General features: G+C 45.1%; 1 protein-coding gene and 1 pseudogene across 4 annotated transcripts; one reads left to right on the top strand and one right to left on the bottom strand.

Moving 5' to 3' along the window:
• Window positions 1-381: 381 nt before the first annotated feature.
• Window positions 382-980, bottom strand: LOC147461792 (uncharacterized; annotated as a pseudogene).
• A 19488-nt stretch (window positions 981-20468) lies between these two features.
• On the top strand, window positions 20469-71332 carry CDKE;1 (cyclin-dependent kinase E;1). 4 transcript variants are annotated; one of them, XM_086509244.1, is made up of 15 exons: window positions 20474-20842; window positions 45917-46027; window positions 46108-46211; window positions 46312-46354; window positions 46452-46550; window positions 46652-46721; window positions 46857-46951; window positions 47891-47924; window positions 48051-48135; window positions 48220-48297; window positions 48380-48427; window positions 48513-48545; window positions 48668-48773; window positions 48879-49076; window positions 70476-70931. In XM_086509244.1, exons 1-15 carry the CDS (start codon window positions 20639-20641, stop codon window positions 70914-70916), a joined length of 1749 nt encoding a protein of 582 aa, XP_086365370.1. In that variant the 5' UTR covers window positions 20474-20638; the 3' UTR covers window positions 70917-70931. The 4 variants fall into 4 exon arrangements, with proteins under 4 accessions (XP_086365371.1, XP_086365370.1, XP_086365373.1 ...); XM_086509247.1 differs by lacking the exon at window positions 70476-70931 and adding an exon at window positions 49193-49225 and having other exon boundaries at window positions 20478-20842; XM_086509246.1 differs by lacking the exon at window positions 70476-70931 and adding an exon at window positions 71111-71332 and having other exon boundaries at window positions 20480-20842.
• Window positions 71333-72089: the final 757 nt, after the last annotated feature.

The raw sequence follows: 72089 nt of genomic DNA, 5'->3' as shown, positions 1-72089 counted from the left end.
ATGCAAGATCTGACCGTCTATATCTCTCATGCTATCCCTAGTCTCTCTGGTCTCGGACAGTATCTGAAGGGTGGGGGTCAGTGGTCTAGGGACACTCATATCTACAATGGGTGATCTACCGGGCCCTACCTCTGGTGCTCTCAACTAGGGTGATGTGGTCGTCATAGACTCTCTCGTATGCTCTCTAATCTGTGTCATCAAAGGCTGGCATGGGTCTCTAGATGGTGCAAGGTGTCGAGGTTGAGACTCTCTAAAGTACGTGTCTCGAAGGCTCTGGGTCTCTATCTATGGCTCACTCTGAGTGGTACACAAATTGCTAGCAATCACCGTGTACATCGCTCTAGACTCATGATAGCTCAAAACGCTTGGCGGCAATCAAGTCTAGGTGACGAGAATCCTGGCGGTGGTTTCCTGAGTGATGTGGGTGGTGGCACTGTGTCTAAAGGAGGTGAGGCACTCCTACTCGAAGTAGGGCGCTGGGTTGGTCGAGGATCGTATGGCAATCCACAAGTCAAAAAGTAAAGCTCAGTGCCTGTGGTGCTCATGTAGCATCTGTCTTTAGGCTCGCCGACTAGTGTCACAACATCTGTGGATAGGCGTCTACTAGAAGTGCGACACTCTAATCGATATATGCGTTGAGCACTATCTATATAGATCACTCGAGGACCTACCCATTGTAATGTAACCTGCACGGGATGATCGAAGGCCTCAAGGCAATCATCTGCGTGTACTAGCTCTATCTCCTCTAGCCTAATCAAATGGTCGACCACATATGTGGCGCGATAGTCATCTCTAAATGTGCCATCCCGCGTGTCATCGGGAAGGACTCGCACCACCTGGAGGGTCTGTGTGGGGCCAAAGGAGGCGCGACACTGGACAAAGAAATGCCCATATGTGTCTGTGTAAAAGGACCGGCCTCTGTGCTCTCCTACAAGTGTGAGCAATGTGTACTCAGAGCACGAAGTGGTCATGGCCATCATATGTGCGCTCTCGACGTGTGATAGGCCTTTAAACCTCGTCAACTCGTCGAATGTAGACTAAAATCAAAATCTGCACTATATCGAGGTTTATGCGTACAATCGGACTCAAATCTGGCAAAACCTAACTCTCGGACGTATCTGCTCTAAATGTGTCTAATCATGTGTACATGCGCGCGAGCTTAGAGTATGTGGGGCGTGTGATGCGTGTGGAATATGTGTGAGAAGCAAAGAAAGAAAAAAAAAATCATTTTTTTTTAGTTTTTTTTTTTTGGGACGTGTGTGTGTGTGTGTGTGTGTAAATCCGAGTGAGAGAAAGAGACAAAAAAGAGAAAATCAAGGGAGTGTTTAATGGAGATCTTTTGTGTGGGTGAGTGAAAGAGGGCAAAGAGACAAAATGAGAAAATCAAGGAGTGATTAAGGGAAAGAGACAAAGAGAGAAAGTCGAGGAATATTTAAGTGGGAGATCTTTTGTGTGTGTGTGTGTGGGGGGTGTGTGTGTGTGGGGTGTGTGTGAGTGAAAGAAACAAAGAGAAAATCAAGGAATATTTAAAGGGGGGCGGTTTTTGTGTATACGTTTTTTTCTTTTTTTTGGACGTGTGTGTGTGTGTGTGTGAATCCGAGAGAGAGAAAGTAAGAAAAATGAAGAGGGGTGTATGTTTGTGTATGTGTGTGTGTGTGTTTAACACATCAATTGTCAATCAAACCAAGACCCGTTTTAACCTCTTTTTTGTCCATTTTTGGCCCAAAAATTAGCGCAATTGGTGGTTCAATTAAAAAATTTCTACGCATACACTTGTTTACCACTAATCCAACATCACAATACAATCATAAACACTCCAATTTGCCACTTGCAATTAGTTTAATTATGTGTGTATACACAAGCACAATTAAGCCTAAAATGCACCAATTAATCACACACAATTCTATCGAAATTTGGACAGCAGTTCGGTGCAAAATTGGCAATCGAAAACCATAAACCATATCAACATAATGACCATAATCAATCAATGGTTTTGCATCAAACACATTAGCATCAAAATTGCCAAAAACCAAGCACCAATTTGTACACATTTGCCCTCACGTTGGCATACACTAGTGCACATAGATTTGCACCGATTAAGTGCACCTAATCAATCCTCAAACCTGCACTTTAATTTCAGATTTTAAAGTGGGTTAATGCACTCACATTACAACAAGAATCGCGTCGATTTCTCCACTCCAATTGACGATTACACACGTGTGTGTGTGTGTGTGTGTGTGTGTGTGTGTGTGTAGGCAACCGCTTCACCGCATCTCCACCTACAAGTACCAATCACAAAGCATCATGTGTAGCATCATTTTTCTTCAAATCAAACACATAATCATGAAGGCAAAACATCCAATTAGAGATTCATTCATGTGTAGCACCAAAAACACACAAGATTAGTGAGTAATTAGACATCAAAATTAGCATAAATCACACATAATTACACACTTTCTAATCACTCAAATCATGCAAAATTGATGAAATTTCAACCCATAAGAGTGATGCACAAGCCTCTAATTAGACACATAAACATGTAAAACATTCCAATTATTAGCGGATTAGTAGTCAATTAGTGAAAATGAAGAGAAAACATGAAAATTACACACAACTTTTTTTAACAAAATCTCATCACAAATCAACCATTCACCATCACCAACACCTAATCCTAATAAAATTAGAAACTCAAACCATCACACGAGTGATCCTCTAGCTTAGGCGCTCAATCCCCGGCAACGGCGCCAATGTTGGCGGTCATAGCACAGCGCACAACCCACCGACATAATGTCAATCCGGTGGATCGGAACCCGGCTAGTGCATGGAGGCATGGATGGACCTAATGTGATGGAATGAGGACTCTAGGAAGAGGGGTAAAGCAAGAGAGGAGAAGAGGTAAAGACGATGAAGCAATATCTATGCACACACACTCTCAATCTACACTCTAACTCTCTAATCATGCAGACAATGGTGTATCCCTTTGCTCTAATCTCAAGCACACACACTCTAATCACCCATTAAGCATATACAAAGAAGCCTAATGAGAGAAATGTATGGAGCCCACGTACGCACACACTCTAATCTAGCACACATGTGAAGCAAGAATGCTCAAACAAGAGGGAAAACTTGAGAGAGAAGAGAAGATTAACACTAATCATACACCATTAACACACATAAGCTTGAAAGACAAGAGAAAGTAGAGAGAACTTAGCTTCCATTAATCCCAATGACTACTACATATGATGTGGAAGATCCAAGCTCCATAGCCACTCCTCTTCTTCTTCTCCACACTCCCTCACACTCTCTTCTCTAAGAATGCCCTTTCACATCTTGTGAATTGACTTATATACAAGGGCTTTTAAAAATGGGCGGCCGGCCAAAAAATGTATAACATACTGCAAGTATCTAGTCATCAATATAATCAAAAAATGTATAACATACTGCAGGTATCTAGGCTCATCTAATCATCAATATACAACTTGGAACCCACTGTGGAGCCCGTAAATACAAAAAATATATGCATACACATATGTGTTCACACCCATGGAAGCATAATGCATGTCGTTGATGCTCGCCCGTCAACACTTGTGGTCAGTTTATCACCAAGTCCGTATTCGACTTGTTGATATACCCAAAACTGCATTTCGAACAAGGTTTGGACACTACGAGTTCTTGGTAATGCCCTTTGGGTTAACCAATGTGCCTGCAACATTCATGACTCTGATGGATAGTGTTTTGAAGCCGTACTTGGGCAAATTTTTCATCGTTTTCTCGATGACATTTTAGTCTACAGTAACATTTACAACATTTAAGGCAGGTTCATAATCAAAGGATTGCTTCCAGGTGAGGAGCCCTGGAAGGAGTTCTTGCTGCAGAGGCTTCGTGCTAGGGTGCCTTAGTTAGGAGGCCCTTGGCAACCTTCGACCGGCTGGATCTTTACAGAATGCGCCGAGTTGGTTTGAGCAGGAGACTGGAGGACCGCTTCGTTGTGAGTTTGCTTCGTTCTTGGGAGTTCTTATGGCGTGGCCTGGAGCAGAGACAGCCGATGTGCACGGAGGTGCGCCTAATGTAGCCCCTCGTCTAATACCCCATGGTTAGCACTCAAAGAGGCCACTTGGTTGGTAGTCGGCCTCATGTTTCTTGGGGTCCCATGGCAGCAGGTCCAGCGCGCTCTCTAGGTGACTGGCTAGAGTTCACAGGTTTGTCACAGGAGGTGCAAGGTTTCCAGCCTACACGGCATGAGAGAGGTGCAGAGCATGTGTCAGGACATCTCAGAGTCAGTTCGAGTTGAGTAGCTCACACCTCTCGAGCCAGTAGCACCCCATTGGATGGGAGCCTTCACACGACTGGAGGTTCTCATTTCAGTTAGGATCTGCTGAGAGATTGTCCCTGCCCTATTCTTCGAGCTTCATGGTGGGGGACGAGTACAGCGAGTTGCAGTAGAGTCCCCGCAGGTAGCAGAGTGTTGTTTCTAGAGGATCCGAGATGTGGGCATCTGTGGGAGCACTTGCATCATAGACTCTGACACGGCAGCTCTTGAGACTGGACATTGGAGGCTATGGGCTTGGGAGTGTTGTCCACTTGCACGAGTACAGTGTGATCCTGGTGAGTGGCTATGGAGGGACCCCTTCTCTTCTGCAGACCACCCAGGAGTCCCCTTCTTTCAGAACACTGTCCAGCTTGGACGTCATATACTTGCAACACAGAGAGAGGCCCGCGCTGCAGCACATCATTGGCAGGAGGAGGGCCTCATAGTCGAGTTCTTGGCAGCCTTTTGGCACAGTCTGTGGGACTCTAGACAGCCAAGGCGCGTCACTTTGTTTCAGTGGCTGGTTGCACACAGAGCTACAGCAGTAGGGAGTTGGCTTGTGCATAGTGGTCTCTCGATCGCATGTGCAGCCTGTGACTAGTTGGTGGAGAGTCGGCGTCATTGTCTTTGGGACTGTCCCTCGGCCCAGCAGGTGTGGCTACTAGTTCTTTGGCTGATGCCTACTCTCTCCACGGCTAGACAATACAATTGGGGGGCAGCGGCTTGGTCCACTCTCATGGGCCCGGCACTTCAGTTTGAACTATCTTCCACCAGTAGGATGATAGTGATACAGGGGGGGCGACCTACACTCAGCCTGCTATAGAGCTTACTCCACAGGAGTGGTGCAGTGAGAGAGAGGAGTGTTGGGAGCTCATCAGTGGCCTGACACTTTGGTTCATCTGGCGGGCCCGATGTTTCCGCATCTTTGAGGCTCGCCCTGTGCCACCAGCAAAGACTGTTCATGACTTTTGGCTAGAGCTGATCCATACTCTCAGAGGACAACTTGAGGGACTACAGGGCAGCTCCGACCGCATGCGGGAGCGCTGCGAGGCTTTCCTCTGACTTTGGCGCCCCGGGCCTTTCTACACCATTGTCCAGGGTGTGCTCAAATGGCACTACAGTCCACCTGTGTGGCTCTTCCCTCCTCCCATCTCTTGATTTAGCCCCATTATATATATGTTGTTTTTTCATTGGGAGAGTCTCCCCATCATGTTTGTTGTAGCCCTCTCTTGCAGAGGTGGTTGTAGCCCTATGGGCAGTTTTCATTAACTAATAGAAGGATCTTTTCTCGGAAAAAAAAACATCTAAGACAGATGTTTGAATTGTTACGAACAAATAAAATATATGCCAAGGAATCTAAGTGTGATTTTCTAAAAGAGAAAATTCACTATTTGGGGCATGTTATTTCAGCTAATGGGCTATATATGGATCAATCCAAAGTGGATACAATCCGGCAATGGCCTTCTCCTAAAAATCTGGAAGAGTTACATATTTTTTTAGGATTTGCAGGTTTTTACCGCAAGTTCGTTAAAAACTATGCTAATATTGTTGTTCCCATGACGGATCAACTGAAAGGCAAAGGCAAAGCCTTTCAGTGGAGACCCGCTCAATAGCACAATTTCGATACGCTCAAGGATGCATTAGCTACAGCTCCCATACTAGCTATTGTAGATCCTTTGAAACCATTCATTTTGGAAACGGATGCCAGTGACCATCCTATTGGAGTAATCCTGTTACAAGATGGAAGGCCAATCGCATTTGAAAGCAAGAATCTTGGTGCAGCTCAGTAGAACTACTCTGCTTATGAGCGCGAACTCTATGTAATAGTGTCTGCCTTAAAAACATGGCGGCATTATTTGTATGGTGCTCAGTTTGAGATTGTGTTTGACCATGAAAGCATCAAATGGTTTACACAACAAACGGATCTGAAGGGTCGGAAAGCCAGGTGGGCCGAGATTCTTCAGGAATATGATGCCAAGCTCTGGTATCGTAAAGGTTGATACAATGTGGTGGCTGACACTCTAAGTCTTATGCTGGAGATCAATTCTCTCTTGTTCACAAAACTTCGAACGGAATTTTTGGATTCTCTCAAAGGCAAATATGAGCATGATGAAGCATATTCCAAAATGTGGAGCCATGTACAAATGAGGGATCCTTCTCACTCTAATGATGGTAGTGTAACGTTAACCTCCACACCTAGTTCTCCTCTATCAAGTAATGAACTACAACGATGGAAGCATTTCACCATCGACAATGGGTACCTACTTCATAAGGGGAGATTTTGTGTACCGACGGACACAAACATTTGGCACCAAATTCTTTATGAATGTCATGATAGTCCAAGTGCAGGGCACCCTGGTATTAGAAAGACTTATGCTCTCGTACGACAACAGTTTTACTGGCCAGGTATACATGGCTTTGTCCAAGCTTATGTTTTGCATTGCCAAAAATGTCCAACAAAGAAGAGCGCCTGAAAGCATGAGGACTCTTACATCCTTTGGAGATTACCAATGGAAAATGGAAAAGCATCTCTATGCACTTTATTGTGGGTTTACCAACCACTGTATGAGGTCATGACTCGAAATGGGTGGTCGTAGACCGTCGTAGACCGGTTGACTAAACTATGTAAGTTTATTCCAACGGTTAAGACACTAGAACTAGCCAAGTTATTTGTGGACAATCTATACAAGTTATATGGTTTGCCAAGTAACACTGTCAATGACCATGATCCCAAGTTTAACAGTCATTTTTGGAGGGCTGTGTTCAAATGATTGGCTACACAACTAAACCTTAGTACAGCCGATCATCCAGAAACAGATGGTTAGACTGAACGAGTCAACCAAGTGCTACAGGATATGCTAAGAGCATACGTCAGTAAAAAACAGTCAGACTAGGAAGAATACTTACCTATTCTCGAGTTTGCCTACAATAGTGCTAAGCATGTCACAACTGGATTTAGTCCTTTCGTGCTCATGTATGGGTTTCAACCTAAATCACCTGTTACGGTGGGGTTGGCAACCGAAAAGCTCCAACAGGTTAAGGATTTTCTCCAAGACCACATGGATATGCTAAAACTTGCTCGTCAGAATGTCCGACAAGCGCAGGATCGGTATAAGAAGTATGCTGATGAGAAACGTTGGCAAGTTACCTTCGAGGAAGGGGAGGAAGTATTTTTATGTGTGCCAGAACATTCAGAAAGTCTGAAAACTGGGCCAACACCTAAATTATCTCCCCGATATCGTGGGCCTTTCAAAAATACTCAAGCGAGTAGGCGATCGTGCCTACAAATTATTGCTACCTACACATTTTCATATTCATCCAGTGTTTCATGTAAGTTGTTTACATAAGTGGTTACATGGGGACGACAATGTCATTGACCAATAGAGTTTGGTTGATTTCGTTGAACCTCCTACCTTACCGCATGAACCTGAACGTGTTCTCGATTATCATGAGTTAGGTACGCGTCATCATGTATGTCAACAAGCCTTAATCAAGTGGAAAGATCGACCTGAGGAAGGTGCCACTTGGGAAAACATTAGCGTTCTTAAGAAGAAGTTCCCCACTTTTGTTTTTGAGGAGGAAAACTCTTCTTTAAGGGGGGAGTAATGTCAGGACAACGGCAAGGCCAGACTAGACAAAGGCAAGGCCGGGCTAGGCAGTGTGGAAAGGAAGTCCAACTAGGGCAAAGGGCTAGGAGCCATGCTATATAGTGGGTGGTTGGGAGGTGGACTCCTAGGTTCTAGTTCCCCTTGTCTAACAATGTTGTTGATGCAACTACTTTGGTTTCATCAAATCCCAACAAATCCATGTTGACAGTATATATTGGACTTGAATGGTCTACTATTGAACAAAGTCGACAACCATCATCAATTTATGAATCTACTAAGTATGATTCACAAAGTAATATTGTGTTACAGCCAAGGTGCATCCACTTTTTAAAGACCGTGTTAAAGAGATTCAATGTTGGGATTTGGTCAACAGCTAAAGAAGCTAATGTTTACCAGATGTTGAGAACGCTTCAAAGCACTGTAGAGGATATCGCCATTTTTTGTAGTTTGGTCTCAAGAATCTTGCTATGTTCCTGAAGGCGTGAAATTATTTAGACCAAACAATCCTCAAGTTCCAGCTATGTTTAAGCTAGTGGCAAATATATATGCATGCTTTGAATGTGATCCATGCATAACAAAAAAAAATTATGACTCTCCATACAAATGTTGTGTTTCTTCTACAAATAATTGCATATTTCTTTAAAGTTTGATGAAGAAAATATGGTTGATAATGTTCTCATAGAAGAGTTGCTCCCATACTTGTTGCAACTTGACAAGAGCAAAGATGTTCGTGAGTTCATTGACTCTAATCGTTATGAAAAAGTCCCAATTTCCAGTGACAATGAATACAAAGGTCTCATGGACTATTGGAAATATTGAAGCTCTAGATGGTCGCAAAAGGAGATAACCACAAATAAACTACCAATGTTTGAGAAGCTAGGAGGAGTCAACTAATCCAAGCAGGGAAGAGGAGATTACAAGGAAAGAAATAGTAGAAATAATGGCAAAAGAAAAAACCAATATTGATATGATGAAGGGAGCACAATTAATATCCTTAGCAAGGAAGTTGGGTTGTGCCACACTATCATTGAAGACTATAACAACCAAGGCTTTTGTGAAGAAGCTACTAAATGAGCACAATCTTCTCAAACACTAAGGTACTACTCACTAAAAATCATGTTGAATTTTCAGTAAATACTTTTGTAAATGATATTTGTATTTTGAGTCAAAACACTCACTTCATCATGCTTTCTTGCAGATTTCATCAAGATTATTCTTTGAAGGAGTATTTCATTGGGAATTTGGACCATTTCATTTAGATGAAAGAAGAAACCTCTAAGAACAACCATGGGTTACTTTGCAAAATTTTGTGTTTTTGCAACTAAAAACAATTCACATAAAGATTATTCTCTGTGTTTGAGTTTTTCTTGATATTGAATCATTTTTTTTAATACCAATTTTCACCTAATTGTACTTCACCATTGGTTTTTAGACCCATTGTATCAATCTACTTGGAGAGCTTTAAAGTTTACTTATGTATTGACAAATTGTCCTACTTTTATAATCACAAGGTTTTTTAATATTGTGATGCCAATTTAAGATTCTTTTGGATGTCTATAGTGATCAAATGTTGAATGTTAAAACCATCAACTTTGTTTTAAGGTTTAAAAATGAATATCAATTAAATGTTTCGTGTTTCTTTTTAGAGCCAAAAGAAAGAAATCTATTTGTTTTAGAGTGGAATAATTCGTTTGAAAGAGAAAATTTTTCTATTCAACCTTTTATGGGGCCTCATCGAAGCTATCAACCACCCCCTACTTAGTTACTACTTACCTTAAAGCAACAACGGTGGGTTCTTATCTTAGATATAGAGGGTTTACTACTTCATTCATTTAAAATGCGACACGGTGATATTGTTCCATCATGGACCGAGCACATGCGAATTGTCAATGACAAAGATGAAGTTTATCATGTGGTGCGTCGTGATGCAGAAGCTTTCTTCGACTTTTGTTTTGATTATTTTGAACCCTGGATATGGAGTTGCTATAATCTAACCAAAGCTCAACATATACTTGAGATGTGCTTTCCTAGGCATTGTTCAAAGTTCAAGATGCTTATGAGCAATAAGAATTGTCAAAATCCAAATATGATGATTGGATATAAAAGAGTTTATCATAAGAATTTGACTTCGGTTTGGGGGATGTTTGAGGATCTACATGCTAGAAACACATTAATTTTTTATAATACTCCATATAGAGTGATGTGGAATATGCCAGGAACTTATCTCATATTTCCAAAATTTTGGAGACAAACACCCGAACAACTTCAATGCTTCTTAGAAGGCACAATAGTTCCATGGTTAGTGGGATGGTTGTGTGTAAGAAACAAGAGGAGTTATACTTCCAATACAATTGTGAACAATGTAAAGGATCCTGAGATAACTTATGTCATGAATTTCTACTTGTCAAGAAGACAACGTTGAGAGTCAGATGTTGAAGTTGTTTGGCAAGGATGCAGTGACAGAGATATTAACTGTACATAAAACCACATATCAATTAGAACTGGTTCATTGTAAATTGTTATTCAAGATGAATATAAACTGTAAATTTATCTTTCATTCAACCATTTATCACTTTATTTTTTTCTGCTTGAAGTGTACCCTATTGTAAGGAGACTTCTGTTCAATCTAATGTGTTTCACATGGAGTGCACCTTAACATTTGGGGGACTCTTTTATTAATGGAGTGCATCCTTCTTATGGGTTCTCTTTGTCTTGTTGCTTTGAATAGAGAATTATCTATATTGTGCTCATATCTTGTGTAAATGGATCCATCATAAGTATTTAGGCCTCGTTTAACTTGGATTTTTTCCACAAAGTTCACCCTAGTGAAAGGGGACTTCTTTATTGATGGAGTGGATTCTAGTTTAAGGATACAATTTTTTATTTGTATTTTTAGTTTGGAATGTGATCACTATTTTTGTTTACACATGTATAAATGGATTTAGTGAAGAGAACCCTTTTTGCTTCAAGATGACAAGTACAACTTGAACAACGTCCTTTTTGCTTCAAAACATGAGTACGAATTCTTATGCTGGGTCAATGGGTGGTATATATTATTTTGTACTTAATATAAGTTGTATCAATAGAGACCTCTTTTTTATACTCATTCAATAAAAAAATATTCATTGAACGATGTTGTTGTCATATTAGCATGGAGACTCATACAAGAATATGCCATGTTGTTGTGATATTGGCATGGGAATTCATATGCATGTATTCATGCACAAATATTTTTTTTTTAAATCTAAATCATTACAATTTTGAATAAGATGAAGTTATAACCCATTCATTTAAAACATAATGTCAAAATCGCAACTCTTTCTCATAAAATCCATTATTGACATTAGTTTAAATTCTTCTTCCTTAAGACTTGTGTTTTCCAAATATGTTCAATGATAAGAACAATGTAATAAACACAAGAGCTTTACATTTAATATAGTTGCAAATAGATTGAAATTTTCTTTATAAAAATTATTTTTTTCTCGTAAATACACATAGAATAGCATTGACACAAGTAACATGAAATTGATTGAATAGTTTAGAGTAGCCAAGTGGTGGATTTTAAAACCCCTATGCTATAAAATGTATAAAATTAGGATGACTTAACATAGGTGTAGCTGAATACCTAAATGTCTTATCCTCATGAACATGTTCAAAAGAATACATCTATGTGCATAAGGTGGCGTATCACATGGTATTCTAGAATGTAATATATGTTATCTTGACACTTCTTGATGTAGCTCAAAAAATATCTAAAAAAGCAAAGTGAAAGCGATACCTTAAATAAAATTCTTTTTTTTTTTGTTAATGGTCAAGTTGGCTATATTCATAAAAATTGAAAGTGATCATTAGTCTTGGGAATGAGAAAAAAATGTTCATAAGCCATGATACTTAAAGATGTGTGAAATGAAGAGGGTTTCCATATGGTGTGCTTTAATGTACTTATTGATTGGTATAAAATGTGCTTATTTACTAAAACGGTCTACGATCATTCATATTCATGTATTCCCATGAATAGACCTTGGAAATCCAAGATGAAAGACATGTATATACTCTCCCATGGAGAATTAGGTATAGGTAGTGGTTGAAACAAGCCATGCTATTTTCCTTTATCATAATTTGTCTTTTGACATACAATGCAGTGGGCAACATAGTCCCCTATGTTTGCCTTCATTTTTGGCCAATAAAAGTAAATTTTTACTCCTTCAAGAGTACCTTAAATCCATCTATGTCCTTCATAAGGGTTGCATGAGATTCATACTACATAACTTTTTCACGCAGACTATGTGTAACACATAACCTATTACCATAGAGAAGATAACCATCTTGCACATTGTATGGTTCCTCTTTCTTTCCTAGTGCAATCGCTAAAATTGCATCTTTGAAGTTTGGATACGTAGCATAATCATTTATAATTGAGGATTGATACAACATTCACCTTTGGCCTACGTGAACGAGCATCACCTACTTGGTTGTGCTTACCAACTATGTGAGCAATATGAAAATTAAATTGTGAGAGAGACTTTTCCCACCTCATTTTCTTGTCACTCAATTTAGTTTTCATCATACAGTACTTAAGAATTTTATGATCTGTGTGCAAAATAAATGGAGGGCCTAGTAGATAATGTTTCCATGCATCTAAGGCATGTAGGATAGCTAGTAGCTCTTTTTAGTATACACATAGATTCTTTTCTTTGTCATTCATCTCCTCCTTTTATATGCTATGGCATGCCCTTCTTGAAGAAACACAAACCCAAGGCATTGTCCACAAGCATCCGAGGGCTTCAAAAGGTTTTAAGAGGTCTGCCAATATTACTACGCTTTGAGAGACAAGCTTTGCTTTAAGGTTTTCAAAAGATTCATTTTTTTTTGCAGTCCATGCAAATTTAACGTTCTTGCTAGTTAAATCATACAATGGCCCTACTATGAGAGATTTTTTCTATGAAGCGTCTACAATATGTGCACATTCCTATTAAGCTTCTTAACTCATGTAGATTTGGTATAGGCCATCCTTTTATTACCTTCATCTTTTCAGGGTCTATTTGGATCCTTTCTTGGGAGATAATATGATCTAAATATTGAATCTCTTTAAAGAAAAATTCACTTTTTTTACTTAATATAAAGCTTATTATCTCTCAAACTTGTAAAATTACCCAGAGATGTTGCTTGAGTTCTTCAATAGACTTGGAGTAGATGATAATGTTGTCCAAAGAACACTCTCGTGAAGCTTTGATGAGATCTAAAGGTCCCTCCATCATTTTAAAGTGGCTTGTGCATTAGTAAGCCTAAAAGGGAGTACTAGATAATCATATAAGCCAAATGTTGTACAAAAGGCCGTCTCATGAATATCTTCATGCACAATCCTTATCTGATGATAACCACTTTTGAGATCTATTCTACTAAAGCAAGTAGATCCTTGTAGCTTATCGAATAGATCCTCTATCTTGGGGATATGAATCTATACTTTATGGTTATCCTATTAAGTGCACGATAATCCACACATATTCTATAAGTACCATCTTTTGTTTGTACTAATAGAACTAGTGAACAAAATAGAGATAAGCTAGGGATTACCATCCCTTTTTCCACGAGCTCATTTACTTGCCTCATAATCTCCTCTCGAGCCTATGAGACTGGATAAGGAAGCTTATTAGGGGGTGAACTACCAAGTAGAAGTTATATGGTATCATCATCTTGTCCTCTTTTGGGAGGTAGCTCTTTAGGAATTTCATCCATAAACACATCTTGAAACTCATTTAGGAAATTAGACAATTCTAACTCCTCTTTAGTTTTATTTTGTACTTCTTTAAAAACTATTCGAGTGGTATAGTGCTACTCATGCTATTTACATCAAGTGTAATATCCTTGCCTTTATAGGAAAAGAATACTTTTCTTTCAAGAAACTTCAAAGTAGCAACCATGCGATCAAACCATGGTGCTCCTAGCATAGCATCTTCATGTTTGAGTGGAGAGATAAAAAATCTTCTTTATCTACATAGATTTGCACATGGAGCCTTAGCTTCTCAATGAATGGAGTGACTGCAGCCTCTTGTCCCTTAAAAGCTCCATCTACTTTCACAACATCCCCCATCTCAGAGTCATGTATTCCTAGCTTAATAGCTAGTTTGATAGAGATAGAATTGTGGGTGGAGCCAAGATCAAAAAGTATGAAAGCATCATGCTCTCTCAATTTCCCCACGCATAAGAGAGTGGAGATCCTTTGCAATGGCCTTCCTCTGTAGAAACTTCCACATGGTAGCTCTAAGAGGGTCATTATGTTCATTTCTCTTAGGACATAAACATGTTCTTGCTCTCCACACTTGAAGCACTTGTTATCCTTGTGATAGTGCTCTATCTCTTTAGGAGAAAGTTTGCTTTTACCTTTATAACCTTAGGAAAGTGATGTTCTTTCCTCCCTCTTTAAACCTTTTAAGCTTGTGTGACCTCTTCCATGCCGCATAGATTCATCACTTACCTCTCCTCTTTGCTTTCTTGAGTGATGAGTCACCACTCTCCTTATACTTAGATCATGACAACAAGGAGGAGGAAGAAGAAGCAGAAGATGGTAACCGCTTCCTCTTGGGATTATTTTCTCCCTTCTGAGGATGAGCATGGGAGGAATCGCTTGATGATTTTCTCTTCTTGGGAGGACTGGGTGACCGCTTTGCCTGCCACCTTCTTGAGACTACATCACTTTCAGAGGTAATGGGAGTATCACTTCCATACCTCTCCCTTGAAAGTTCTCGACGCATAGTATCTTCTTGGATAGGTTTCGGTGTAGGTTCTTTCTAATTCCTGAATTTTCTCTTCATTACCCAAAGGAGTTCCTCTTTTAGAGGTCTCATTAGGAGGCCTCACAAAAGCTTTCTCTTCTTGGGTACTTGAAGGAACTTGAAGAGTTTGTAGTTGGCTTTGAACCTTTGCTTGCATAGTAGGATTACCCATGGCTTCTTGAAACTTTCCAACAAGGTATATGAAAATTCTTTGACCATCATTAGTGGTTACATCATGTGCTAGATTCAAGTTATCAATATCACCCTATTCTCTTGATTATGTTGTGCTTTGATTAGATTCCTTTTATGTGTATACTAGCTCTTTCTTTGGCACTTTCGAAACCTTAGTTGCTACTCCTTTTAACCCTTGAAAACAAGCACTCAAGTATCCACACACTTGGTTTAGAATCTTGTTGATTGCAAAGAGTAGTGGAGTGGGTTTAACAATGCTAAGCTGATACCGATTCCTTTTGAGCTTGCTAATAGCTCAATAATGGTTAAGTTGTAGAGGCAAGTCTAAAAAGTCTTCATTGTTAAGACCATAGTTCTTGATGTTGTACCTAGATCTTGCAAAGAAGGTATGCCAACCGAGATAATAAATCCCAATCCCACATACCCCATTGCAATGAACAACTCCAACGATTTATAGATTACTCAAGGACCTCTCTTCTTAGGCAATACAAGAGAAACTTAGGCTCTAATACCAATGCCAGAGTATCTAAAGTTTTCATGTAATCACATCAAATTTTTTGATAGGAGAGTTTTCTTTTAACCTGGTTCTTTAAAAGAGAACCGTAGGGAGTGCATGACCCATTTCACAACATCATTTACACATTGGAGAATCAAATCATGCAACATAACTTGAAAGAGAAAAACACAATTAAAATTGAGAAGTTATCGAGGATCGAATTTTCTTGGAGTCGGTTCCCCCATTAAAAGGACTTTTGCATTATAATTCTCTCAATGAGAGATTTGTTTACAATACAAGCTTGTGCTCTTGCACAACTTTTTTGAACTGATGAAGATAGTGGGCTTCATGATTCACATATGGTGTAACCCTCCTTCCCAAGCTCTAAACACCTCAGCAGGGAGAAAGAGTTGTAGGGATGGAGGTAGACGAGGGTGAAAAGAAGTGTTCCTTAAGCAGAGAAGTAGTTTTTCTTGTATGCTTACTCTATAAGCAATCCTTATGCATAGCTAGAATAATAGAGAAGAAGAAGGAGAAGAGTTTTCATACGTTTACTTGCTTGGATTTGCATCCCAAGTACTTGAGCAAGAAGATCACCTCTTGAGCTCCTATGTGAGAGGGAGAGAGAGAGAATGCTTGCTTGGCCACTCTTGGACACTTGAGACTTAGAGAGGATGCCCAAAACTCCAAGAGCCCCCTCCCTTTTGCTCTTCTCCCACCAACCAAAATTCCCAATATGGGTGCTACTTGCTGAGACCAAATCATAAGTGAAGACTTAAAGTGCAACTTGATGCATGATTTTTAGAGTCAATAGAATCAACCCAATTGTTTCCCACTGAGCGTTTGCACCTGAAGGCTGAGGCTGCTTACACACCGGCCGCTTATCCAGAGGGCAACCCCCTACCCAAGCATGGGCGGGGATTGAGCTCCTGTTAGCTCAACTAGGAGAGGATGTTTGACTAGTGAGCTAAAACCACGAGCTAAAACACCAGTGATTGTTTGAACATGAAAAGCTGTTAGTAACACATGCTTGCTCGCCCAAAAAGTGACGGACAAGCATATGGGCAATGTGTATCCAGCCTGAGTGTGTAAACGCCCCACGACACTAATTGACACCTCCCCGTCCAATCCATTTAGAGGAAACATATGGTTTGGGCGAGGTTTGACCTCACAACCTCCCCGTCATGGAGCAAATGTCTTACCACTACACTAGCGGACGTGTTTTGTTATGTAACAAAATTGTAACATTATATTAAGTAGTTTCGGTACGTCCATGATCCTAGTCTACACAGAGTTTACATCAAGTTCACATTTAGTTCATACCACCAAAATGTAGTGCACATACCTTATAGAGTTCACATTTGCTCCAGTTTACACTTAATTTACATGTAGTTCACATTCCAGATCAACGGTTGTGATCTTCATCGACACACAACGTTGATTTTTAATTATAGATCCCCTCTAAAATTGAGGTGTCATCTAGTGACGAGGGTAAACGCCCTCAATCTCCTTTAAAATTGGAAAATTTTGCTACAAATACCCGAACTTTGAGTGCTAAATACTCAAACATTGGTTCCCCCAAGGTTGCCCTAAGAGGGAGTTGTAAATACATGATATGTGTAAAGTTTCTCCCTAGTACCTTCCTCGTGCTAATGGTAAAAAATAAAATAAAATATGGTACAAATACTGGTAAGTATCGTTAACTTATTAATTAATTCGAAAGATTCTCCCTTTCCCAGATCAAAAATTCAAAGCCTCTTCGTTCTCTCCTGTTCTTGCGTCCAGCCTCTTTGTCCAAAACTTATTGTGATTGCTTGGACGCCGCCTATTCTCCTATTTTTAATTTTTTTTTTACAGCCGGTACCCCCTACTTTAGTCCTTATTATCTCCTACTGGGAGCTTTGAAATAAAATCCATTAGTTCAAAGATCCTTCAAATCTCTCTCGGCTAACTGTGAAAGGATGAGGCAAAGGGAAATCTGAATGCCATGAACGCATGCCGAGACGTAGGCAGGCCTGCCACATGGGGAGAGAGAGAAAGAGCATGTGTGTCTACTCCGGGGGGGGGGGGGGGGGGGGGGAGAGAGAGAGAGAGAGAGAGAGAGAGAGAGAGAGAGAGAGAGAGAGAGAGAGAGAGAGAGAGAGAGAGAACGCCTGGGAGTCCACTCACGCAATGCACACAAGGAAGAGGCAAAGCAAGCACACCTACAAGGAAGAGAAAGAGAGAGCGCAATCTGGCTCTCTGTGCACATCATCGACGCAAGAGAGAGAGAGAGAGAGAGAGAGAGAGAGAGAGAGAGAGAGAGAGAGAGAGAGAGAGAGAGAGAGAGAGAGAGAGCCACGCTTGTCTCACTTCCCTTTTTTCCTTCCACTAATCACCCTTCCCTTTTCCCTCCGTTCACTAATAGCTCATTACTTCGTTAGTGTAGGAGCCTATTTCAAATTCGTGGCCTGTGGTTAAACCACGCGGAAGAGATTTTCTAACGGCTCATGCTGGCTTTATTAATCGCAGTCAGATCAAACCAATGCATACTTTTAACACTCGTTCAGGTTTTTTTAAGCGCTTGACAGTCCATGGCCTGCCCACGTCATTTGCAGCATCTTCATTATTCTCGTCAATGCCTGCAGGGTAATCTCGTTAACCCACGTGGAAGAGCTTTTCTAATGGCTCATGCTCACTTTATTAATCGCAGACAGATCAAACCAACGCACACTTTTTTAATCGCAAGCAACATCGGCAACCTGAATGAGTGCGCGTTTTTTTAATCGCAGGCAGCGCTTGGCAGTCCATGGCCTTCCCACGTCGTTTGCAGCATCTTCATTATTCTCGTCAATACCTGCAGGGTAATGGCCAACTGCAAGTTTCTTGGCTTCCTTGCATTGCGCCCGGCTTGCTGCATGCTTCCTTTGTACAAAAATTTTGCGTGGTTTTCTTAGCAAAGCTACATTAGCAGTCATAAAGAGACCTCGTTGCTATGTTAGGATAAAATCTAGTGCTTATTACGAGCGGCGGCTCATCCCCACATTCTCTCTCCTCTATCTTCACCACAATGTTGTGGTGTCTAATGTTCTGTTTGGAAAGTCAGCAATTGCGAATCGAAGGCCTCTCTTCATATGCAATTACCTTTGCACGTACCTTGAAGGCATGTGGCTCTACATGAGATGCTCATATGGGCACAAAAACTCAGAAGTATAATATTGTGAGTCGGAGGCTATTGAAGAAAGATGTCGTGCTTGGCAGTATTGTCTTGGTCGATATGTATAAAATGTGGCGAGGAGCTTCCTATCTGGAATCTTATCTCTTGGAATGCGCTGATTCGAGATGTGCGCAACAAGAGCAGGGCCAGAAAGCCCTAGGTTGTTTCCAGCGGATGCAAAGCAAGAATCCTTCATCCACGTGGCATCGACCATCCAACAACAAGTGCTTGCTTGCTTTTTTTATGACCTTCACCGGTCGACTTGTCAAGACGTGCAGCTATTCAGCTACTATTCCTACTCTAAACTATAGTTTCGGCCCTCTGACGTCTTTTCCATCGCAAATTGAGAAATCGTCAAAATTACAGCCTTTCAGTGAAAACAGGAGATCGGCTTCCTTTGTTCTTTCTTGGTACCTTCACAAAAAAACTACAAGATGGGTAATCACTTCAAATCGATGCAGGATGTTGGCAAGGAAGCTCGTCAAGGCTGTTCGAAGCATATACAAGCAGAAGGCCTTTCTCCAATGCAATCATCTATGGAAGCAAGCACCTATGCTAGCACCTTGAAAGACTTCGTAATATGTTGACATGGGTGAGAGAATTTATGATGAGAGTGCTAGTCAGTCACAAGCTGTTCAGAAACAGGTTGTTCTTAGCAGGGCTTTTCTTTATATGTATGGCAAATGTGGTGCACCTACAATGTCCACAGAAAGACAACAAATCCACCAGCAACTCTAGGGAAGAAGCAATACTCGTGAAAGACATCAAGCAGACTCACAAAAGCATGAGAAGGCCTCTTTCCAATTGTCCCAATGCAATCACTTATGCTTGCACATTGAAGGTGTGTAGTCTTATGAAAGACATTGACATGGGTGAGAGAATTAATGATGAGATTACTAGTCACGAGATGTTGCAAAAAATTATCATGCTTCCTGTGATCTAGAGTGTGGACTCTTGGAATGCATTAATTGTAAGATTTGTCCCACGGGGCAGGGCCAGAAAGCTCTAATTTGTTTTCAACGATGCGAAGCGAGGGCCTCTCTCAAGATGCAATCACCTATGCATGCATCTTGAAGGCACGTGGCTCTTCACAGGATGCCCAACATCATTGATGCAAGGAAGTGCATCAACGAGAGACATTCAATCCCACGGCGAGTAAGCATTATCATTTTTTGATTTTTGACACTAAGAACGCAGTTAATGAATGCACTGAAAATTGCACGCTGCCATGGGAATGGCACGTTCCCTCGTATTATAAAAATTGGGAGGATTGTGCAAAATCCCCCATGTAAGGAGACTTGCATGTTTTTTTTTTGAAACATGAAAATGGAACAATAAACAAGTAATAACATTGACATCTTGTATGGTCACGAGCGTTGAGCTTGACACAATTCTAAGCCTCCTTGTGGTTTTTTGCGAGGTACCTCTTTGAAGCACTACGATCGGTATCCCATTTTTGCAAAGAACGCCTCTGAACCACGACAATTGGTATCCCAAACACTCTCAGGTAAAAAAATCTAACATGCTTTGATGAAATCTCTCTCCGTGCTTCATTTCCTCTTGGCTAAAAAAATCAAACAACCTTTGATGAACTCTCTCTCTCTCTCTCTCTCTCTCTCTCCTCCTCTTCCATTTTGAATTCTCTCCCCCCATTTAATAAATATCTTAGACAAATTAATAGCATCAAATAAACAAATTTTTTTCTCATTTGAGAAGTGCTGAAATGACATATGTAGTTTTCGATATTCTACTTAATCTTAATTCGATACGAATGCAGCTACTGATGACTCTAGTTTTTTTTATTTTTTTCCAGCTGGTATCCCCTACCTCTCTCCCTTCCCTTTTCTAGCTCCAACTAATGTGCGATTTTCTGATTTTCTAGGATTGGGTGCCCCATACTACTACTGGTAACTATCGTTATTTTACTATAGCGAAGATGCGCCATCACCAAGGTTTGGAAGCGCATCTGCAAAAGTCGAATTACAGGCACTAGCAGGAATCGAGCTCGGCAGGGCACGCTCTGCCTTCCTTTTGTGAGCAAGAGACGTTGAGTAGTTCAAAGACATGGTAGACGCTTCCACTCGATCGCGCCCTGCTTGGCTGCAGCAGTACGAGCTTGTGGGCAAAATCGGGGAAGGTACCTACGGTCTCGTTTTTCTTGCCAGAAGTAAGCTTCCCTCTAACAAGGGTGTCCACATCGCTATTAAGAAGTTCAAGCAGTCCAAAGAAGGAGATGGCGTCTCTCCTACTGCCATTCGAGAAATCATGGTACGTTGGCTGCCTAAACCGGCTACCTTGTTGTTTCTCATAATTCATTTTTATTGCACAGGCTCCTCTCAGGAACTTAAGAGAAATACGTGACGTGGACTTTTGGGGGAGACATCCTTACCCGAAAGTTTTTGGCCTAGGAGGTCTTATCTGTTAGACTTCTAAGAGAAAAAGATGAATATGGGATTTTCTTTATCTATACCTAGTCCTATATTGCGCCCAAGGAGCGGGCTGGCCATAGGTGAAGTACTACTAGCCATGTTTGCTCGGTTGCTATGCTGTTGTTGTGTTTTCCCTTGTCATCTGGTATTTTCATACCTGTGGCTAGGAGTGTTGCATTCCTTTTTGTTGTTGATACCTAGTCGGTGGGTATGTCATAGCAACATTGGAGTTGAAGGTTATATTGTTCTAGGATTACTACCATTAGCCCATAACTTGCACTTTTCCTTATAGATGAATATTGGCTTTTCCATGATCCCATGTAGGTTTTCTAAAACCTTGCGTTTCGTTGAAGACCAAAATTTTTACTTAAGTGGTTGCGGTCTATTCTATTTGAAGTTTCAAGTTTCAAGTAAGCCATGAGTTCTATAGCAAAGAAATATTCCTAACTCATGTCTTACTTAGATATGTGTGCAATGTGCATGCTCATTTAGTTTCCATGTAAAAATGCCAAGGGTTATCTTGAATCTCTACACAAAACCTTCTCCGGTGGTGTTTCAGACATGGACAGAAACCTGTTGAAACTTTTCAAACCGTTTTCGAAACTTCCTATTTTGAAACTGCGTGGTGAGTGCCTTCGACCTTTTGGCTAAGGGACGTGTGCTCTTGTTCCTCCTTCGCAGACTGCTAGGTTTTTTTGTTTCGATTTTGAGTAATGCTCTGGTTTGTGTTTTTCTCTCTTTGGGGGCACAATGGGCTTTTCACATTGTCCTTTGCGAGAGATTCCTCCCATTAGCTTGCTTTTGTGGTTCCCTCTTATCTTCGTGGTTGGGTTACAACTTTGGCAGTTTTCAGTAGCCACGTTGAGCAAATGAACTAGCCCATCAAGAGTTGTCTTCATCCCGGGTGTGCTCTTATCTAGAGCGCCTTGTTTTCTTCTGTGAGTGCGCGAATGCGGTGCGTGTGCGGAGAGTGAGAAGGAGAGAGAGAGAGTACATAGGATGTGGGTGGAGCTCCCAAATCTCACTGAATGAGCACTGTGTGAGAGTGAGTGAGAGATCCTTATTCTTCGTATGTATAAAGAATAAGGAGATAAATGTGGACAGCCGGATACTGGTCGGCGGACACGGACAAAGCACAGTGAGACACACCGCCTTTACGTAACATTCTCCCACTAAAGGCTATGTGCCGATAAGTGGCGAGAAGACTAGCCTACAACTAGTATATATAAGAGGTGAGAGAAGACGACTCTCAACCTATGCCCACTGGCTCACTCTGTAACTGCTCTAATGTTGATGCAACATGCGTACCACTAGGGCTACAACTACGATGACACTCCTGATGCATGTATCGAGTGACGACCTGCATGGCTCCACAATGCACAATGCTAGTGTCAGTCATCACACGACTGACAACTCCCACTGCAAATGCACCAACCACATAAGCAAGATCACGTCTCGAGACCAAAAGGTCAGACATGAGAGACTGTCACAAGACGGGCACCACGTGCCAATAGAAAAGAACAGACTGAACACACTTTTAGCACTTCAATAACAGCTGAATTGAAAGAGAGACGACACGCGACACGGAGTGGCGGAATTCCACCCCAGAAGAGTATTGGCCCCAAACCTTGGTACCCCTTTCAGTATTTCTTTATATTGCATCAACACAGTACAAGCTGGTACTCCAGACTCTGCATCTTCTCCAGGAAGCATGCCAGAGAATGAGCCCTAACCTCATATTTAAAGGCCCTTGGCCTAAAAAGCAGTTTATAGTAAAAAGCCTTCAAACTTAAAAGCATCTGGTCCAAAAGCAAAGCCAAAAAGCTGCCAGCGTAAATCATGGAAATCCGTACAGCCTGCCATGTCATTAGCCAGCGCAAAACGTGAAAATCGGTATAGCCTGCCACGTCATCATGTCAGCGCAATTTTTAGAATTCTGCCACGTCATTAGTTTGTGTGTGTGTGTGTGCGTGTGCAAGTCCTGCTTTATTTTAATCCTTTGTCACTTGGGGCCCCATCGAACGGGGTCCCCATAAGCTGGTAGGACTTCTTCTTCTGTTACTTGTTCTTCTTAGGGTTTAGGCCCCTCGGCCGACATCTGTAAGTTGGCTCTCTTCTTCAGGGCTTTGACACGTCAGCAGTTTGTTACAGAGACCCGAAAGCCGACGAAACATGCATTGTGTGTGCCAACCTATCCCTGTCAGCAACCTCAATGCCATATGCATCCTCAGCAGGAACCACCTGACTATGCATCACCATGTCAGCATCGTCTGGCATAGGCATATCAGCTGAGAATGACTGCAAAACCGAAAAATCAGCACCACTGCAATCACCTGAAGGACAATGTTGCTCACAAACGTATCAGACGTATCATAGAACAATGCAATGGTCTGTGGCTCAACTGATGTCAACTCAACCGATGACTGACCAAGTTGTGCATTACCAGAGATACCACTGTCTGCGTGAACGTCACCACAAGACAAATGCACAACTTGCTCTCCATGCAGCACATCCGCAAAAGAGATGTCTCATCTCTCGCTCTAAACATGGTTGTAAATACACAGAGACTACACCGCCTCGTGTGTCAGAAATATGCAAAGGGTATACCAGACCACTCCTAGCACCTCTGGCTATCACCAGTGATCCCCTATGCATTTGGAAAGACTGCTCTCTAAGCAGTACTTGACAACCAAAAGCTGCCAACTATCTCACTGAGATGAGACTTTGGCGGAGTCTTGGTACATAACGTACATCTCGTAGCGTAATCAATGCACCGCTAGGTAAAGACATGCATACATCTCCAACACCCTCTATGTCATATGTTGAACCATCAACAAACTGCAAACAACCAAGTCTCTCACTAGAGAAAGAGCAAAACAAATCACGACGTGGCGTCACGTAAAAAATTACATGCTCGTCTAGTAGAAAACGCGTAGACAATGTGCTATCCCAAGACACAAAGTAGTTTGAAGGCAAGCTAAACTCAAAAGTGACATACCCGTCACATGCACTCTCTCTAGAATCTGTCCTCATAGTAGCACCATGCATCTGCCTCTTCCGGTGTCTCATACGCCAATATACCCATCGTGGCCGCAGTGCCAACATGTCAGTCGCGATTGTGAGCGAGAACTGTCTCTAACGTGAAGCGTCTCCGTATCTATGCCAAAACTATGGCAAACAAAGTGGGAGGTAACTTGACCACTACACAATGCTCAAAAGCATGATCAATTGCATCAAAAACCATGCTCACATATGCATAAAACAACTCCACAATCTGTAAACTCTGCAAGCATAAACTGGGACAAACTGCTCAACCGAGTGTAAAGCGCATAACCATATACGTACGTAGAGAGCAAACTAGCTCAAAACGCGTCCCACAAGAGAAACTGCCTGCAAAAATGTGCAAAAACGTGTGAAACCTGTGACTAGCCTGTATTGTAGCCACGCAAGCATACACAAATCCTCACTCCTGCAAGAGTGGGTACAAGAACACCAAACCGTGTCCAAATTGACAAAACCTGTCAAAAGTTAGAGGAAACACTCGATTACTGTCAAAGTGGGAATATATCGACCATTATACCATTAGAGAGCAAACTGCGAATAGGCAAACCATGGCGAGAACTCTTGGGAAAAATCCGACAGAGTTTCCCCTAGAAATTGAGCAAAAATTCAAAACAAATCTCACCAAATACGCATGACAATAGACACTGTCTCAATAGTAAAATCCACAAATGGTCTACATGCAACGCTAAAAGCCTAGCAAACTGGCTCACTCTTGACCGAGTAGCTCTATGGACGTGTACCTGCCCAAAAAACACTTCAAACCTGTAAACCTGCTACCTGCGAGCTACGGCTAGCTCAAACTGTATTCGCATAATGCATACATAGCATGAAACTGCACAAAACCGTGCTAAAAAAGCTTTCTAAACGCCCCACACAGTTAAACAATGCGCATGAAACCGCATCCGGATGTGTAATGATCCGAAAGTCACATCCCAAAGCATCACTTGCATACGCAATAACAATGTGAATTCTCTCTCAAATAGCACCACAGTGTGCCATACATAGCCAAAGATGCAAACCACATCACTCTCTACACTGTAGGAATCAAACTGCAAAACCTCGATATGTCGAGATTGTTGACATGCTGCTGCAAAAAATTCAGCGCTCAAAATTTTAAAATTCGGATATGACCGCGCGTCCGGAATGTGCCAAAACCTCAGGGTAAACGCCTGGATTCCATGAATCTGAGTCCGGGTGTGAGAGATATGCCAAAAAACCTCCGTTTTAGGCCCAAAAACGCAGCATAAACTTGCTGCTGTTGCACTTGCTGTAATTCAAAACAGAATTTCAGAAAATGGACATCACCATCACGTCTGGAATGCGCCAAAATCCAAACCTAGACTCCTATATCCATCCGACTCCGTGTGATGGAGATACGCAAAAAACATTGTTTCGGGAGCCAGAAACAGTAAAAACGAGCTGCAACACTTCTTGTTTTTGCTCTTTCTCTGCAAAATTCAATAATGGCTTGCTACACAAGCTATACACAAGTTGAATATACATGCCTAAGTTGAGACCTGACACCGTCGAGCCGTATCCATCGCCACCGAGCTCAAGCTGCCATAGTCAAGCTCTGTCGCTTCCGTCTCACCGGGAAGCCGTCGCACGCAGGTCGCCAAAGCTCTGATACCAATTGTGAGTGCGCGAATGCGATGCGTGTGCGGGGAGAGAGAGAGAGAGAGAGAGAGAGAGAGAGAGAGAGAGAGAGAGAGAGAGAGAGAGAGGATGTGGATGGAGCTCCCAAATCTCACTGTATGAGCACAGTGTGAGAATGAGTGAGAGCTCTTTATTCTTTGAAGAATAAAGGAGATAATGTGGGCGGCCGGACACTGACCGACGGACACGGGCAAAGCACGGGTAAAGACGGTGTGCCTCACCGTGCATTCTCCGTGTCCGTCGATCAATGTCTGACCGCCCACATTTATCTCCTTATTCTTTATACATACAAAGAATAAGGAGCTCTCACTCATTCTCGCACTGTGCTCATATAGTGAGATTTGGGAGCTCCACCCACATCCTCTCTCTCTCTCTCTCTCTCTCTCCGCACACGCACTGCATTTGCGCACTCACAATTGGTATCAGAGCTTTGGCGACGCGCGTGCGACAGTTTCTCGGCGAGACGGACGCGACAGAGCTCGGCGGCGGTGAATATGGCTCGACGGTGTTAGGTCTCAGCTTAGGCACGTATATTCAGCTTGTGTAGCAAGCCAGTGCTGAATTTTGCAAAGAAAGAGCAGAAACAAGAAGTATTGCAGCTCGTTTTTGCTGTTTTTTACTTCCGAAATAGTGTTTTTTGCATATCACCGTCACATGGAGTCGGATGGATATGATCCAGGAGTTTAGGTTGGGGTTTTGGCACATTCCGGACGTGATGGTGATGTTCATTTTTTGAATTTCTGTTCTGAATTACAACAGGCGCAACAACAGCAAGTTATGCTGCTTTTTTGGGTCAAAAACGGAGGTTTTTGGGCATATCTCTCACACCCGGACTCGGATACATTGATCCAGGAGTCTATCCTGAGGTGTTGGCACGCTCTTGACGCACTGGTCATATCAAAATTTTGAAATACTGAGCGCTGAATTTTTTGCAACAGCATGTCAATAATCTCGACATATCGAGGTTTTGCAGTTTGATTCCTGCAGTGTAGAGAGTGATGTGGTTTGCATCTTTGGCTATGTATGACACACTATGGTACTATTTGAGAGAGAATTCACCTTTGTTTTGCGTATGAAAGTGATGCTTTGGGATGTGACTTGCGGATTGTTACATATCCAGATACGGTTTCATGCGCATTGTTTGACTGTGTGGGCATTCAGACTCCAGAGAGTTTTTTGGCATGGTTTTGTGCAGTTTCATGCTATGTATGCATTATGAGAATACAGTTTGCCATAACTCGCAGGTAGCAGGTTTATAGGTTTGCAGTGTTTTTTGAATAGGTACACGTCCATAGAGCTACTCGATCAGGAGTGAGTCAGTTTGCCAGGCTTTTGCATTGCATGTAGACCATTTGTGGATTTTGCTAGTGAGACATTGTCTATTGTCATGCGTATTTGGTGAGATTTGTTTTGAGTTTTCGCTCAATTTCCAAGGGGAACTCTGTCGGATTTTTCCCAAGAGCTCTCGCCATGGTTTGCGTATTCGCAGTTTGCTCTCTGATGGTAGTGGTCGATATATTCCCACTTTGACAGTGATCGAGTGTTTACTCTCACTTTTGACAGGTTTTGTCAATTTGGACACGGTTTGGTGTTCTTGTACCCACTCTCGCAGAAGTGAGGATTTGCGTATGCTTGTGTGGCTACAATACAAGCTAGTCACAGATTTCACAGGTTTTTGCACATTTTTGCAGGCAGTTTCTCTTGTGGGACGCGTTTTGAGCTAGTTTGCTCTCTACTTGCGTATATGGTTATGCGCTTTACGTTCGGTTGAGCAATTTGTCCCAGTTCATGCTTGCAAAGTTTGGAGATTGTGGAGTTGTTTTATGCATATGTGAGCATGGATTTTGATGCGATTGATCATGCTTTTGAGCATTGTGTAGTGGTCGAGTTACCTCCCACTGTGTTTGCCATAGTTTTGACATAGATATGGAGACGCTTCACGTTAGAGGCGGTTCTCGCTCACGATTGCGATTGACATGTTGGCACTGTGGCCACGATGGGCATATTAGGTGCCATTGCTTCAAGCGTATGAGGGGATGCATGGTGCTACTATATGATGACAGATTCTAGAGAGTGCATGTGACGGGCATGTTACTTTTGAGTCTAGCTTGCCTTCAGACTACTTTGTGTCTTGAAATAGCACATTGTCTACGCGTTTTCTACTAGACGAGCATGCAGCTTTTCACGTGACGCCACGTTGTGATTTGTTTTGCTCTTTCTCTAGTGAGAGACTTGATTGTGTACAGTTTGTTGATGGTTCAACATATGACATAGAGGGTGGTGGAGATGTATGCATGTCTTTACCTAACGAGCATTGCTTATGCTACGAGATGCATGTTATGTACCAAGACTCTAGAGTCTCATTTCAGTGCGTGAGTTATAGAGTAGTGGTCATTGTGTACTGCTTCGAGAGCGGTCATTTAAGATGCATAGGGAATCACTGGTGATAGCCAGGGGTGGTCTGGTATACCCTTTGCATATTTCTGACACACGAGGCGGTGTAGTCTCAGGTCTGTGTATTTGCAGCCATGTTTGGAGCTAGAGACGAGGTGTCTCTTTTGCGGATATGCTGCATGGAGAGCAGGTCGTGCGTTTGTCTTGTGGTGGTGTTCACGCAAACAATGGTATCTCTGGGGATGCACAACTTGGCCAGTCATCAGTTGAGGTGACATCAGTCGAGCCAGAGACCGATACATTGTTCTATGATGCTTTTGATACGTTTAAGGGTGACAGTGTCCTTCAGACAGCTGTGTGTGATTGCAGTGGTGCTGATTTTTCGGTTTTGCAGTCATTCTCAGCAGATATGCCTTTGCCAGACGATGCTGACATGGTGATGCATAGTCAGGTGGTTCCTGATGAGGATGCATATGGCACTGAGGTTGTTGACAATGTAACAGACTTGGACACTCCAAGTCAAGAATCAATCACGACAGCACCAAATAACCACTTCAAAACAGTTCACAGTTCACAATAGATTTGCACTGGCCCCGCTAAGTTCCGTGCCTAGAGATATTGGCCCCAAAGATTGGCGCCCCTTTCGGTATTTCTTTATGTATTAATCAGTTCAAAGTACAAAAGAGTGGTATGGGTTTCACTCTTAGACTCTGCGTCCAGATGCTCTGCAGAGTGTGAGCCCTCACCACTTATTTATTGTTTACAAGGGATGCTAAAAACAGAGCCCCAAAAAGCTTCAAATCAAAAGCAAAGTTTTCTCTCTCTCTCTCTGTCTCTCACACAAGCTCTTTTGAGCTTTAGTAAATAAAAGCAATGAAATTCTCTCTCTCTCTCTCTCTCTCTCTCTCTCTCTCTCTCTCTCTCTCCCCCCTTGCAATTGTGTAGAGAAAAAAGCAGTTGGCTGCCGTAGAATGCACCGCAAAAAGCAGAATCTGCCATACGGTGCCACGTCATCATGTCAGTGCTTTTTCCGGGAGTTTTCCTTGTTGCCCTAGGGTTAGGGTTAGGTTTTTTGCTACTTTTAGGGTTTTTGGCAGATTTTAGGGTTTGCAGGTTTAGGGTTAGGGTTTCCAAAAATTAGGGCTTCAGCAGTTAGGGTTTTTGGTAGCCACGTCATCACTTTGTGACATAACCCCCTCTTGAAAGCATTGTAATCGCCCTCGATTACGCCTGCAAAACAGACAGTCCATAAACCGTCTTAGCAGACACTGACTGTTAGTACCTACGTACTAGGAACACACATGTAGCACATGTACCAATCGACAGTCATATCACACGACATCACTAGACATTACAAGACATCACATGACATTCAACATTCATTCAGATCTTAGACCATGATTTATCGGCAATGTAGCTAGCAATCGCATCTAGATTCAATCGGGACCTCATCGATGTCCGATTGACTAACCCCTATTGCAACCATGTCTATTCGAGATCAATCAGACCAAAATGCTGCAATCATTTCGTCTATCAGTTGCTGCACTTAAAAGAAGTCAAGAACAAATCAGTATCATAATCAGGAATTCCATTTCATAAAGTCATACAACAGAATACTGTCAGCTTTCAGTATTCCTGAAGCTCAAAGAGACATCAATGACTCTAGTATCTAAATCAAGGCATCTGTTGACAAAGAAGCGGAGTGACTCCCCTCATGTGCATCCCAGTGCACCAGATCGCCGACCAAGGTGAATTCTGGGTTCCATTTGGAGTAGACTATGCTAAACCAAAAGCCTCGAGGTAAAGTTTCACAATCTGAGGAGTATTTGCTAGGTCCTCGAGGTAAAGTTTCACAATCTGAGGAGTATTTGCTAGGTCCTCCTCCTCCATCCACTTCGCATCCAATGCAGGATAGTTCTTGAACTTAACCAAGAACCGCCTTCGGACTTAACCTTTATTCTTCGTATCCTTATGTGCAAAGTTCTGTTCAGGAACAAGGATCTCGTTTTCTTCCACTTCAGGTTGCTCATCAAGCTCCCCATCATCAGGCACATCACCTTTAAAAGGTTTCAAGAGACTCACATGAAATGCATTGTGAATCCTCCAAGTATCAGGCAGTTTCAATCGGAAGGAGACATCATTTATCTTTTCAGTGATCTGGAAAGGTCCGTAGTATCGCATACTAAGCTTTGGAAAAAGCCTCTCCTTTCCCTTTTTCTTTCTCAAGCGTGCCTTCTCAAAACGTAAGAGCACCCAATCGTCCTCCTTCAATTTCAAGTCGCGATGATGGCGATCCGCTGCCTTTTTCTGTTGTTCTTGTGATTTCTGCAAAGTCTCGCGAACCTTGGCAAAAGCCGTATCTATGTCTCGCGTATATTCATCGGCTTCAAAAAATCTTATCTTTCGTGCTTAGGAAGGGTGGAACCTTCGCAGCAGCTTCAACAATCTCAAATGGGGCCTTCCCCGTCAAAGAGTGTATCGTGTTATTGTAGGCAAATTCCACCAAAGGTTGGTACTTTTCCCATTGAGTCTTCTAATCCGAGATATAAGACTTCAATAAATCTAAAACCACTGACGGACAATCTCAGATTGCCGTCAGTCTGCTCGTGGAACGATGACGAGAACTGCAACCGCATGCCAATGTTCTCCCAAATTGCCTTCTAAAACAAACTCGTAAATCTAGGGTCCTTGTCGGAGACAATCGTCTCAGTCATGCCATGTAATCTGAAGATCTGGGCCACAAATAGTCTAGCTAAGTGATCCGGCTTGATTGTCTTCTTCACTGGAATGAAATGAGCCTGTTTGCTAAATCTGTTGACGGGAGCAAAGCGAACCCCGAACCCCGACGGCCTCTAAAACACTAGGGACCGAATGGCGCGCCTCGAGCCTGTCATGGTAAAGCAAATAGGGGGCACCACCTAGCTTCAGCGGCTAGGACGCAAACAACACACCACCATAACAAAGTTTTCATCCAAGAGAGATGGATGCTTGGGAGTAATGATGAAGAGGAAAGGGAATGAGATCAAGTGGGAATGAGATCAAGTGAGAGAGAGAGAGAGAGAGAGAGAGAGAGAGAGAGAGAGAGAGAGAGAGGGGGTATAGCGGCTTAGTACTTAAGCACCACAAAAGGATGGCGAATCCGCACACCCTTCACACATACACAAGCTTACTCCAAACACGAGACTAGGTGGCGATTCCGCACTCACATGGGCAAAACATTGCAAGAAAACATACTCACAAAACCTCAAGCTTTATTTAGAGAATAAGGCGATGAAATGGGGAGCATAGGGTAGGGGAATGAGAAGGGAGAGAGTGGTAGAGCACATGGCGGATAGGTGGGATTTGATGGCGAAGACTCGCACGAGGGTTATGGCCATCATCCTTCATTTAGTTGCCCTTCATCTTCCATAGCCCAAGGGTGTAGAGGTCATGCTCAAGACGAGCATGGTGATTGCGGTGATGGTGATGGTGTGGGTGTGTGTGTGTGCACTAGGCACACACAGTGCATAGTGTACTCTTTGGTGATGTTGTGTGTGTCTTTAGTGTGATGGTGACCCCTCTTTATATAGGGGAGGAGGGGGGAGAAATTCTAGAATTTAGAAATGAAGAAATCATTATCTACATAGGCCATGTGACTGTGGGCCCCACTTGTCTGGCTGTGTGTATATGCGCCAGAATAGCAGTCTCATGAGAGAGAGACTAAGAGAGAGAGATGGGTTGATAAAAAAAAAGTGAGAGGTGACATGGAGAATAAAGTAATTACAAGAGGGGAGAGAGGGGAGTGTGTTCAGAGGTGAATCTGTGTGTAGATGTGTGTGAACACAAGAAAAATCAGGTAACCACCGGGTGGGAATGGGTCTGTGGGCACCTTTTTCAGTGAAACTGAGTGTGTGAGTGTGGGGGAGGTTATTTAGCTACAAGACAAGAGACATGGCACCCTTTAGAGAGAGGGGGGGATATTTGGGTCATGGGATATGATAGGATAGAGAAAGGGGGGGGGGGGTGGGGTATACTATTTTGGAAGATAGGGTAAGTTGCATGTGAGTTAGGGTGCATTATTGGTGAGAGGTGGGGTAGCTTGAGGGGGGAGAGAAAGGAGAAAGAACAAGGGGAAGAGAGAGGGGTTGACCTTTTGAGTGGAGGAGAGGAAAAGGGACACACGGCGGGGCAACAATGAAGAAAAAGGAGGCAAGGTGGGGATGGGTTGCCCCGCAGGCATGAGGTGGCCTATTTTACCTTTCTCATATATTTACATAATCATACTTTATTTTTTTCTTACTTTTTTCCAATGCCTTTTATCACTCCTTCCCTAAGAGGGGGTTTTCATGGGGTGGGGACGAGAGAAGAGGGGTATGGGAGCTTGGCTTGTGAAAAGTCCCCATCACTGTCAATAACAGTCCAGATACCATCGTGACCACTCTGTGTTCTCGGGAGATCAAAAATGAAATCCATTGCAATACTTTCCCGGGGGCGGGTGGGTATAGGTAAAGGCTGTAACAATCCCTGTGCTTTATGCCTGTTAAACTTGACCTTCTGGCATACTAAGCAATTGCGGACAAACTCTTCCACATCCTTCTTGAGTCTCGGCCAAAAGAAGTATCTCTCTACTCTTTTCATGGTGGTAGCAATGCCGCGGTGACCTGTAAAAGCTGGACAGTGGCATTGAGTCATAACCTTTTCCCTCAATGGTGGTGTAACGCACAACATGGTTTTTCTCAACAAGTAGCCATCCCGAATGGAATATCCCGCTACTATCTCCCCATCCCGTATCCGTTTGAAAACGTTTGCAAAATCTGTATCTTTGGCATACTGGTCGACCATATCCTCAAAGCTCCTATGATGTATTGCGGAAACAGCCAAAACCAACGGCTTCCGAGACAAAGCATCTGCCACCACATTCTTCTGTCCTTGCACATGGACAATCTGGAAGTGAAACTGTGACAAGATGTTCGCCCATCGCATCTGCTTTTCCGAAAGCTGCTTCTGTGACAAGAAGTAGCGCAAACTCTGATGGTCTGTAAAGACAGTAAAATCCGCTTCGAGTAGGTAATGCCGCCACTGAGTAAGAGCATGGATAACCGCCAAAAGCTCTTTCTCATAAATCTGTGCTGTCATCTCCGGCCTCGAGAACAATCGGCTCTCGTATGCAATGACATGGCTTTCTTGCATTAAGACCGCACCGAGACTACGACCACAAGCATCACAATATACTTCAAATGACTTTTGTAAGTCCGACAAAGTCAAAACTGGTCCCGTAGTCAATTTCTCTTTCAATGTCTGAAAGGCAGTCACCTCTGTGGATCCCCACGAGAAAGGGACTCCTTTTTGTGTCAAGATATGCAAAGGGGAAGCAACCTCTGCAAACTTTTGAATGAACCGCCTGTAGTACGAACACAGTCCCAAGAAGCTTCTAACTTCATGGACGTTCTTCAAATCGGGCCAATCACGGATAGTCTCTATCTTGGCTGGGTCCATTTGCACTCCCGCTGGTGAGACAACGTGTCCCAAAAAGTGTATCTCTGGTAGGAAAAATTCACTTTTCTTTGCATTAATCACTAACTAGTGATCTCGTAATGCTTGAAAGAGCTGAAGTAGATGATCTCTGTGTTCTGCCTCATTCTTGGAGAAAACAATGATATCGTCAAAGAAAGTGCCAACAAATAGCATGTACTCTCGAAAAATCCTGTCCATCATCCGGTTAAATGTCGCAGGAGCATTGGTTAGGCCAAAAGGCATCACCAAAAACTCAAATAACCCAAAAGTCGTCCGAAAAGCTGTCTTGTAGACGTCTCCCGACGCTATTCTGATCTGATGATATCCACTCTTCAAATCAATCCTGCTAAAGCACGAGGATCCCTGTAATCTGTCGAGTGTATCATCGATCCTAGGAATCGGAAATCTGTTCTTGATGGTGATTTTGTTGAGAGCTCTATAATCGATGCACATTCTCCAAGGTCCGTCTTTCTTCAAAACCAACAACACTGGAGAGCAATACAGTGAAGTACTAGACTGGACAAGACCCTTTTCCAAGAGGTCTTTCACTTGGTTCATAATTTCTTCATTCTGTGCTCGGCTCACACGGTAAGGTGGCCGGTTCGGTGGTGTGCTTCCAGGTATCAGATCAATGGTATGATCTTCAGGACGAGCATGTGGTAACTCGCCTGGTAGGCCCTGTGAGAAGCAATCGGCGTGAGAGTGGAGAAAATCTTGGCGTACTTTATCAAGTTTAGACATATTTGTCCTATTCTTATCGATCAATTCTTTCATAAAGATCGAGTAAACAAACAAATTGGATTTCATTAATTTAGAAATGGCCGAAGCCGATACAATAGGGACAGACTTGCCCTTCAGTTTAATATCAAGTACAATGGTTCTGCCCTTATCTGTAGTCAATGTCACTTTCCTCGCTCGATAATCGACCACGGCGTTGTTCTTGTGGTACCAGGAATCCCTAAGAGAACATCACAACCTTTCGAAGGCATTATGAAAAAGTCCTCATGCCCCAAATACCCCTGACAATGCAACCGAAGTTTGCCAATGACAGGTGTAATGGCTACGTCCCTGCCCGGTGCCGCTAGAACTGCCTCCACAAGTGGTCCCATCCGATCGGGAGTGATCTCGAGCCGCGTCGCCAATTCCGGTGAAATGAAGTTGGCCTTGGCTCCTCCATCAAAGAAGATCAGGGCCTCTTGGTCTTTCACTTTGCCCCAAGCTCGGCAAAGTTCTGTACTCTCGTCCATGGTGTTGGGATCGGTACCCACACAATCTGGAACCAGTCTTGTTTTCATCTTGCCTTTTCTTCCACGATCCTCAGTTGCTGTCGAACTCTCAGGCCCGTCGTCATCCTTGTCATTCTGTTCTTTCTATGCCTTTTTAGGGCACTTTGCGGAGATATGTCCACGTTCTCCGCATCCAAAGCACTTCCACTCTCTGATGAAGCGAGCTCTCTCATGAGGAGTAAGCTTGGGTCGTACATCCTTTCTTTTTGGGTTGCTCTTTCTCTTTCTACTTTCATTCCCTGAAGTTTGTTCGGCTCATTGTGTCATGACCTCATCAGTGGGGTAGGTCAGACTGCCAGAGTGAATGGCAAAACCCCGCTTCGCATGACTCATCAACTCCTGAATAGAAGCTGACTTCTGTTTCAAGCAGTGATCTCGGATCTCTGTAGGTAGACCCAAGGTAAACCGCTCAATCTGTTCTCTGAACGACATCTTCTTGAATGAAGAGGCGGGTAGAAAAGAGCTCGAGAATCTCTCACAGTAAGCATCCACTGTATCTCTCTTGGTCATCCGAAGATGGTTCCAAGCAGCTCGTATATCGCGTTCATACTCTTGAGTCAACCAAGAAGAAATAAAAAGCTTCTTAAATTTTAGCCATTTAACTGGCACAGTCTTGTTTAAAAGAAGCGTGGACCACCAAGTTCGCGCATTCCCCTTAAAATAAGAGGCAGCTCTTTGAATCTTGGAGTGCTTTGAGTAGCGTCCTCCCGCGAAAGCGATGTCAAACTGCTATATAAAAGACAAAGCCTTCAAAGCATCTTTGTATCCTGAAAAAGTGTCAAACTTGATCGACTGTCCACCTTCCTTAAACTGTCGGACTTTCTTGCTTTCGTCTTCCAGAAAGTCATACTGGTTGGGTTTATAAAAATTCTTCTTGTTCGCATAAAATTTGCCGTCATCAGAGTCTGAACTATCCGTAGGCGAGTCCTCTGTAGAACTGTCACTCACTGGGCGAGATTTAGACTTCTTTGCCTTTTTCTTGCCTTTTCCGAAGCGTTGTTTCTTGCTTCGCTTTTTTCCTTTTCTGTCTTCTTCGCTCGAATCTAAAGAGCTAGAAGAACTGTCAGAAGAAGAAGAACTGGGTACTTATTCAAATCGAACACGCTTCTTCTGTTTCTTTGCTTTGTCAAATGTCGACTGACGACCCTAATAACTCGGGAAGTCAGTGCCTTTCTTATGCTTTTTGCCGTGCTTTTTGGCTTTGTTCTGCGCGTCAAAACGCTGAGCAATCCGTGCATCAACCACCTCTTCTAATTCCTTCTCTGAATATTTCTTGTGAGTAGAAGATTTCTTGAGAGCGGGTTTCGAGGGTGGTGGTGTGGTTTTCTGTCACTGCTCGTGCACTTCCTGAAAAGAAGTCTCGCTCATATATTTTACCAATTTCGGGTCCTTCGCAAAACTGAGCATCATCTTTGTTGCATCGTTGATCAATTGACGATGCTTCATCTCTCATTGCTCTGCTTGAGTAGGCCGAGGTGGGCCATACTCTTTGCCGGAATCTTCGTTGTGATCCCTGCCCGCATCTCCGGATGCAGAGGGAGTTGACTGATCCTTGCGTGAAGCCATAGGTGCCGCGGGGAAAAAATTTGGGGATCGGATTTCCTATAGAAGAGAAATCGGCCGTGCTCTGATACCACTATAATAGACTTGGACACTCCAAGTCAAGAATCAATCACGACGGCACCAAATAACCATGTCAAAACAGTTCACAGTTCACAATAGATTTGCACTGGCCCGGTGGAGTTCCATGCCTAGAGATATTGGCCCCAAAGACTGGTGCCCGTTTCGGTATTTCTTTATGTATTAATCAGTTCAAAGTACAAGAGAGTGGTTCGGGTTTCACTCTCAGACTCTACGTCCACATGCTCTGCAGAGTGTGAGCCCTCACCATTTATTTATTGTTTACAAGGGATGCCAAATGTAACAGACTTGGACACTCCAAGTCAAGAATCGACCGTGACAACACCAAATAACCACTTCAAAACAATTCACAGATCACAATAGATTTGCACTGGCCCGGCGGAGTTCCGTGCCTAGAGATATTGGCCCCAAAGACTGGCGCCCCTTTCGATATTTCTTTTTATATTAATCAGATCAAAGTACAAGAGAGTGGTTAGGGTTTCACTCTCAGACTCTGCGTCCAGATGCTCTGAGAAGTGAAGCCCTCACCACGTATTTAAAGGTACAAGGGATGCCCAAAAGCAGAGCCCCAAAAGCTTTTAAAAATAAAAAGCATCAGTTCTCTCTCTCTCTTAGAGTCTTTTCTCTTTTTTTATAAAAAAAAGCAAGATTCGTGTCGCTCATCATTTTCCAAAAAAAAATAAAAAAAATAAAAAAAAATATTTCAGCCTCCGCGATTTCCGGAAATTAGGATTTCTGGCAGAAATTAGGGTTTCTGCTGTCTGCCACGTCATCACTTTGTGACATACCCCCCTCTTGAAAGCATTGTAATCGACCGCGATGACGCCTGCAAACCGACAAAAGCCATAAACCGTCTTAGTAGACACTGACTGTTAGTACCTACGTACTAGGAACACACATCTAGCACATGTACAAAATCGACAGTCACATCACACGACATCACAGGACATCACCAGACATCACAGGACATCACATGACATTCAACATTCATTCAGATCTTAGACCATGATTTATCGGCAATGTAGCTAGCAATCACATCTAGGTCCAATCGGGACCTCATCGATGTCCGATTGACTAACCCCTATTGCAACCATGTCTATTCGAGATCAATCAGACCAAAATGCTGCAGTCATTTCGTCTATCAGTTCTTGTACTCACAAGAAGTCAAGAACAAATCAGTACCATTATCAGGAATTCCATTTCATAAAGTCATCCAGCAGAATACTGTCAGCTCTCAGTATCCTTGAAGCTCAAAAAGACATCAGTGACTTTAGTATCATAATCAAGGCATCTGTTGACAAGGGAGCGGAGTGACTCCCCTCTTGTGCATCCCACTGCACCAGATCTCCGGCCAAGCTGAATTCCGGGTTCCGTTTGGAGTAGACTATGCTAAACCAAAACATCGAGGTAAAGTTTCACAATCCGAGGAGTATCTGCTAGGTCCTCCTCCTCCATCCACTTCGCATCAAATGCAGGAAAGTTCTTGAACTTAACCAAGAACCCGCCTTCGGACTTTACCTTTCTTCGTATCGTTATGTGCCAAAATCTGTTCAGGAACAAGGACTTCCTCGTTTTCTTCCACTTCAGGTTGCTCATCAGGCTCCCCGCTCCCCATCATAAGGCACATCACCCTTAACAGGGTTCAAGAGACTCACATGCAATGCATTATGAATCCTCCAAGTATCTGGCAGTTTCAATCGGAAGGAGACATCATTTATCTTGTCAGTGATCTGGAAAGGTCCGTAGTATCGCATACTAAGCTTTGGAAAAGCCTCTCCTTTCCCTTTTTCTTTTGTAGGCGTGCCTTCTCAAAAGTAAGAGCACCCAATCATCCTCCTTCAGTTTCAAGTCGCGATGGCGATCCGCTACCTTTTTCTGTCGTTCTTGAGACTCCTGCAAAGTCTCGCGAACCTTGGCAAAAGCCGTATCCAAATCTCGCGAATATTCATCCGCTTCAAATTTCTAATCTTTCGTGCTCAGGAAGGATGGAACCTTTGCAGCACTTTCAACAATCTCACATGGCGTCTTCCCCGTCGAAGAGTGTATCGTGTTATTGTAGGCAAATTCCACCAAAGGTAAGTTCTTTTCCCATTGAGTCTTCTGATCCGAGATACAAGACTTCAATAAATCTAAAATCACTGAATTGGCAATCTCAAATTGCCCGTGAATCTGCAAGTGGAACGATGACAAGAACTGCAACTGCGTGTCAATGTTCTCCCAAATTGCCTTCCAAAACCAACTCATAAATCTGGGGTCTCTGTCGGAGAGAATCGTCTTAGACGTGCCATGTAATCGGAAAATCATCGTGATCATTCTGTGTTCTCGGGAGATCAAAAAAATGAAATCCATTTCAATATTTTCCCAGGGGCGGGTGGGTATGGGTAAAGGCTGTAACAATCCCTGTGCCTTATGCCTGTCAAACTTGACCTTCTGGCATACCAAGCAACTGCGCACAAACTCTTCCACATCCTTCTTGAGTCTCCGCCCAAAAGAAATATCTCTCTACCCCTTTCATGGTGGTAGCAATGCCGCGGTGACCGCAAAAGGTGGACAGTGGCATTCAGTCATAACCTTTTCCCTCAACGGCTGTGTAACGCACAACATAGTCTTTTTCATCAAGTAGCCTTCCCGAAGGGAGTATCCAGCTATTGTCTCCCCATCCCGTATCCGTGTGAAAATATCTGCAAAATCTGTATCTGTGGCATACTGATCGACCATATTCTCGAAGCTCCTATGATGTATCGCGGAAACAGCCAGAACCAACGGTTTCCGAGACAAAGCATCTGCCACCACATTCTTCTGTACCTACACATGGACAATCTGGAAGTGAAAATGTGACAAGATGTTCGCCCACCGCATCTGCTTTTCCGAAAGCTGCTTCTGTGACAAGAAGTAGCGCAAACTCTGATGGTCTGTAAAGATAGTAAAATCCACTCTGAGTAGGTAATGCTGCCATTGAGTAAGAGCATGGATAACCGCCAAAAGCTCTTTCTCATAGATCTGTGCTGTCATCTCCGGCCTAGAGAACAAACGGCTCTCGTAAGCTATGACATGGCCTTCTTGCATCAAGACCGCACCCAGACTACGACCACAAGCATCACAATATACTTCAAATGACTTCTGCAAGTCCGGCAAAGTCAAAATAGGTCCCGTAGTCAATTTCTCTTTCAATGTCCGAAAGGCAGTCACCTCTGTGGGTCCCCACGAAAAAGGTACTCCTTTCTGTGTCAAGGTATGCAAAGGGGAAATCAACCTCTGCAAACTTTCTATGAACCGCTTGTAGTACGAACATTGTCCCAAGAAGCTTCTAACTTCATGGACATTCCTCAAATCGGGCCAATCACGGATAGTCTCTATCTTGGCCGGGTCCATTTGCACTCCTGCTGCTGACACAATGTGTCCCAAAAAGTGCATCTCTGGTAGGAAAAATTCACTTTTCTTTGCATTAATCACTAACGTGTGATCTCGTAATGCCTGAAAGACTTGAAGCAGATGATCTATGTGTTCTGCCTCATTCTTGGAGAAAACAATGATGTCGTCAAAGAAAGTGCCAACAAATAGCCTGTACTCTCGAAAAATCCTGTCCATCATCCGGTTAAATGTCGTAGGAGCATTGGTTAAGCCAAAAGGTATCACCAAAAACTCAAATAAGCCAAAAGTCGTCCGAAAAGCTGTCTTGTAGACATCTCCTGGCGCTATCCTGATTTGATGATATCCACTCTTCAAGTCAATCTTGCGAAAGCACGAGGATCCCTGTAACCTGTCAAGTATATCATCGATCCTAGGAATCGGAAATCTGTTCTTGATGGTGATTTTGTTGAGAGCGCTATAATCGATTCACATTCTCCAAGATCCATCTTTCTTCAAAACCAACAACATTGGAGAGCAATACGGTGAAGTACTACGCTGGACAAGACCCTTTTCCAAGAGGTCTTTCACTGGGTTCATAATCTTTTCGTTCTGTACTCGGCTCACACGGAAAGGTGGCCGATTCGGTGGCGTGCTTCCAAGTATCATATCAATGGTTTGATCTTCAGGCCCTCTGAAAAGCAATCGGCATGAGTGTGGAGAAAAATCTTGGCGTTCTTTTGATCAGGTCAAAACATATTCAACCTTTATCCAGCGTTCAGTTCTCTGCCAAAAGAATGAGTAAGAAACTGAAGTTCATCAAGTACAATCTCTAAGCCCTTCATTTATCAAAGTCGCTTTCTCGGCCCGGTAGTCAACCACGGCGTAGTTCTTGTGGTACCAAGGGATCCCGAGTAGAACGTCACTCGTGTGCCCTGAACACCCCTGTCATTGCAAACAAAGTTTGCCAATGCTCGGTGTAATGGCAACATCCCATCCGGGTTCCAGTCGAACTACCTCCGCCTGTGGCGTTAGTCTGTCGGGCGTAGTTCCAAATCGAGCCGCCAATTCCAAGTGAAAAGAAGTTGGCCTTGGCTCCTTCAAAAGGGCTTCCCGATCCTTCACTTTGCCCCAAAAGCGGCAAAGTTTGTACTTTCATTCATTAGATTCGGTGCAGGTCCCACGCCATGTGGTACCAGTTCAGCTTTTCTATCTGCCTTTTGTGCCACATTCCTCAGCTGCTCTCGAACTCTCAGGCCTGTCGTCGTTCTTTATCATTCTGTTCTTTCTGTGCCTTTTTGGGACACTTCGCGGAGATATGTCCATGTTCCCCGCATGCAAAGCACTTCCCCTCTCTGATGAAGCGAGCTCTCTCCTCAGGAGTAAGCTTGGGTCGTGCATCCTTCTTCTCTGGGTTGCTCTTTTTCTTTCTACTTTCATTCCCAGAAGTCTGTTCGACTCGTTGTGTCATGGCCTCATCTGTGGGGTAGGTCAGACTGCCAGAGTGAATGGCAAAGCCCCGCTTCGCATGACTCATCAACTCCTGAATAGAAGCTGACTTCTGTTCCAAGCAGTGATCTCGGATCTCTGTAGGTAGACCCAAGGTAAACCGCTCAATCTGCTCTCTGAACTAGATCTTCTTGAATGAAGAGGCGGGTAGAAAAGAGCTTCAGAATCTTTCATAGTAAGTATTTATTGTATCGCTCTTGGTCATCCGAAGATGGTTCCAAACAGCTCGTATATCTCGTTCATCTTCTTAAATTTCAGCCATTTAATTGGCGCAGTCTTGTTTAAAAGAAGCGTGGACCACCAAGTACGAGCATTCCTCTTAAAGTAAGAGGCAGCTCTCCGTAGCTTGGAGTGCTCTAAATAGCATCCTCCCGCGAAAGCGATGTCAAACTGCTGTATAAAAGACAAAGCCTTCGAAGCATCTGAGTATCCTGAAACGTATCAAACTTGATCGAGTGGACACCGTCCTTAAACTCTCGGACTTTCTTGCTTTTATCTTCGAGAAAGTCATACTGGTTGGCTTTGTAAAAATTCTTCTTGTTCGCGTAAAACTTTCCGTCATCGGAATTTGAGCTGTCTGTAGACAAGTCCTTAGTAGAACTGTCAGTCTCATGGCGAGATGTAGCCTTCTTTCCTTTTTTCTTGCCCTTTCCGAAGCTTTGTTTCTTGCTTCGCTTTTTACCTTTTCTGTCTTCTTCGCTCGAATCCGAGGAGCTAGAAGAACTATCAGAAGAAGAAGAAGAAGAACTGGGTACTCCTTCAAATCGAACACGCTTCTTCTGTTTCTTTGCCTTGTCAAAAGTCGACCGACTACCCAAATAACCTGGAAAGTAAGTGCTTTTCGTCTGCTTTTTTTGCCGTGCTTTTTGGCTTTCTTTTGCGCGTCAAAAAGCTGAGCAATCCGTGCATCAACCACGTTCTCCAGTTCCTTCTCCGTTTATTTTCTTGGAGGCAGAAGGTTTTTTGAGAGCGGGTTTCGGGAGTGGTGTTGTGGTTCTTTGCCACTCCATCTGTACCTCTTCCAAAGAGGTCTGGTTCGTATATTTTGCCATCTTTGGGTCCTTGGCAAAATTGAGTATCATCTTTGTTGCATCGCCGATCAACTGGCGACACTCCATCTCTCGCCGCTCCGCCTAAGTAGGCCAAGGCGGGCCGTACTCTCTGCCGGAATCTTCCTTGTGATCCCTGCCCGCATCTCCAGATGCAGAGGGAGTCGACTGATCATTGCCTGAAACCATAGGTGCCGCGGAAAAAAAATTCGGGGATCGGATTTCCCGTAGAAGAGAAATCGGCAGTGCTCTGATACCACTGTAACAGACTTGGACACTCCAAATCAAGAATCGACCGCGACAACACCAAATAACCACTTCAAAACAATTCACAGATCACAATAGATTTGCACTGGCCCGGCGGAGTTCCGTGCCTAGAGATAGGCCCCAAAGACTGGCGCCCCTTTCGGTATTTCTTTTTATATTAATCAGATCAAAGTACAAGAGAGTGGTTAGGGTTTCACTCTCAGACTCTGCATCCAGATGCTCTGAGAAGTGAAGCCCTCACCACGTATTTAAAGGTACAAGGGATGCCCAAAAGCAGAGCCCCAAAAGCTTTTAAAAATAAAAAGCATCAGTTCTCTCTCTCTTAGAGAGTCTTTTCTCTTTTTTTATAAAAAAAGCAAGATTCGTGTCGCTCATCATTTTCCAAAAAAAAAAAATAAAAAATAAAAAAAAATATTTCAGCCTCTGCGATTTCCGGAAATTAGGGTTTGCAGGAATTTTAGGGTTTCTGGCAGAAATTAGGGTTTCTGCTGTCTGCCACGTCATCACTTTGTGACACCAAAAGCAGAGCCCCAAAAAGCTTCAAATCAAAAGCAAAGTTTTCTCTCTCTCTCCTTGCAATTGCGTAGAGAAAAAGCAGCTGGCTGTCGTAGAATGCGCCGCAAAAAGCAGAATCTGCTGTACGATGCCACGTCATCATGTCAACGCTTTTTCCGGGAGTTTCCCCTGCTGGCCTAGGGTTAGGGTTAGGGTTTTTGCTGCTTTTAGGGTTTGCAGGTTTTAGGGTTAGGGTTTCCAGAAATTAGGGTTTCAGCAGTTAGGGTTTTTGGTAGCCACGTCATCACTTTGTGATAAACAGGGATAGGTTGGCACACACAGTGCATGTTTCGTCGGCTTTCGGGTCTCTCATGTCTGACCTTTTGGTCTTGAGACCTGATCTTGCTTCTGTGGTTAGTGCATTTGCGGTGGGAGTTGTCAGTCGTGCGGTGACTGACACTGGCATTGTGTATTGTGGAGCCATGCAGGTCGTCACTCGATACTTGTATCAGGAGTGTCATTGTAGCTCTAGCCTTAGTGGTATGCATGTTGCATCTGCACTAGAGCGGTTACAGAGTGAGCCAGTGGGCATAGGTTGAGAGTCGTCTTCTCGCACCTCTTGTATATACTAGTTGTAGGCTAGTCTTCTCGCCACTTATCGGCACACAGCCTTTAGTGGGAGAATGTTAGGCGGTGTGCCTCACTGTGCTTTGCCCGTGTTCGTCGGTCAGTGCCCGGCCGCCCACATTTATCTCCTTATTCTTTATACATACAAAGAATAAGGAGCTCTCACTCATTCTCAAGAGTGACCTCAAACACACTTTATAAACTTACAAGGGATGCCCAAAAGCAGAGCCCCAGAACCATCAGATTAAAAAGCACCGTGTAATATGCAGCGGAAGTGATTGATGGTGAATAGTCAGGATGAGTGCTCAATGCGTAGTCAAGGTTCCTTTCACTGCATGAGAAGTTTGCTTTTATTTCATGAGAGATGTGCAAGATTAAGGAGAGGACAGAATGATATTGTGAGTGAAGGTTCTGAGAGAGAGAGAGAGAGAGAGAGAGAGAGAGAGAGAGAGAGAGAGAGAGAGAGAGAGGACTAACACCAGATGGGGTCCCAACCTCCCCCTCCCCCTCCCCCTCCCCAAGGGCCCCCCTCTCCATCGCTAGAGAGGTATTTGCTTTAGATTGCACAAATGTTGATACAATGGTCGTGGATGTTGAGATGCTGATGGGATCTTGCAGTAGATGCTTGGATCTGCGAGGCTAAGGGCTGGAAACTGAAAGGCTAGGGCTGATTTGGCTTGGAACTACGATCCGAAGATGAGGCTAGGGCTGCAATCGTGAAAACGTTGGCTGATCTGCTATCTTGGGCTGAAAACCGAAAACGTGGGTGTTGATGGGATGATCTAGTGAAAAAATGCTAGAGATGCTGAGGTGGGTACTTGGTTCTTATACTGAGGGCTGTGCAATTAGAGGGTATGCAACAACATTAAAGTGCTTGGACATGCACGTCCTGCGTATAGGCTCACAAGGGTACCATAAGGGTTAGATGTGCATGTGACACATTGCATCCAAAAGCTTCACGTAAACACTGCCAAAAAGCTACCATTGCAGATTTCAAAATCCGTACAACCTGCCATGTCAGCACTGCAGTGCAATTTTTGAAATTCCGTACAATCATGCTACGTCAGCAGTCCATACGATTCTAAGTAGCAGTTAGCACGATTTACAATGGTGCAGCCGAGAGTTCCAGCTTTTGAGTTTTTAGGGTTAGGCCCCTCGGTTGGTGCTCCATAAGTAAGGTAGGGCTAGGATTATTTTAAATAAAACCGGTCTATAAACTCATAAAGCGGTGTAAAATACTTGGACTTTTCACTCACACACAGACTTCAAATCTCACTTCCTCGCTGACACACCAGATAGGTTTCGAAGTCCGGCGCCCCTTGTGGTATTTACAAGTCCAAAGATCTAAATTTAATAAAGCTGTCCACACTTGTAATTGGTAGCGATAACCTGTTTTTGGCCAAATTTCGGCAACATAACGGCTCTGAAACTCAATATGACCAAAATCCCATTGTAAGGACAACTTCCCGCACCGTCTGGCATGCTTTTCAAAATCTGTAGAAAATTACAGCAAGCCGTAATTCTCTGTTTTGCCCTGTACCTGCTGCCCAAACTCTGTGGAACACTCTCGATGCTCTTGCCCAAGCTCTAGGGCACCTCGATGAGCAAATAGGGCCAAAACCTAAACCTACAATTTCTGTACAACAGCCTGTTTTGCCCTAATATCGGTCCTGTACCTGTCAATGGGCTTCTACACGATCCTCTCACTATTCCCCACGCACAGGGCTACCTGCCCTTTGATTTCCTCGCAATTCCACAGCCTGAAATGCGAGAAATCAGCATAAAACAATGGGGAGAATTCCCGTCCCTGTTTGGGGGTTGCAGTTAGCTACCCCAGGTACCTGTTCAAGAGTCTCTTGCCTCAGCAATCGAGCATAAAACCCACATAGCTGTACATAAAGTCAAATGATCAACCCTCTAGTGGGGCATTACCACTGTGCAAATAAGGGAATAGGGTGGCTAGAGGGAGCAAGCTCAACCTCCAGTGCATGAGAGTCAAGATTGTTAATACATATATACCAGAAAATGCATTTACAGCTACAAGCATGTTTTAGCCTGTGTAAACACCATGTTTTTGCAATACAGTTGCTGAGAGAGTGTGACCATGAAAATGTGGTCAAGCTGGTAAACGTACACATCAACCACGCAGATATGTCCTTGTACTTGGCATTTGATTATGCAGAACATGATCTCTATGTAAGTCTATCAGCTTGTTGTAATAAGGTCAAGCTCAGGCATTTGAAGGTGAATTTGATTTCAAAGGTTGATTATTGCAGGAAATTATTCGCCATCATCGAGAAAAGTTGAGCATTTCGATCAATACGTATACGGTGAAATCATTACTTTGGCAGATTTTGAATGGCCTCAATTATCTTCATAGGTTAGTCTTCAATTCGCTTCAAATCAAAATAAAAGAAGATTTCTTTTTGGTGTTTCTTGGGGAAATACTCTTAAGATATTGATGTCTGGTGTTGATCTAGTAATTGGATCATTCATCGGGACCTGAAGCCATCCAACATCTTGGTAAGAAGCTTATCTTCTTTGGCCGGTTTATCAGACGTAATGTCATGATGAGGGTAAAGTGTCCTGATCCCTTTTTGTGTTACTGACTTGTATCAAGGTTATGGGTGATGGCGATGAGCAAGGTGTTGTTAAAATAGGAGACTTTGGACTTGCCAGAATTTACCAAGCACCTTTAAAACCATTGGGTGACAATGGGGTCTGCTATATTGTTACTGCTTTTGTTTGCATCGTGCCCATCAGTATGCCTGTCTTTTGTCGATTTTTCTGATGCAATCGTTTTTATTCATTGCCATTCAGGTAGTAGTTACAATCTGGTATCGAGCACCGGAGTTACTTCTTGGTGCTAAGCACTACACAACTGCAGTAGGTATCCTTTTGCAGATCAGCAACTGCCGAGGATGTGTCCTCTTTTGTTTTAATCAATCTGGAGATTTTACCATTTGTTTACCAATTCTTTATTGTGAACTGATTACTCTGTGGAATAACTTAACGTGTATCAAAGACATGTGGGCCGTTGGATGCATTTTTGCAGAGCTCCTTACGTTAAAACCTCTTTTTCAAGGGATTGAGGATAAAAGCACACACAACCCTCTACAAGTACTGTTTTCGCTTCATTGCATGCTTTCAAATCATTTTGATGGTTGCGTAAAGTAGTGGCCTATAATTGTTCTTGCTCACTCAAGGGTTAGCCTGTTTTATATTGCCTCTCTCAAAGAGCTTCTTTTTAGCACTGAGCTTCACTCGTTCTGCTGCCATCTTTCTCAAGAGTTTTCCACTAACCATTTGCGAGCAACTCACTTTGACAAATTCAAAGAAGTACACATTGACTGTGGTAGTCTTAGTTCTAAAAAAAAGTCTTACAAAACCTTGTTTAAGAAGGCAGATCTCAAGTCAATTAGTCAAGAGCAATAATGTGGCTTGAGACCCAGGGATCTTTGCCCTCCTTTCCCATATTGCATTTGGTAGCTACCAGCAATTTCTCCTTTCAGAAGAGAGAGTCCTTCAAGGAATCTCTGGCATTGTATTAAAAACCCCATTTGCTAGCAAGGGCATTTGTGTTCCATAATATAATACCAAAGATTCCTTTTTATTCTGGTCTTGGAAAAATCCAAGTGAAAAAGAGAGGAGAAGTATGAAAAAGGCATTGTGCTTGTATTTTGCACATCTATTTTTTGGTTTCGACTCCTTTTGACTGGATTTGTGAAAGGCGTTATTTGGCTCGGTGCTGTTGAGTATTTTTTGTTGCTTTAATTCTACAGTGGATACCCTTTTACCAATGTGAGGTATTTTATTTTAAAGGCAAAGATACAAAGTCTTTGTCTTTCGTATGATTTTAACTAGCAGAAACGTTTGTGGAATTCTGTTATGCTCATCTTTGGTGGCTAGTCATATTTGGTAGCTACTCAAGAACGAAACTGCATTAGCTTTATTTTTAAATGAAGCTGTCATCAGGGATCTGGCTGTGTGTATTATGCTTGTGAAAAAGTTCTATTTGCCGTTTTGATGGCCTAATATGCTCACCTGCTTCTCTAACAGCTTGATCAGCTCGACAAAATCTTCAAAGTTCTGGGTAAGCTTCTAAATTTTTAAGGTAGTCTATTTTTCTCTGGTGATTTTGGTATAGTGTTTTGGGAATTTTCTTGGTTTGAGAAGTTTGTATTTTACGTCTGTATTTGATGTTACATTTCTTTTACAGGCCATCCAACACCTGACAAATGGCCAACGCTAAATAACCTCCCGTTTTGGCAAACCAGTAGGCAACGCATGCAAGGTCCTAAAAAGTGAGAGAACCCTTCCATGACTCATAAGCTTCAAGTTTTCTGATGTGTCTGTTGGTGTTATTACCGAGTTGCTTCAATTTGCAGTGAAATCTCAGTGCTTCATCAAGTTGTGCAAACTTCGCAAAAGAGTCCTGCATATGACCTTCTTTCAAAGATGCTCGAGTATGCAGCTTAGCCCAGTCTTTGAAAGCTATTGAGTTTTGGGTTCTGTCGGATCATGCTAAATTTTGTTAAACACTGGCAGGTACGACCCTTGCAAACGTATATCTGCTGCCCAGGCATTGGAGCATGAGTATGTCTTTTACTGGCTTTATTCAAAGGATGTTCTGTGTAATTTCGGAGTCATTGTATAACTGGTGCGGGTTTTTCATTTTCAGGTACTTCAGATGTGAACCTGTACCAGGCCGCAAGTAGGTATAACTGTCTTGTTGCTGTGTTTATCAGATTTGCCAATTGCAATTTTTGGACAAGCCTCTGTACAGAGGACCATTTATGTTGAGTTTGCGGTAATTCAATGAATGAGTGTTTGCAGTGCCCTCGTGCCAATTCAACCCAATGACAAAGTGGTTGGATATCCTCAGCGTCCCGTTGATTTCAGTGCCGACTTTGAGTGCTCAGGATCTCAGCCCCCTCAAATGGTAGTTGGGGATTGCTTTGCATGCATTTCAGCTAGGAAGTTTGCCTTGATTTCTTTACTTTTCATTCTTAACCTCTCTGAAGTTCTAATTGGTTCTACTTTGAAGGTCACATCTTCTCATGCCGTCAATAACTCAGCAGCAGCATCAGTTACTGCTCCAAGGCCAATGCCTCAGCAAATACCTTTGGTTAGCATGCAAAGGCTTCCTCCTTACGGACTTGCTGGACAAGCTGGGATGCCTGGACTAACAGCAAACAATTTGTCTGTTCCAAGGGGCCCATCTCAGCCACCTCACCAACAGCAGGTAAAGGAACAGAAATGCTTAAATTTAAGCTGAATGACACTTGTAAATTGTCTAGCTGGTCTTTGTTTGCATTTTCCTTTCAGTGTGTGCTTCTTGAAGCTAACTGTTGTCTACAGTTTCGGAGGTTGAATTAAGAGAGAACTTTGTCATACGCACGAGTGCACGTGCTACTAACTGCTGCCTTGTGTAAGTTAAGGTTTAATATTGTTATGATCCATTTTTGTCCAGAAGTGCTAACATGCACAAACTTTGGATAGCTTAGGATTTCTAGTTTATATCAACTGAATTGTTTGATAAGAAGGATCTGTAAGTGAAGGGGTATATTCTGGATGCCCCATTGAAGGGATGATGAAAATATCTCTGAGACCATCCTAGAATAGATATCTCTATTTTTCCCGGCTCGCTACTGCTGCTCGCCCCCCCCCCTTGCTGCGCCATCGCTACCCTCCCCCCCCCCCCCCCCCCCCCCCCCCCCCCCCCCCCCCCAACCCGCTGCCCCTACACTGTCCCCCCACCCCCTTCAGCCCCTGCGCGTTGCCCCTCAGTCCACCCGCTGCCCCCCCCTGTCTGCGCGCTGCCCCAAAGGCTGCCCGCAGCCCGCTGCCCTGCTCTCGCTTTGCCTTCCCCACTCCATTCCCCGCTCGCTGCTGCTTGTGCACCCGCACATTACACGGCTGCCCTCTTCGCCCTCCCCGTCCCCCCATCCCCCCCCATCCTCTTCGCTCCCGAAGGCCCTCTGCACCTGGCTCGGCAGCACTTTTTCTTCGGAAAAGTGCCTGGCTGACTTGTTTGCAGGTTTTTTCTTCACCGCCCGCTTCTTCGACTCAGCAGTAGACACAGATGGAGGCTCTAGCTTCACCACAGAGGGACTCGCCTGAAGCCCCCTCGCCCGACCCCGCTGAGCCCACGATTCGACTTGCTCTCTCACTGACAGAGCAAGCGAGCCTTGCCGCAGAGGTAGAACGCTTGCGGGCAACTTCTGTCATCTTCAAGGTTCTCGGCACTCGTCCTAGCAGAGGAGAGCTGCGAGACCTGCTCCAGGCCCGCCTCCTCACAGAGGTGGGCAAGATCTTGGATGTCCAGATTCTCGGACGGGGGTACTACCAGATTGAGCTCGAGACTTCCGAGATGGCCTCCAAGGTCATAGCTATGAGTCCATTGGCCATCGGAGCATCACGCGCCCACTTTCGACAGTGGCGACATGGTTTTGACCTGACTTCGGATGTGCTAGTAGAGGAGGCGGACATCCCCATCTCAGTCTGCTTTCCGGGTTTACGGAGGGAGTACCTTCCACTTCTCTCCAGGATTGGCTCTGCCATCGGGACTGTCCTGGAGACACCTCGTACGGCAGCATCAGTAGCTGCCAAGGCGGCTGGCATCCCTTTAGTTCGAGTTTTGGTCAGAGATACCCACACGCTCCCGAAGGTCATCCTTCTACCTCGGGTGAGTGGGGGTTGGTTTAGACAGTGTGGAGTACTCGGGTCTCCTGAACCAGTGCTTCATTTGCAGACAGATGGGCCACCTAGCGAAGGCCTGTCCACGGAGGAGACCACGACCCGCACCTCAGCCTCAGCCCCAGCCTGCCAAGGCTGGGCCGCAGCCACAGCCAGCGACATAACGCACAGATTCAGCGCCACCCTCCGAGCCTGGGGCTCCAGCGGAGGAGGGGTGGCAGCAGGCCTGTGGCCGTCGACGCCAGGGGCCACAGCGACAGCCTGGCACTCAGAGTGGCCCTCAGGTGCCTACTCAGCAGCAGTGGGTTCCCACGGGGAACCGCTTTGGTCCTCTTGAGCAGGAGGAGCCCCCTACGCCAGCCTCCACCTCCGCTTCACCCTCGCCAGCTGCTCCGCCTTTCGATCTCCCCCCCCCCCCCGCTCTCTGCTCCCACCCACTCCCCACCTCGCCCTCCCCATGTCTCTGTCGCCCCACCCCGCTTCTCTTCTCCCCCGCCCCCCCAAGCCCCTTCTCCCCCTCCTCCTGCTTCAGTACCACAGTCGGCTCAGGAGACTGGTCCCTCGTCGGCGGCTAGGAGATCTCTTGGCAGTGCCTTTGCCACGAGTCGCCTAGCGAGAGAGGGTTAGTCCTTCATGCGGCCCCCTCTGCAGATTCAGACATCTTCTCTTGCAGCTATCCCTCGTGGTCTGACGAGCATTGACCTCTGACGCCGCTGGGATTTCTTCGATTACGGGTTCACTCGCTTTCTCGGCGATTCCGCAGCAGACCACGAGGCAGCCTGCTTCCGAGTCCACGCTTCGTTCCTCGCCGCTAGGGGGACAGAGGCCTTGGACTCAGCAGTTGGTTTCTCCTTCCCCCTCTGTGGTAGGACTGAGACAGAGTGGTCCCTCGACTCAGTGGTGGGATGGTTGCATACACAGGTTCTCGAGTTCTCTCACCACATGGGAGAACTTGGCGTTACAGATTTGCTGCAGACTTTGTGGCCACTGGCCAAGTTTGCGGTGACACCCCCAGACTCAGCAGGATGTAGACACATTGTGGTGTACTTTTTTGCTGATACGCAGTGTTTGCCTTGCTATGTATACATTCATGAGGACTCCTGGACAGAGGAGGTTGCTTTACGCACGGCTCGCTCTGCTTGGGCTTGGACCAGGCACTCACTGCAGTCTCGCCTATCTAGAGGACGCTCGGATGCGGATTACTCCCCATTCAAGCCAGCCTCGAAGATAGCTCGTCTTGCTGCTGCGGCAGCATCTGTTCTCTCTCGCTCCCCATGAGGATCGTCTCGTGGAACGTGCAGGGACTAGGTGGGCCCCAGTTTCAGCGACAGCGGGGCCGATTGCGTTAGGAGCTTCAGCGTTGCCTTGTGGGAGAAGAGATTGATCTCCTTATGCTTCAGGAGCACCATTTGTCTGAGAGCCGCATTCGGCGATGTGGTCAGATTTTGCGTGGACGCTATGATACCTTTTGGTCAGCTGCTTTTGGACCTGGAGGCATCCAGGGAGGGGTATGTATGACTATTGCGGACTCATTGCAGCAGGCCATCGTGGGCAGAGGGATTATTGTGCCAGGCAGGGCTCAGTGGATTACTATGCAGGTTCAGGGTGGCCTTGTGGGTTTCCTGAACATCTATGCGCCCAATGTGGCGAGTGCTCGTGCAGAGTTTTGGTCACAGATTGTTGAGTCTTTGCCACAGGTTGACCGGTGGTGTGTAGGAGGGGACTTCAACATGTTGGAGGACCCTTCTGACACGATCGGAGGCAGCCATGCTACTGTGCATGGAGTCGAGTTAGCAGCTTGGGAGAGGTTGTGTATGACTTTGAGGGTCTCGGATACATGGCAGCATTCTGGCTTTGTGAGGCCTCCAGAGAGTCTTGCCTTCTCTAGATCGGACCGCAGAGTGGGAGGAGTGCTTCTACACTAGTGACCACTTCAGTGACTTGGGGGGATCAGTGGGCATCCTGGCAGGGACATCCTTCTCGGACCATGCACCAGTGATCCTCACAGTGGCAGACAGGCAGAGGAGTGGGAGCACGATGCTTCGCATCCCAGAGCGGGTCTTGTTGGACTCAGCACTCAGAGAGAGGGTCGAGGCTCTATGGACAGAGGGCATGGACAGCCAGGCTCCACCTGTAGACAGAGTGGCCTCAGGCCTAGCTCAGCTTAGCCACTTCTTTCTCCAGGAGTCTCTGGCTCGACGGGCTGCAGCGAGAGAGGAGGAGCAGCGTCTCAGACGAGGCATTGCTTCACTACAGAGGATGCAGGAGCAACATCCAGACAGTCCATGGTTGGAGGAGCAGTTAGAGCAGGCTCGACAGGAGCTTGCTTGCACAGAGGAGAGGCGCCATGAGTTTGCCTTTCACCGACAGGCATCTCAGTGGACTCAGGGGGGTGACAGAGTGACAGGTGCTTTTTTTGAGACAGTGGGACCTCGACACTCACATGCCAAGGTCAATCAGTTGAGGAGACCGGATGGGTCAGTTGTTTGTGAGCCAGAGGATATGCGTGCAGTTGCTACTGACTTTTACCGTGAGCTACTGTCGGCTGAGCCCGAGTCAGAGAGACAGGATGCATGTAGGGAGCAGATTTGGGCACAGATGCCTTGTCTTGTGACTGAGGAGATGCGCCAGAGGCTAGAGATACCTCTTCAGCTTGAGGAGTTGCACACGGCTCTTAGGGCCCTCCCTCGTGGTAGCTGTCCAGGTGAGGATGGGCTGACTCCTAGCTTCTTCTTGGAGTACTGGGACCTGCTTGGCCCAGATCTTTGTAGTGCCTTTCAGTACATTCTGCACACAGGAGTGATGCCGGATAGCATGAGTGAGGGCCTGATTTACCTCATTCCAAAGGAGGGTGGCTCCTTGGATGAGATTCGACAGCGGCACCTCATCACCATTCTCAACTCAGCCTACAAAATTCTTGCCAAGGCTCTGAGTTTGAGGATTCAGCCACTTTTGGAGAGCCTTATACATGGGACTCAGACAGGTTTTGTGAAGGAACGCAGTATCCTTGACAACATCTTCACTTTTTGGGAGGCTTCTGAACTTGCATGGCTCCGTGGGGAGGACCTTGTGATTCTTCTTCTCGATTTTGAGAAGGCATACGACAGAGTTGACTGGGACTTTCTAGAGGGCACGCTACGTAGGATGGGCTTCTCAGATGCTTGGATCAGAGGGGTGTCAGCTTTGTACAGACAGGCTCACAGTCAGGTGCTGTTGGTAGGAGGTAGAGGTGAGCGCTTCATGCTCACACGTTCGGTCAGACAGGGCTGTCCTCTTGCCCCTTTTCTCTTTCTGTTCTATGCGGAGGCAATGAGCAGATTTTTGGTGTCACAGCAGGTTGGTTTGAGAGGCTTAGCACTCCCTATACGGGGAGATGAGCTTCTGGACGCTGAGTTTGCCGACGACTCAGCCTTGTACTTAGAGGGCCAAGAGGCCAATCTACACAGATGTGAGCAGGCTTTGGAGACCTTCTGCTGCGCATCGGGCGCATTGATCAATTGGAGAAAGACAGTGGCTTCTCGATTGGCAGTGCTTCTGTGCCAGATTGGATGCCAGGAGAGGGTTTCAGGTGGATTCCTCCAGGGACTGCAGTTCGGTACTTGGGTTGTCAGGTTGGTCTGGACTTGTCTCCCGAGCAGCAGATTGCTCCTCTTCTCCTGTCCATCAGGAGAAAGCTGTTACATTGGAGCTCAGCACGACTTTCGCTGGCTGGTAGAGTAGTAGTTGCCAACCAGGTGTTGTTGGCGACTATGTGGTACATCACTTCTTGCTGGATCTTCTCGGGTTCTTGTATCAGCCAGGTAGAGAGGCTGATCAGGAACTTCCTTTGGTTAGGTCGCGATACTTAGATTGCCCGAGCCAAGGTGGCTTGGTCGGTCATCACACTTCCTTGTTCTCAGGGAGGGCTTGGGATCATTGATCCTGCACAGCAGAGTAGAGCCCTTCTTGGGAAGTTTGTCATCAGAGGACTTCTTCCAGGTGAGGAGCCTTGGAAGGAATTCTTGTTGCAGAGGCTTCGTGCCAGGGTGCCTCAGTCGGGAGGCCCTTGGCAACCTTCGACCATATGGATCTTTTCAGAGCTGCGCCGAGTTGGTTTGAGCAGGAGATTGGAGGACAGATTCGCTGTGAGTTTGCTTCGATCTTGGGAGCTCTTACGGCGTGGCCTAGAGCAGAGACAGCCGACGTGCACGGAGGAGCGCCTACGGCAGCCCCTCGTCTGGAACCCCATGGTTAGCACTCAGAGAGGCCACTTGGTTGGGAGTCGGCCTCACGTTTCTTGGGGTCCCATGGCGGCAGGTCCAGCGCGTTCTCTAGGTGACTGGCTAGAGTTCACAGGTTTGTCAGAGGAGGTGCAAGCTGTCCAGTTGTAGGGCATGAGAGGGGTGCAGAGCATGTGTCAGGACATCTCAAAGTCAGTTCCAGCTGAGTGGCTCACGTCTCTCGAGCCAGTAGCACCCCGGTGGATGGGAGCCTTCACACGACTGGAGGTTCTCATTTCAATCAGGGCTTGCTTAGAGACTGTCACAGGCCTGTTCTTCGAGCTTCAGGGTGGGGGACGATTACAGCGAGTTGCAGTAAAGGCCCCGCAGGTAGCAGAGTGCTGTTTCCAGAGGATCCGAGTTGTGGGCATCTGTGGGAGGACTTGCGTCATAGACCCTGACCCAGCAGCTCTTGAGACTGGACACTGGAGGCTATGGGCTTGGGAGTGTTGTCCACTGGCACGAGTACAGTGGGATCCTGGTGAGTGGCTATGGAGGGACCCCTTCTCTTCTGCCGACCGCCCAGGAGTCCCCTTCTTTCAGCTTGGACGTCATATACTTGCAGCACAGAAAGAGGCCCGCCCCGCTGCAGCACGTCATTGGCAGGAGGAGGGCCTCACAGTGGAGTTCTTGGCAGCTTTTTGGCAGAGGCTGTGGGACTCCAGACAGCCGAGGCGAGTCACCTTGTTCCAGTGGCTGGTTGCACACAGAGCCACAGCAATAGGGAGCTGGCTGGTGCATAGTGGTCTCTCGGCCGCATGTGCAGCCTGTGACCAGTTGGTGGAGAGTCAGCGTCACTGTCTTTGGGACTGTCCCTCGGCCCAGCAGGTGTGGCTACGTGTTCTTCGGCTGATGCCTGCCCTCTCCACGGCTTGACAGTACACTTGGGGGGCAGCGGCTTGGTCCACCCTCACGGGCCCAACACTTCAGTTTGAGCTATCTTCCACCAGCAGGATGATAGTGATACAGGGGGGGTGACCTACACTCCAGCCTGCTACAGAGATTACTCCACAAGAGTGGTGCAATGAGAGAGAGGAGTGTTGGGAGCTCATCAGCGGCCTAGCTCTCTGGTTCATCTGGCGGGCCCGTTGTTTCCGCATCTTTGAGGCTCGTCCCGTGCCACCAGCAGAGACTGTTCGTGACTTTTGGCTAGAGCTGATCCATACTCTCAGAGGGCAGCTTGAGGGACTACAGGGCAGCTCCGACCGCATGCGGGAGCGCCGCGAGGCTTTTCTTCGACTCTGGCGCCCTGGGCCTTTCTACACCATAGTCCAGGGGGTGCTCAGATGGCACTATTGTCCACCTGTGTGGCTCTTCCCTCCTCCCATCTCTTGATTTAGCCTCATTGTATATATGCTGTTTTTTCATTGGGAGAGTCTCTCCATCATGCTTGTTGTAGCCCTCTCTCGCAGAGGTGGATGTAGCCCTATGGGCAGTTTTCATTAACTAATAGAAGGATCTTTTTCTTGGAAAAAAAAAAAGAATAGATATCTCTAGTGCGTCATTTAGAGGAATGACTAGAGCATTGTGAGAGGAAATATATGCTAGGTCACCTAGAATACGTACTGATGCATCATACCTCAAGGGACTTTGTCCCTCCATGCAAGCTCCCTGGGATTGGTTCCCCATTCAGGAGTTGAGGGGGGGTGAGAGTTTCATCTCTTGTCAGTGGTGGCTCCACTATCCCCTAGGAGTAGATTAGGGGAGTGGGGGCTGTATTAGTGTTATTTGAGGTAGATGTACCTCTTCCGGTGGTACGAGCTATGTATATGCCCACCTAGTAGGTTGGCATGAGGCAAGACCCTAGGTGGCTTACTCTGTCTAATTTGTTGTTTTTCTTGGGAATCTCCTGCCTAAGCTTCGGTTGAATCAAAAGGTCTATGCTCCTCCTGGTTCAAAACCAACGTTATTAACTCCTCCCATGTAATAGTATTCAGTCATCCACTTGTGATCAAAGAAGAAATGAAACCCGAGTAATATGGCGGTAACTAGGGCATCAAATAAATGGCCATGTCCTTTAATGCAATGTTCTTCCCCATCCGAAGAATCTTCTGCCGCAAAGATTACATCTTGTTGATATGAGATCTCATGGAAGCATCTTTGGTTGCATCTAGGTTAATCAAGTGCACTCGCAAAGCAACACTCTTCATAGGGGTAACATGCTCATGGATAGACTCCAAATGATTCCAAATCAGCTTGGCACTCGTCATTGCTTTCACATGATCTAAAAACTGTGGGGCACAATTCAAGATGGTAAAAGACCGCACTCAAGTGTGCTCCCAAAGTGCACCCTCCTCCGTTGTAGATAGCTTCTCCACCTTCTTGATCACGAAGAATCCGAGATCATACGAGTCAAATACCGCCATCATCATCATCCTCCAATTACTAAAGTTGGTGCCATCTAACTAACGATAAACTGTAAAAGCTGGAAGGGTAGGTATCTTTACCGGATTGTCACCGATCTTCTTGTGATACGCATCCCACATAGCACTCGACAGTGGTCAACACCATCACCATTTAAGTCACTATCTGTCATGTCGACAGGAAGAGTATGATCATGTAAAGAGGATATGCTAAGGTACTTGGAAGAAACTGCTTCAGATCAGCCCGTACAACTCCAAATCAGCACCAGATCTGAGACACAAATGGATAGCGAGCAAACTATCCGTCCTCTGGTCCACTTCTTCACCTCCAAATCTGGATCTATACTCCATCAAAGTGACTTCCCCGAATCTAAAATTTACTGCAGCCAATAGACAACCTCTTTATAATTGGAAAACTTGTATCAGTTCCTCGAAAACTGGCATGGATGGCGAGAACAGAAACCTCCACATGTGGAACCTCTGAGAGCAGTCAAGTCGCTGTGATCTCCTAGATTTGTAATGTACACATAGAGGGAGAGTCGCCTAGGGCAAGAGAGGGCACAAAAAATGTGAAGGTAGACAGAGAGGGATGGCGATCTGGTGAAAACGCCAGAAAGAGAAAACATTGAAGAGAGAGAAACCCTAAACATTGGCAAGCTCTAATGATCATTGAAATGATAGAATGTGGATGAAGTACAAGGGGGTGGGGTCCCTATATAGGAGACTCCCAGACTTTACCCCCTCTCATCCCAAAAAACAAGTAACCCCACACTCTAAAACAGGGAAAAAAACCTAAAAACAGGCATGTAGGTGGAATCTTGTGGTATTGCTTATTAGGGAAAAATACTACTAACCTGGGTGCACCACGAGGCAAACTATGTGACATTGCTAGTAGTACAAGGTGGGCAAAACAATGGTGGGAATAGGCAGATAATGGGTAAACTACCTCACATAGGCCGGGCACAGCCACAAAACAGCCCTCGCTCCTCATAGTAATCGAGTCAACTTGTTAGATAGAACAACATATATTGTCATCTTCTTGATTTTGAGCAAGCTTATGATAGGGGTTTCTTGGAGGGCACTATTTAGAGGATGGATTTTCTCTTGCAGTGGATCAGATGTGTATGCTTCTAGCAGTGTCATGATAAGACGCCACATTGGACTGCGTTTCCCTTTGTCTTGTTCGGTCCAACTACTTCTTTCTGTTTTTTGCTGAGGCCATGTCTCTCTTCTTGCGCCACGGGACCCCACAATTGAGAGGTCTAATTATGCCTCTGGATGACTTGCGAGATTCGTTGGATTAGGAGTATGCAGACAACACTATGCTCTTTGTACACTATTACACACCCACCTTGGACATTTTACGGGAATAGGCCAATAATGGGTAAACTACCTCACATAGGCAGGGCATAGCCACAAAACAGCCCTCACTCCCTATGATCAGTCCCTGGGAGAAACTGTGTCGCTTTCTATGAGGTAGTCAAGTGGACTGGCAAAGCTGAAAACGCCAAGTGCTTGTGGGTGCTGAGGGGTTCTTGCTGAGAGAGAGGGAGTACCTGTTGCCTGGGGGCCTGTTGTGCTCCTTGCTCATCTGCCCAAGAGTGCTAGCTTTGGTTTGCTTATATACAAACTTAGCAAAATTGCCCTACCTACTTTTGTTGGGAAGTCACTTAAAAATAATAAGTGAGAAATGTCAAAAATAGGGAAAATAGGCTAAATGCACTGGAAAAATCCCCTAACTGATTCGAATGGATTCTGATGGGAATTCTGATGATCATGCTGTATGCAACCAGAGGATATGCATCTATACTAAGTGACTGGGCATTCACGGTCTACGAATAGACTCACAAAAGTGCCATATCACTTCTAATCTAGACTTGACTGGACTGACTAAACCTTGAACAAGCTGTAGCTTGTCCACGGACACATAGGGTTGGATGTGTCACGTGACATCTCCTTCTTTTCAAAGTGAGGTACTGGTACCGAACTATATGGCGTCGAGGGAGATCGCCAAAAGCATCCGGAATCCTGGAAGGGACTCTTCGTCGGCCCACTCTGATGTGTGGGTCGTGCGGTACTTGAAGTTCAGAAAGGTCTGCAATGCTTGCTTCTTTGGGCCGTGCCGAAAGCGACACAAAGTCTTCTGTGGCTCCTTCAATGCTTCATCTTTGTTGAGACTCATGCTTCCTTCTTCCTCAAGAATCTCTCTCCATGGCTGAAAATTCCTGAAACCATTTCCAACACAAAACCATGAACATACCCATTCCATGTAAAGTGAGTGGAAAAAATCTTGTCTTCGCTAAAGACTGTGTATGCAATGTAGATGAACATAGAGACGGAGTGACGACCCGTTCGTCAAACACATGCAAACAATGAGATCGAATCTTTCTCTTATGATCTAGAGCAATCAACTGTGGCAAAACACAATGGAAAGGCCCACGCTTGGTGCTCATACTTTCATGTGCTTGTTCGGAAACTGTGTCATGCCAAGGAAGAGACATGGAATGTGACTTCCTTACATATATACTTTTCAGCTTTTCATGAAAAATCCGCATACATTCGTGCTCATCCATGAGAGAAACGTGCTCAACATACAATATGTCATGCCTAGGAAAAGGGATCACATAAAGAGGCTGACTAAAATACAGGAAGCGATCACGAATGAAACATTTGAACAATGCGTGCGTACTAATCATGCGAACACATAGTACTTCCTGTGAGGGTTCTTTGGACCTAGGCTTGAGAGCCAAGATTGATCCTTCGTGATTGATCTAATCTGCAACCCAAGTTCGCTTCGCTAGAAAAAGCATCAACTAACACATCATCCTTGTGAACAATCACGTCATCTTCATGCAACTCATCATTCTTGTGAGAAATCACATCTTGATCATGCAAATCATCATGCTTGTGAGAAATCACATCTTGATCATGCAAATCATCATGCTTGTCTTTATCATCCTTCAAATCATCATGCTGCTCACAATCATGCAAATCCTGTGTGTCATGCTTTGGAGAAAAAGAGACTAAGAGAGTCTCCTTCTCCTGAATTCTTTCAATCTTGTCCTGCATATTAGCAATGAGAGATGGAGAATGAACAATTTCCTCTCCATGAATGACAATGGGAGAATCACTTTTGTCATTGAGAGTGAAAGTGTTAGCCTCCCAATCAATGAGAGGGTTAGCATCACGAAACCATCGAATGCCCAATATCATATCACATCCTGAGAGAGGAGAAACAACAAATCTTCTAGTAAAGGCAGCTTTTTGAATTGCAACAACACATCAAGGCACATCTCCGTGATGAGAGCGTCCATACCGGGAAGAAAGCCAGAGACCTCGATAGGAGATCTCTGACTAACTTCTAGGCTGGCTTTTTCAACAAGAGAGAGACTGATCACATCATGCATACTACCTGGGTCAAACAATATGACAAAATGCTGCCCCGACGTACGACCATAACATTTAATGAGAGAATCATCAATGGGAGGGTCATGAGAAACTTGGGGCACTGACAGAGGAAGTGGATTCTTTAGATTCATTCGATTCAAGCTTAGGACACGTTCTTTTTATGTGACCCTTAATGTGACAATGAAAACAACGACCTTCCTTAGAATAAGTGCTTTGCTCTTCCGACGTGATGTATCCTCCTACAATTCCTTGTGCTATCTTTTCATCTGGAGTAAGCTTAGGTTTAGCAATTACGTTAGTCTTACCCTTAGATTCATTGGAAGAATTCTTTTCTGAGAGACTGATGGAAGAATGGTTAGAAGAGTTACCATTCTTACCATTCTTACCGTTCTTATCGTTTTGAGGGTTCAGAGAAGTCTGCGAGGTACTTGTGGAAGTCTTGTGCTCCTTAGGCTTTCCCTTGTTGTGCTTCATCTCCTGTGCGAGAGCAATCGCTACCGCCTTGTTGAGATCGATTGGATCGAGCACCTCGACATCGTACTTGATATACTCGTTCAATCCAAAAAGGAATGCCTCTTTGCGTTCATCATCCGACTTGCGTAATTGGGTACCTAGCTTCAAAACACGATTAGAAAAAGACATAACCGGCATACTATTTTGCTTGAGAGCGCGCCAATTGTCCTTCAATCGTGCGAGGTACTGAGGTGGCATAAACCGCGCCTTGAGCTTGTCTTGGAAATCAGCCCAATTGAAGGAAAGGGGCGTGAATTCGTCGACTTCCTCTAGGTGCGCGGCTAGTTGTGCCTCTTGCCATGCGGGTACCAATTGATGGCATCACCGGCAAGGTACATAGCTGCCGTCAAAACTTTGCTATTTCAGGTCTTCTTAGTTGTCGCAAAATAAGCATTAAATTGATGCAACCAAGAATGAATAACCGTAGCATCCATCTTACCAACATACTTACTGAAAGTCAACTTCTCTGTGATTGGATGGTTGGAATCCGCATCGTAGCTTGCGCCACTTGATGAACTCCCACGATCTTTGGGTGGTTTGGGCTTCGAGGCAAGTACTTGTCGAAGCAATTCTTGAGTGCGTAGCTCTCTTTGAGCCTCTCGCTCGGCCTCCCTTTCTGCTTTTCGTTCATTTCGTTCATCGCGCTCGTGTTCGAAAGCAAGGCGATTGGTTTCTTGTTGTGCCAACGCAACTCAATTCGCTTCTTGTTGTTGTATTGCATTTCTTTCATTTCGTTCTTCGCGCTCGTGTTCAATGTGAGTCGCTTCTTGTTGTGCCAGTGCAATGCGATTTGCTTCTTGTTGTGTCAGCATCATGTCCATCATTGACTTGACCATCATCTCCATAGGAGTTAGTACAACTCGTGGCGTAGATAGCGAAGGGGGAGGGTCGAAAAAATCTCTTGGTGAGGAAAATTCTTCGTCGCCTCTCTCATGCTCATCACCTGTATGCGAAGTATCCATTCCGCTTCGGGTGATAACCATGCACTATGATCTTTGGTTCTTAAGTCCATGAGGAACTTGGGTTCTTGGGAGTCTTGAGGTTCTTGAGGTTTTCTTTTGCTTGCAAACCGTGTTTGAGAAGGATCTTCTCTTCACCCGAGTTCTACTCCTTTCCGCGGGCACACCCCTTGGCGGCCTTGCGCTCACACCAAGGTTGCTTTTTCCCACCTCACGTCGAGTGGCCGGCCGCTAAGTGCACGGTCCGCTCTCAATGAGCGAAAAGAGACACAAGGGGAGGTTGGACAAGCCCTTCTTTCTTGGGATTCCTGTCACTCTTCAAAAAACACGATGAGCAATCGACACGCCCAAGCGAACTTGGGTTCGTGCGACCGCAACAAGCAAAAACAATTCTTGTGATTCTTGTGGTTCTTTCCTTGAGTGATACAGAACACTGCCAAAGCTCTGATACCAATGTTAGGTGCAGCGGAATGAATGTTTGCGCTTTGCTCAAGGTGAGTGCTCCGAACTATGCTCAAGGTTCCTTTCGTTCTTATGGAAGGTAGAGCCTTCCGTTCTTAATGAGAGAATGCTATGATCACAAACAAAGTGAATGGACACTGTGCGTGCAAGTGTATGAGACTGAGAGATAGAGAGAGAAGAGAGATAGAGAGAGAAGAGAGATACGACACCAGAGTTGTTGCAAAACCCTCCTCCGAAGGCCCCACTCTCGTCGGCGAGAGTGGTCTTACTATTGATTGCACAAAGTGGTACAATGATGATGCATGAAAACTGATGCAACTCGTACTATGTCGGTGATGACGACGACTTAAGGGCTGAAATCTGCGGTCTTCTATCTGCTGTCCATAAAAACGCTATGGCTGAAAATTTGGGACTGATTCGGGCTGCTGAAAATGCTGGCTTTGGCTGCGTTTTGAGAGGCTGAAAATGACGATCTTCTGCAAGTATCTAGGGCTGAATCTGCTGCTGTCTTGAATGCTGAAAACGCTGGTACCATTGCTTCACCGAAGGCTGAAAATGAAAACGCTGGCAGCCCCTTGTAGCGTTAGTGAAAACACTAGGTATCTGGGTATGTTGACGATGAAGGAAATTGAAAACGCCAAGGTAGGGAACTGTGGGCGATGACAAAACGCTATGCTTGAGAGGTTGGCGATGAAGGCAAAGCTGAAAACGCCAAGTGCTTGTGGGTGCTGAGGGATTTTTGCTGAGAGAGAGGGAGTACCTGCTGCCTGGGGGCTGTTGTGCTCCTTGCTCATCTGCCCAAGAGTGCTAGCTTTGGTTTGCTTATATACAAACTTAGCAAAATTGCCCTACCTACTTTTGTTGGGAAGTCACTTAAAAATAATAAGTGAGAAATGTCAAAAATAGGGAAAATAGGCTAAATGCACTGGAAAAATCCCCTAACTGATTCTAATGGATTCTGATGGGAATTCTGATGATCATGCTGTGTGCAACCAGAGGATATGCATCTATGCTAAGTGACTGGGCATGCACGGTCTACGAATAGACTCACAAAAGTGCCAGATCACTTCTAATCTAGACTTGACTGGACTGACTGAACCCTGATCATGCTGTAGCTTGTCCACGGACACATAGGGTTGGATGTGTCACGTGACACAAAGCCTATGGAATAGGCGTCCTAACCACCTGTTCGTGGACAGAAGGAACTTGTCTTGGAGCCCCACGTGACTCCGCAACATGTGAGTGCTCCCTGCCCTGCTGGGACGCACAAGGGACTTGGGCTTTAGCCTCAACAGGCTCTATTGCATGAGACATTTGCCTTGTCTGCTGTGACAATGGTGGCGGTTGCAAAAATTTCATAAACCTAGGATTCTGCACCAACTGAGAGAACACATTCACAACGGCAACCAACTGTGCCCTGAACGCATCCTTGTCTAGTTGCCCAATCATGAACCCTTGACCTTGTGGAGCATTCAAATCAACAAAAGGTACAGACAAGGGTGGCCGTGAACTCTCGCCACGCTCAAACACTGGAAGGATAGCCTGTTTGTCTTGTGAAGAGGAACCCTCTTCCCTGGCATCGTTTGTCCTGTCAGCCATAGAGTAATTCCGAGTTCCTATGCTCTGTGTCTTCACCGCAAACCAACCAAGGATCACTCTTTAAGGAAAAAGTGATTCTGTCCCGGCGACGAAACCATGAAACCGGCCCGTAGGGCGGTACACTTTAGCTTTCACCCGATTCTTTACCTTATAAACTTTACTTCACTTTACGAACCAGAGGAAAATATCACGAATAAACCTGTGACTGGAATTAACACTTCAAACAAAGCACGACTCTGGCAGCTAGAGTGCTACCAAGCAGACAGTGACACCCTGTAGACCCCAAAGATTGGTGCCCCTTCGGTCTTTTTTTTTTTCCTATTATAAAACTTGGGGAGAAAACCTGCAAGTTCCTACGAGCTGTCCCGCTTTACTAGGCTGAAAATGGCCTACTCTAGCCCGATTTCGGCAACATAACCGCAGTAGGAGGCTTCACAAACAAAATCCCCATGCCAAAGGTGACTTTCCCCGTGCATACGGACAATTTCCGAAACCTGGCGAGAATCTGTATCACGTTGAATTCTTTCTGCCCTGAAAATGCACCAGAACACCTATATAGCGATCCCCTCGCTTCCCCAAAGCTCCTGAGGGTATTAGGGATCAATTAGGGTCAAAACCCTAAATGAGCAAAAATACACAGCAGGCTGTATTTTACTGTTTTGGGCTCCGTTTCGCGTGACGGTCGCTTCCGTGGCAAGCCCTCGATCTCCCGCATCTGTAGGGCTACTTGCCCTTTGAATCGGACGAGATTTCTCATGTGAAATCTCTCCGAATTCCCCTGTACTTGCGAGGGATTAGCAACTAGCTAATCCAGTACCTGTGCAAGAGGCTCTTGCCTTGGGAATCGTGCATGAACCCACACAACTCTACATACAGATGAAAAGCCCTCGAGCAGGGCATGACGTTTATGTATTCAAAGGGGGGAGAGATGCACGAGAGCGGAATCATCACGCTACATAAGACAAGGGAGAAGGCAAGCTTTCCATTAAAGCTGTGAGACCTACACCCACTACTCACCCACACACTGTAGTCACTTAATGAAGAAAATGGCAGCCTAGACCAGCCTTTTTTCTCAAAATTGGGTGCCCCTAGCTGAGTTGGCTTGCAAATGGCCTCTGGTGCCGCCATGTGTCCAGTTAGCCTGTCTTGGTTTAATTCCTAGTACCCACCGACTTATGAAGTGTAGCGAGGGTCCTAAATGACTTTGAACTGAGCCTAGACATCCTTTTACTGCTCCGATTCCAGTGCTAACTGGCCCAACCATCTTGTGGCGACCTGCCCTTCCCGATTGTGGGTGAAATTTTTGGCTGTCTGCCATTTCACACCGGCCACACAATGTCCAACCATTTGTGACTTCAAAAAGAGGGTCCCAAAAATAAATAAATATCAAGGGAAAGAAACCAACAACTAAGGTTAGTGGTTGCCACAGCCTCGCGACAACGCCCGACTATTAGATTTGTCTTCATAGATGCAGCTTTGGATACGTCTCATTTGTCACCATTTATGTGTTGCTTACGTCTTGCTTTGATGATACCCAGCGAGGCATCCGGAGTCATGACGGAAACTTAGTACGCTGAACTTTGTGTTGATGTATGCTCGTGCGTGTGTGCATGTGGTGTATGTTGTGTTTGGGAGCATATGTTTGTACCTAGTTCTACACCCACTATTGGGCATTGATGACTTTAGTGGGGATGTCATGGTATTTAGTCAATACTATGCATGATGGAGCTGATGGTTATATTGTCTTGTGGGTGACTACCACGGGTCTATACCTTGCACTTTCCTTTAAGGGGTGAATCTGGGATTGTCTTAGATGCATCTAGGTATATGCATGACATATTCAGAAGGGCGTCAGGTAGGCGAGAGAACTTACATTGATTGGGCTAGATGGGATGACAGGCTTGCGTGCTCTTTATGCAGTTGGTCAGATGCTTCTTTGGTTGGTTTGAGTTGGATTAAATCAGGATATATAAATGTGTGCACTTAACTGTTAAATTGGGAACTGCCAATCTACAAGAATTGATAAAAGCCATCTGGAACGGACATCTGTGATGTGTCATATGATGGGTGACATTAAGCATTGCGAAGGAGTTGTTCCGTAAGTTCGATGGGAGAGACCAAGTAACAGGTATTCTCGATGCGTCACAGGATGGCTGACGAGAGCATTTGGATAGGGAATATTGTGTTGATCTGAGAGGAAATTCGAATTGGGTAAGAATTACGTGTAAAGATGGGTTTTGAGAAGCTTTTGAATAAAAGGAGGATATTTTTGAGTGCTTTCCCGCACGAGGGAGTATGTCTGCATCGCATTTGTGCATGAGATTACATCTAGGGACGTGCTTGGGGAGTGTTTTGTAAGCATTGATTTTTAGCTTACAAGTTTTAAATTGAGTTTTGAAGAGGTTCACACCATTTTTAAAGATGTCCGGTTGCCCACTTAATAAGTGAGCAGCCTAGTTAGTAAAAAATTGCATAAAAAGAGGGCGCCCACTCTCTGGCTAAAAACAACAAAGAAACAGCTATCCCACAGCCACATGAGCCACGCCCCACGTGCTCCTCCTTCTTTACAGCAGAGATGGTAGAGAGGGCCATACGCCGCATGCAGCACAGACGATCAGCTGACCACACTGGATTACAGAGTGAGCACATCATTTATGCGGCCTCCACTATAGCCCCGTTGATTGCACATGTCTTCAACCGGGCTATAGGGGAGGGCTTCCCAGAGGAGTGGACACAGCACACCATAGTGCCTATCCACAAATCTGGCGACACCCTGGACCCAGGGAACTACAGGACTATCATGATTGGCCACACGATGGCCAAACTATATGGAGCAGTACTTGAGGCACAGCTTAGCTGCTACGCAGAGACCGAGGGTTTACGAGCTCCAGGCCAGGCAGGTTTTCAGACGAGCTTTCTCCACCACTGACCACATCTTCGTTCTGCGCTGCCTCATTGATGGGGCAAAGGCGCGGAAGAAGAGGCTTTACTGCTGCTTTGTGGATTTCCGCAAGGCCTTTGACACAGTCCCACGCGAGAGACTCTTCCAGCGCCTTCACAGCATTGGGGTACCGACAGAGATGATTTGGGCCATATATACTCTCTACGAGAGGGTGACGGGTCGAGTTCGTTGCCCAAGCGGCTTTTCAGAGACCATTGCTAGCACCATTGGTGTTAAGCAAGGATGCCCACTCTCCCCGACACTCTTTGGGCTCTACATCGACTAGATCTCCGACTACATACTACGAGCAGGGGGAGAGGGGAGCGACTTGGCAGGTACTCCGGTCCACATCATGTTATATGCTGATGATATTGTGTTGATTTCAGAGTCACCCGAGGGCTTGCAACGCCATCTTGAGGCCTTGGACGAATTCAGCACACACAAGGGGTTGACTGTGAACCTTGGCAAAACCAAGGTCATGATCTTTCACACATCCAGTGCAGTGAGGAGCGCTGCCACCTTCACAGCAGCAGGAGGACAGGTTGATGTAGTCACCTCCTATGTCTATCTTGGCATCACATTCACCAGCCTACCAGGACCCTTCACTATGAGGCAGGCTGCTGCTGACAGGCTCACCCGAGGATATGCAGCTCTGACCATGCTAGAGCGGAGATGCCACCAGGCACACTTTCAGGAGCCCCGCACGAAGGGCTGGCTTTTTGACACCTTAGTCACCCCGGCCCTGATGTACTCGGCGGCAGTATGGGCACCAGGATTGACGGATGACCAGTGGACCCAGCTTGAGAGGCCACAGGTATGTATGATCTCACGCTTGCTCCGCAGCAAGAAGACAGTGCCACATGACATTACTAGAGCCGAGCTCGCCACACCACCTATGGTTGTAGAGGCATTATTCCAGACAGTCTGCTTCATCCAGAGGATGAGAGAGCTACCTCCTGACAGACTTACTCGTAGAGCATTTGAGGCAGCTATACAGCTATCAGAGAGTGGGCATGCGAGAGCTTGGTACTCACAGGTCAGAGCATGGTTTGAGGGACACGGTCTTGACATGGAGAGCCTACCACCATTCCAGTACGACCCCCACTCACCATCTGTTCACCTCTCTCGCAGTGAGAGAAACTTGGTATTGAGACAGGATCTGTGGCAGCTATACACTAGGAGAGTCTGGGAGTCACCTGGCTTGGGGACGAGGATGTCAGATTACAGAGACCAGTTTCTCACCATATTGTCTGGGGGGTTCATACAGAGACCACGCTATATGGACACATATATGCCACATAGCTCACGGGTGGCGATTGGTCAGCTGAGAGTGGCTTCACACAGGTTAGAGATTGAGATCGGGAGACATACTGGTGTTCCCAGGGAGGAGCGAGTCTGCAGAGCCTGCACAGAGGAGGTGGAGAGTGAGGAGCACTTTGTATGTAGATGCAGAGCATACACTGAGATCAGAGGCAGGTATGAGGCCTTATTCAGAGGACAGCCCACTCTCCGAGAGATCATGGACTCTCGAGATCAGAGACAGCTTGGACGTTTCTTACTAGAGATACAGAGCCATCGGGACACACTACTATAGCCACGCACAGCTACACAGACAGAGGGGAGACAGTCGCAGCTCACAGACTTCTTTCAGAGGATTGCCACCCCTACCTCACCAGATACTCAGAGAGGAGTGACACTCCCACAGGCGGAGGTGAACCGAGCTAGACGACGACCACGAGTCACAGGCTACAGGGGCGTGAGCTCCCACCACCGACAGATCGAGGAGATCCGAGCCCGGGAGCGCCGTGCCACTGAGGAGCGAGTAGCTCAGATGAGGGCCGACCCGACAGCTTTCATCCGGGTAGCCTTGGCACCAGCCCCGCCCATGTACCACATCTTACATCCCCCCATTTGTACAGGATGGAGCTAGAGAGCTTGATGCATTCTCATGATTGTACTACCTTGAGCATATAGACATGCATATACCCCTAGAGATAGAACCCCATCCCTCCTCAGATACTCCATTACCTACATTCAGTTCAGTTTTGTATCAGTTTTGTTTCATTTGTCTTTCCGATAGACGGATGACATACACGCCATGTACATTTGATTTGTCTCATAGGCCGATTTCGGCCTGACATAGACGTTAAAAATCTTTCTTTCTTTCTTTCTTTCTTTCTCTCTCTCTCTCCATCCATTTGCTCTTGTTGGGAGGAAAAGCACCATCGTGCTGCTATTCCTGCCAGCCTCTTGGGCATATAGAAGCAGGTGCCCCCATGCCCAGGTGATTGCCAGCGCTAAGGAAGAGGAGGCCCTAGTGTGACGGATCTGCAAGTGCTCGTGACAAGTTTGCTTATGGTGGTTTTCTGCTGTACCGGGAGCAATTGGTGATAGTTGCACATAAGATCTACAATTCTTTGCTACTCTGTGTGTGTTTTGCAAGTACTCCATCTCAAAGAAAGGAGCAAGGAGGCTTTGACCTGCGCTCAAGATTCCGGAAATGGAATCCGGACGATTTGCAGAGCTTCTATGCTCTGAGAACAAACCAGAAGATATCTTAGTTGAGAGCTAGCCTCTCCGGTTCCCAAACGGGAAGGAAACGACCATCGAGTCTGATATCTAGAACGGAGGGGTTTACTCCGGTTCTTGTGCCTGTAAAACGATTCTCCTTGTAATAAAGTTTCTATTTAGCGGTTGGGGGGGGGGGGGGGGGGGGGGTCCCTTCTTCTAGTCCCCAACACTGTGTCGATCTTCTCCCTTCTGACTCTCCTTCAAGTTCTATCTATTTTCAGCTTATTAATTGCGTTTGCGTGCTCCCGTTTGTGAGACATGCGACCCTAGTGAAGGGCAGTTCAAGCATGGCAGGTGCAGGGCAGCCCCAAAAGATGCCATTTTCAGCCAAGGCGCCTACACACACACACATGAGGAACCAGCCACTTGTCCCAAACAGCCCATTAGAGGCTCAGAGAGTAGAAGGAAGTGCACACATTTGGCACTTGGACTCTGTGTACACACAGGCGTGCACACACACACACACGTGCGCTCGCGTACGCACGCACACACCCCTCTATTTGAAAGGGTTGATTTAGCTAATTGTAAGGACTATTGCTGGTACTCTCTCTCTCTCTCTCTCTCTCTCTCCCCCCTCTCTTGCGGGAGGACGGCACCCTCTCTCATTAACATTGTATTGTGCCTCTTTACATAAATAAACGAAAGACCAAAAGCAGTGCCTATTCAGGGGCCAGCACCATGCAGGGGAGGAACTTCGCCTCTCCATCTCAGTCTCTCTTTCTCCTAATTACTTTGTCTATTATCTACATTATCAAAGTGTTGAAATTCTGGTTTTGAAAGCTGAAAATCACTGTTTTGCTGTCCTGCACTGCTTGGGCAGCAGCCCAGCCGGTTACAGCATGCATAATGGGTTCCTGACGTGGGGCGCAGTTGCAATTTCCAAGGTCACACACCTTTTTCCAAGGCTTGCTGACTGATCCAGTCTTTATGCTTACTCCCTTGGGATATAGACTGGGCACTCTTGATGGATTCCAGATGCAAGCCACCAGACTTCTACCAACGGGATGCAGTTTTCACTACCATCTGCAGTATCACTTTTTGGACCATGTGGAAGGCTGCTTGTGCTCACATTTTGGGCTCACTGTCTTCCTCTACATCCACCACTTAGCCATTTGGACTGAGCTGCAGCATACCCTTCGCATTGAGTGGGATACTTCAGGCTCCTCCAGGGCAGCAAAGCAGTGTAGATGCTCCTTTCTTCACACATGGGTGAGATCTTCAGTTCTTTTCAGTCGGGACCATTGTCACATCACATGGAATTATGCACCTCCCCAGTGGTTCAATTTTCATTCATCATACAGGCCACCTTGATCATTGATGTTCACATAGACCTCAATTTGTTATCCTGGTGTTTTACTTCCTCTAGATTATAGGCCATTAGACATCTCCAGAGGGTCTTTTGGACACAGAATACAGCCTTTTTTCCTGCCCAAAAAGAAATATGAGAGAGAGAGAGAGAGAGAGAGAGAGAGAGAGAGAGAGAGAGATTTTTGATAATGTAATAGGGTAGAAGGAAAGAACCGGTTGGAGGGATGCAGAATCCTGGGCATTATGCATCACTACCTAAATCTCGCAGATTACAGTAGAGGAAATGTTCAGCAGTTCATCGATCATTCCATTGATAGTTTGGGCAAGCTTTGGTACTTGTTGGAAAGCAGTGTAAATGTTGAGGAGACACAATTTTTGTTCTGCAGTGCTGCTCATTGGTTGGATAAATCAGTCACAACTGTTGGTCTGTTTTACCTTTTCGATCAGCAGAGTTGAACGCATTCCTATTTCCGGAGGGCATCTCATTGGTGATGACGGTGCCCTGCGATCTTGTCATAATTGCAGCTAAGTAATTGTAAATACAGAACTTCCTCTCATGATGCAGGGTTTAGTGAACGTCCTAGTCTCAAATGTTTTGTCTTGGTCTTTTGAGTCAGCAGAGTAGGCACTTTGCCTGGTAGACCTTTCATTTGTGATAATGGTATCTGTGGGCACAACAACAAATTCCTTATTTTGGAGGGGAGTTCTTTCTGCAATAATCCCCCCCCCCCCCAATTCAGAGAAACTTTCAGTTTTTTTAAGTTTTGTTTGTTCTTTAAGGCACTAGAGAATGCTTGAGAAGGAAATGTGAATTTCTGGTGTGGGTTTTACCATATGGTGGCAAATTTTGTCTTGAGGAACAATTCAAAATTTTAAACATGACTAGCACACCCACATATGTACCTTAACCACTTGGCTATTATCGCATTGGAGGTCTTGGCGATCCTCAGATGCACAAGATCATCATGCTCTTGTGCATAGTTTTGGTGCTGGTGTGAATTGATTGAAGGCAATCAAGTGCTATGTTTTCGAATCATCCATATAGACCAAGAGTTACTCGTGGATTGAGAATCAAATTATATAGATGATCTTTGTGGTGTGATAGTTATGGGATAAGTTACCATATTATGGTAGTGATGTGTGTGAACACACTTGGGACGTTGGCGCATGCATTTG

This window comes from Adiantum capillus-veneris, chromosome 3, assembly GCF_014529385.1.
Source record: "Adiantum capillus-veneris isolate H3 chromosome 3, ASM1452938v2, whole genome shotgun sequence".
NCBI classification, from domain to species: Eukaryota; Viridiplantae; Streptophyta; class Polypodiopsida; order Polypodiales; family Pteridaceae; genus Adiantum; species Adiantum capillus-veneris.
Note: the sequence above shows the minus strand (reverse complement) of the source record. Positions and strands in the feature narration are given on the sequence as shown.